The sequence below is a fragment of the Acomys russatus genome, chromosome 19 (assembly GCF_903995435.1).
Source record: "Acomys russatus chromosome 19, mAcoRus1.1, whole genome shotgun sequence".
Classification (NCBI taxonomy): domain Eukaryota; kingdom Metazoa; phylum Chordata; class Mammalia; order Rodentia; family Muridae; genus Acomys; species Acomys russatus.
Genome location: NC_067155.1, coordinates 15,583,083 through 15,637,618, shown reverse-complemented (window position 1 = coordinate 15,637,618; position 54,536 = coordinate 15,583,083). Strand labels below are relative to the sequence as shown.

General features: G+C 52.6%; 2 protein-coding genes across 2 annotated transcripts; both read left to right on the top strand.

The window, feature by feature from the left end:
• The first annotated feature begins 4,171 nt into the window (after positions 1-4,171).
• Positions 4,172-37,878, top strand: Atp1a3 (ATPase Na+/K+ transporting subunit alpha 3). The gene is given in 24 exon segments (XM_051162554.1): positions 4,172-4,340; positions 9,651-9,737; positions 9,861-9,920; positions 10,027-10,230; positions 12,743-12,856; positions 12,976-13,110; positions 14,249-14,366; positions 14,526-14,638; positions 14,640-14,795; positions 16,841-17,039; positions 17,132-17,241; positions 17,364-17,498; positions 21,409-21,601; positions 21,893-22,068; positions 22,156-22,292; positions 25,001-25,151; positions 26,184-26,352; positions 33,291-33,445; positions 33,539-33,662; positions 34,662-34,807; positions 35,651-35,781; positions 36,551-36,652; positions 37,252-37,343; positions 37,690-37,878. Coding segments are annotated over 24 exon segments (3,042 nt in total). The 5' UTR covers positions 4,172-4,334; the 3' UTR covers positions 37,719-37,878.
• Positions 37,879-44,516: 6,638 nt separating this feature from the next.
• Positions 44,517-47,817, top strand: Rabac1 (Rab acceptor 1). Its single transcript, XM_051162586.1, has 5 exons — positions 44,517-44,680; positions 44,946-45,158; positions 45,309-45,406; positions 47,378-47,479; positions 47,557-47,817. Exons 1-5 carry the CDS (start codon positions 44,625-44,627, stop codon positions 47,643-47,645), a joined length of 558 nt encoding a protein of 185 aa, XP_051018543.1. The 5' UTR covers positions 44,517-44,624; the 3' UTR covers positions 47,646-47,817.
• The last annotated feature ends 6,719 nt before the right edge of the window (positions 47,818-54,536 follow it).

The window sequence follows — 54,536 nt, the reverse complement described above, 5'->3', positions numbered from 1 at the left end:
GCACCTAGAGCGGCGGCGTGGGACTGGGCTACAGTGAATTGAGACCTTGGGGGTGGGGGGGCGGTCGCGTGTGTGACTCCTGGTGAAGCCACCCTCAAGAGTGACTGACCCTTGAAGTCGCGTTCCTCCCTCTAAGGGCTAAAGGGACTGAGAGAGAAGGGTGGGTCTGTCTTCCTTCCCCGCCTCCTCACTACTCTGGAGGTTTCTGTGGAGAAAGGACGGGCTGAAGGTCACACAGCCGGAGCTAGAACGAGGCCGAGCAGAAAAGGGAGAGAGATGCAGCGGGGGTGGAGGGGAGAAGCAGACGGGTAGGGAAGAGGAAAAAGATCTTGATGCGTACAGAACGGCCGAGGGGTGGAAAGAATGAGAGGCGAGAAGTGGCGCGGGGAGGGGTGGGACGGGGGGGGGGGAGAGGGAGGGTAGAAGGAGAGACTCTGAGAGGCGGAGAGATTGCAGAAGGAGACACAGTCCTGGGGGTGCGACTCAAATGAAACAGGGAAGGTAAAGGGCACAGGGAATTGAGGTGACAGACAGGAAGTCATAGAAAGCTAAAGAAAGACCCGAGGGGACCCGAACGATGAAAAGGATCGGGTTAAGAACTCGAAGCTGGCGCAAACAGAAGCTGGGCCCGAGCGCTCCAGCCTCTGCAGGGACTCGGGAGCTGTCCGTTCAGCACCCCGCTGCCGGCCTGGAGCGCAGAAGTCCAGGCTCTGGTCAGCTTTCCATATCCACCCCCCCCCCCCTCCCCCCGGCAGAACGACACGCCCAAGAGCTACCCCCGACCCCTCATTGTCAGAGCTGCTTCATACCGTGTCCCCAGTTTTCACTTGGCCGCCTCTGTATCTCAGACTCTTGCTGTGTGTGCCATCCCAGGCCAACCCCAGCATCTTTGCTGTCTTGGTATCTCTAAGAGACTGATCAATCACCCTGCCTATTGAAGTGGCTATCATTGCGGATTTTTTTTTCTGTTTGACTCCCCTCTCTCTTTGTCTCATTACAACAGACTGCTCTCCTATAGAGTATGTCTCCGTTTCTGAACCCACCGAATCTCTCTCTCTCTCTCTCTGTTTGGCAAACCTGTCCTCTGCCCAGCTCTCTAAGATGCCCGTGTCTCTGTCACTCTCACTAAACATGTCTGCTACAGTCACCCCGTTTTGTTTTTTTTTGTTTTTTTTTTTTTTTTTTTTTTTTTTTTTTTTAATCTCTGCCTTTATGAATCCCCTGCCTTGCACCTGTAATTTCTCTCTGGCTCTGGGCTGGCTGCTGTCTGTATCTCTTATCTCTCTCCTTCCGCCTCTGACTGAGCTCTCCTGTCCTCTTCCATCCCTGTGACCTTCCCAAGTCTTCCCTTCCCCCTACTTCTGCAGAGCCTCGCACTTCGAGCGTGATGCGTCAGTCATCAGTCTAGCCGGGCTGGTATCTAAGAAAGAATTACATTAGGGAGGCTGAGCCTGTGTCTGGCGTGGGACCTCCGGCCTGGTTAAGAAGGCAGGAGGAGCATGTGTCTCCTGGGATCTAGGAACCCCCCTTGCCCAGCATTCCCTGCCTCTCTAACCTTGCGCTATGTGGACCAGGCACAGAGGTCCAGGCTTATTCTGTATTGAGAGAAGGAAGGGACAAATGAATAAATCTTGGCGACAATCCCTCCACCCCAGGGGTAAGGAACAGACTTGAGGAAGGGGTGTCTGAGAGCAAAGCACCTGAGTTGAAAGGTGAGGCTCCGCCTTCCTTCCCCGTCTCCATGGCAACAAGCCGGCTCTGCAGGCCCAGCCTCCTTTGCTGCGGAGTCAGCCTTTCCCTGTTACCATGGCGACAAGGGACAGCAGGAAGGATGGGAACAGGCGAGAGAACAGGATTGTAATGAAGCTCTAGGTGCTGGGGGAAGCACCCTTCCTCCCCTTCCTCCTCCTACTGTGTCCCTCCTGCCTCTGTTCCTGCCCGAGACCATCGTTCTCTGTTCCCTGTGTCCCTCATTCTAGTTTTCATCCTTTCCCGTGTCCCCTTGAGGCCAGGATCGTCTTAATCCTCACTAGGCTTTTTGAACAAGTTCTCACTATGTATCCCTGGCTGTCCTGGTGCTTGCTGTGTAGACATGGCTGGACTTGAACTCAGCATGTACTTGGACTTGATCTGCCAGCATGTACTTCCTGAGTGCTGGCACTAAAGACTTGTGCCACAGCGCTCAGCTCAGGTCCTTAATTTTAACATACACCAACCCCCTAACCCCACTGCTCCTGGCTAGAGTTCTCTGTCTCTCCCTGCCTCTCTGTGTCTCTGTCTGTCTGTGTCTGTGTGTCTGTCTGTGTGTCTGTGTGCCTGTGTGTGTGTCTGTGTGTCTTTGTGTCTGTCTGTCTGTCTGTCTGTCTCTCTCTCTCTCTCTCTCTCAATACCCAGGTCACCTAGATTGCCAGATCACGAGACTCCCAAAATGACCACCAGGAACTCAATACCGATGCAACATACACAGGGTCCTCAGATCTTGGGTCACAGTCCTTCCTGGTGTAACAGGATGGCAGAATGGCACCGGAGCTTCAAGGCAACGGGCTTGTAAAAGGAAAAAACCATAAGTGGGGGTTGTGGGTCACAGGAATCTCCACCTTTAGGCGGGTTGGGTGGAGGCTGGATCTCAAGGGGAAGTTTTTTTGTTTTGGGGTTTTTTTGGGGGGGTTTTTTGTTTTTTTAATCTCAGAGGAACATTGGGTGTTGGTTGTATCCAGTGGAGTTTCTGAAGACTGCTGGCAAGTGTGTGTGTGTGTGTGTGTGTGTGTGTGTGTGTGTGTGTGTATGTCAGGCCTGGGGCATGGAAGAGTATGTGTGCATGATGCGTAGGCACACACACTCATGCATGTATAACTGTGATGTGGGTGTGATGTGTGGGTAAGGATACGTTTGGACACGCAGCAAACTTATACACGACAGTGCAGTAATGTGCGACGTGAGCGAAGCGTCCCATGGCTTAGTTCTGAGTGACCCGTGTTAAGTGTGAGCATTGTGCACATGTTCGCCTGTCACTCACAGCAATTATTTGGCCAGTCTGAACCGTGAGCCTTTTCTCATGCCCTGACACACCGGGGAGTGGTGTTTATGTGCAGGAGCATTTGACGGCATGTCCCACAGCGGCCACAGAGGCTCCTGTGGGTGTCTGGAGGAGAGGTGGGTCCTTCAAGTACGCTGTGGTGCTAAGGGAAGAAATCTGCTGGCTCTCTGTGTGAGATGGCGCAAGGTCAGCTGTGGTGCAGTGTGTGATGGGTGTCTGTGAAGCGGTGCTCCGAGGGCGTGGGCTGTCCACAGCACTTCCTCTTCGTGACTGTGATTCTGTTGTGATGTGTGTAAGAGGTGTGTTCTCTGCATGGATTCCCAGCCCCCCCCACCCCACCCCTTGCTGGGTTTTTTTGAGCCTCTGGTTGAAGGATAGGGGCGTTGTACTTGGAGGTGTGACTGGGATGTGGTGAGCCTGTGATGGTGTATGTATGTGGAGGTGACTGACAGTGGTACCTAACTGTGATGCCGTGCACTGCTGGGGCCTCCTAGTATATTCTGGGTTTTGTTGGGTCTTCTGTGTGCTGTGTGTGGTGGTGTGTCACTGGGCAGCTCAGTCATGGGGAACGCTGTTCAGGCATCTTAGGAGCCCCCCTCTCACCTCTGCAGCACCTCTCCTCAATTTGGGACACCCCCCACCCCTCTTTGTGTTCTCCTTCCACGCCAGTCTCTCCTCCTGCGGTATCTTCTTCCTGAACAGTGTCAAACACAGACTCCTGGGGTCCCCCTACATACTGCAACATGGTGGTGTCCTGGGGCCCTGCGTTATTGCGGTTCACTGGGGCTTTTCTTCCACCTTACCTCCACCTCAGTCCCAGAAGGAGGCAGATTCCAGGGTGCTTCCTCTCTAAGGTCTCTAAGGTCCCTTCCTGCATTGAGGGGGGCGGTTATCTCTAGGTTCCCACCATGGGGGTGTCCGAGATCCCCACCCCCACCCCACCCTACCACTGTGCTCAGCTTCATGGCGGCGCCGCCGCTTTGCAGAAACAAGGTTGAAGCGGTGGGGAGGGGAGTACAGCTGCAGTACCGGGGGCCGGGCCTCGAGCTGTCCGTCATCTCAGCGCCGCTCCTGATTGGTCGGCACCGCCTCCCCCCGCGGGCGCGAGCATATGAGGAGGCGAAGGCCCGGACCGCCGCAGCCTCTGTGCGGTGGGACCCACGGACCGACAGACGCACGCTCCCACCGCGGCGCGGGCGCTGCAGAGGCCACCCCCGAGCCCGAGCCCCGCGCCTGAGCCCGCCCTGCGGCCACCGCTCACCAGCCCGTCCGCCGCTCTTCCCGTGGAGCCGCCAAGATGGGGGTAGGTGCAGGGGTTGGCTGGACGCTGCGTGTGTGACATTGTGGGTCCAGTGACATTGGGTTGTGCGGGACTTGCGGGGGCAGGGGGACATGCTCCTGCATTCCTGAACCCTGGGGTCGAGTTTGCGGCAGCCCGCGAGCCGCCTGACCTGACTAGCTTGCGTGGTGGTGTGGCTGGGAGAGCGGGCAAGGGGGTCTGTGGCGCATGTTGGTGGCTTTGTCCACGGCGGGTGGAGGGCTGCCCTTAGCATCACGGTTTGACCTTGTGGGGTTGCTCGTGTGCCCGCTGCATGAGCGTGGTGGCATGAGTGCAATTGCTTGAGGGCGAGTGCGTGTGTGCACGCGCGCGTGCTCCTGGCTCCCTCCAGCCCCAACAGCAGGGTCTGCAGCCATCTGTGCCCGCCCTCCCACCCCCAGTCTAAAAGCCTGCAACCTGTCTGGGTGTGTCTGAGAGCTATGTAAGTGTGTTTAGGGGGGCATTCAAGACCCCATCCCGCCCCCTGGTTTCCTGGCCCAGTGGAGACAGATAGAGGTTATGGAATAGATAGGAGGTGACCTCTCTTTCTCCTTCCAGGCTTGGATAAGGGTGATCTGCAGTGACCGACCTAGGGCTGCAGAGTTTGTGCAGCCCCTAATCTGGGGGGAGGAGGGGGGACAGACATGCGGGCTGGGAGGAGGGGGAGGAGCCGGTGGCTGACAGACAAGTGCCTGGCTGAGGTGTGCAAGCACAGCCATGTGGTGGTGGGGGTTGGGGGGGGGAGCTCGCATGCCTGCTATGTCCTTGCCTTCGTGTCCGTGTGTCCTTCTCTGTCTGTGCGTCTCTCCAGCAGATGCAGCTTCCTTCCCTGACTGACCACATGACCCCTTGCTGCAGCTCTGGATCCCTCCCTGTGTGTCTGGGGTGGGACTTGGGGGAGGGCTGTCAGGGAGGGAAGTGGATGGGTTGGGGGACCACCCCCACCAGATAAAGGGAAAGGGTCAGGGTCCGCATGGGAGAGGCGGGGGGAGGGCATGAAGGATGGGGAGGAAAGATGGCGGACGGCGGACGAAGGCTGAAGGGCCTATGGATGAAGGGGATGGAGGCATAGACAATGAGGGTTGGCGTGGGTGAGGGTGGATGGGGAGGAGAACCAGGTGTGGGTGGGGGAGGGCGCTAGGGAGAAAAGGGGGGGATGAGGGTTAGTCAGGGTTTTCAGGTAAGTGGGGAATATGGATGAAGGGGGGGGTAGAGGGGAGAAGAGGCTGCCGTGCTCTGGGAAAGGGTGGTCCTATATAAAGAAATGGGATGAGGGGAGGGGGAGAGAATGATTTAAATGTGGGAGAGGCAGACATGGGCAGGAGTACAGAAAGAGACACTGGAGAAGAAAAGGAAAAAAAAAAAAAAATTAAAGGGGAAAGACACAGAGAAAAAGAGAGAGACAGAGGGGGGAGAAAAAGAAAGACCAAAAAAAAAAAAAAAAAAAGAGAGAGAGAGAGAGAGAGAGAGAAACTGAGGCTGACACGAAGGGGTAGACGGACATTTCCATCCAGTGACCAAAATAAATAAATGAATAAATAGCCCACCTGAGTGATGGGAAGAGAAAGCTGAGGTCAGAATGGGAGGTCAAGGTGGGGGCGTTTAGAAAAGACAGTCACAGGCAGCTCCCCAAAAAAATGGGGGAGGTGGGTGGGAGGCGCAGAGGGTATCAGGGAGGCAGGCCGCATAAAAAATAAAATAAAATAAAATAATAATAATAATAATAATAATAAAAAAATGGCTAGGAGCCGCAGAGGCGAGCTGCAGTGAGACAGGCGCGTTCCCCCCCCAGCCCCCACCCCTAGAGGTGCTCCCGCCCTGCAGAGCTCCAATCTGGGCTTCCTGCCTTCCTGGGAAAGCCTGATTTCCTCAGGCCAACAGATGGAAGCCACACGAAGGGAATCTGGTCACGCCAAGGGCGAGGAGGAGCTAAGGCTCTCTTAGTCGCCAGGGACGTGGGGTGCTCCTGTCCACCCAGGAGACCAGGCTCCGGGCCTTCACTTCTCAGGCATGAGGGTTCAGACACCCACACACACACACAACCCCCTCCCTCAGACTCAGGAGGCCAGGCCCAGCCTCCTCCCTCACACATAGGAGTCCGTGTCCCAGCCACTCTGTGTCAGGGCCATTATTAGTCCGACCCACTGTTCCTCATAGTGACACACACACTGCAGCTCCCCAGTGATTCGGGGATGGGACAGCTGGTTCCCTATTCCTGCCAGACCCTAGGTCTCTCCTCACTCCTGCCACCTTGCTCACTTCTCCGCCTTGACCTCAAACTTGCTGTCTTCTCGTCCCTCCTATGCGTCTGCCGCATCTGCAGAGGCTGTCATGCCGCCCCACCTGGCTGGCACCCCATATTCAGGGTGGAGGACCAGCCTCATGTCCCCCAAGTCTGTGCCTCCTTGTCTGAGACGCAGTACTGCTGCAGGGCTGGCCTGGGGCCAAGCTCCCTCCCCGCCTCTCCAGAGTACACCCTCTCCTTGGGGTTCCCCAGGCTTCCAGGCCTATGGCTCCTCCCTATACTCCAAGGCCTACCCTGGGTCTGGGGGCAGACAGCAAGCAAGCAAGTCTGGCCGCTCCAAGGTCACGAGGAGATTATCGCTGAGCTGCACTGAGCCTCCGATCCCAGCTTGGCCCTGGGCCTGCAGGATCTGACCGTACACCTCTGCAAGCGGTCAGCTTCAGCCTTAGGCACCGCGATTCCCATCTACCCAGGCCCCCAAACCAGAACTCAGCCCAGCCCTGGCTTTTTGTTTCCTGCTCTTTTGTACCCCCAAATCTACCTCCTCCCACTTCCTGCTTGTCCCTGGAGCACGGGCTATGCCCATCCCCCACTCAGGACCCAGCTGCGGCACACACCGCTGTCCTCAGGAAGGAAGTCAGGTTCACATCTTCTCCCTTAAACCCCTTGGGAATGGCTGCTTATAGGCCACGCACTGCCTCCCACTGGAGCCTTTGTCCCAGCTGTCATCCGGAGTGCCCTTTCCTCACGATTTGTCTTGTCTGGGAGAGGTCTCCCAAGATCTGAGTCCATTGAGACAGCCACAGTGTAAGGAGACACATCAAACAAAGAGCTATGCTGGGGAGACAGGCAGTGACCTCCGTGAAGATCTCACGCTGGAAAGATGGAGACCAGAGGCAAGAAGAGAGAGAAATAAGTAGAGCCTGGAGAGACAGATACACTGACACAGAGCTGGGTGTCCTACTCGTGCCTGGCAGCCAGACGTTTAAGAGGCAGGAGAAGGACCACCACAAATTTGAGACTAGCCTGGTCTACATTGTGAAATGAGAGAGAGAGAGAGAGAGAGAGAGAGAGAGAGAGAGAGAGAGAGAGAGAGAGAGAGAGAAGAAGATCTGAGAAAGAAAGAGAGAAGATGCCAGGTACGGTGATGCACGCCTGTAATCCCAGCACTTGGGAGGTAGAGGCAGATGGATCTCAGTGAGTTCGAGGCCAACCTGGTCTACAAAGTGAGTCCAGCACAGCCAAGGCTACACAGAGAAACCCTGTCTTGAAAAAACCGAGAGAGAGAGAGAGAGAGAGAGAGAGAGAGAGACATAGATGGATGGAGCCAGAGAGACCACAGAATGAGGGAGTAGGAGAGAAAGATTGACGGAGAGAGGAAGATCTAGAGCCAGACAGACAAACCAGAGAAGAGAGGGGACACAGGCGAGAGCCAGACAGTGACCTCAGGAAACACCCTGAAGTGATGACGATGGCCACGCCCCGACAGAGCAAGACAACAGACAACACAGGCCCTCAGAGACAACCTGAGATCCCAGCAGATGCCACCTGGGAGAGAGAGAGAGGACCGCAGAGTCTCAGAGAGAGAGAGAGAGAGAGAGAGAGAGAGAGAGAGAGAGAGAGAGAGAGAGAGAGAACGAGAACCAGAAACCAAAGAGAAATGAGACAAGCTCGCAGAACCAGAGCCGGAGGGACAGAGACAGCACCAGATGAGAGAGAGGAGAGATAAAGGAGAGAAGCAACCTACAGGAGACATGGAAACAGGAGAGACGCAGAGGTGAAAAAAGACAGCGATGAGCTGGCAAGTAAGAAATCCAAAATAGGAGGCCAGGCAGTGGTGGCGCACGCCATTAATCTCAGCACTCAGGAGGCAGAGGCAGGTGGATCGCTGTGAGTTCAAGGCCAGCCTGGTCTACAAAGAGAGTCTACGACAGCCAAAAAACCAAAAAGAAAGAAAGAAAGAAAGAAAGAAAGAAAGAAAGAAAGAAAGAAAGAAAGAAAGAAATCCAAAATAGACTTGGAGAGACAGAACAGAAGGGAAGGACATTTAGCCACAATGCCAGACACAGAAGTCCCAAGAAGAAAGGATGGACACACCGAATGCTGGCGGTGCCTCTCAGTGGGCAGAGTGCTTGCCTGCCATACGCAGTGTTCAGGGCTGGGACAGCAGTGCTGTGTAAACAGCGTGTGCAGGTGCAGGCCTGTAATCTCAGCACCGCAGAGGTGGAAGCGGGAGAATCAGAAATTCAAGTTCAGCCTCGCCTACATAGGGAGTTCAAGGCGAGTCTAGACTATATGAGACTTGATCTCAAAGGAAAGGTGAACACACACACACAAGTCAGACATGATGGCTTATGACCACAAGCTCAGCCCGTGGGAAGTTGAGGCAGGAGGATTGTTGTGAGTTCCAATATGGGATAAATAGTGATTTCTGCAACAGCCAGGGCTAAAAAAAAAAAAGAAGACCTCATTTCTTAAAATAAAGGAAAATAATAACGATGACAATAATAATAATAATAATAATAATAAAGTGTAAAGGGGCCAGAGTGTAGGCTCAGTGGGCAACTCCAGGCCTGATAACCTGAGTTTGATCCCTAAAATGCTCATGGTAAAAGGAGAGAACCAGCTCCCGCAAGCTCTACCCTGACCTCCACGCATGTAAAATGCATGTACCATAGCCCGTGCACTCGTGCGCGCGTGCACACACACACACACAAACAAAATAAATAAATGACTGTTTTTTGAAAACGGTGAAGGGGAGAGAGTCCTAGAGATTCCTAGAACCAGGCACAGTGAGGTGGGGGCAGCGGGGCCGGGGCTGGGAGGAGAGGGAGAGTGGGACCGGGGGAGAGGAATTCTGGGAGATGTCCAAAGACACCAGGAGGACACAGTGAGGGCCTGAGAGATACAGAGATAGACACCACAGCCTAGAGATTCAGAGGCCAGGGCCAATATGAGAGCCGGGGGCACACAGGGGCCGGTGTCGCTCTGGAACCCCTTCTCGCCCGCAGTCTGGTGGCTCTGACAGCTACCGTGTCGCCACCTCGCAGGACAAAAAAGATGACAAGGGCTCGCCCAAGAAGAGCAAGGCCAAGGAGCGCCGGGATCTTGATGACCTCAAGAAAGAGGTGGCGATGGTAAGTCCCACCTCTCTGACTTCCACCCCACCCCCTGCTGCTAGTGCCACCCCAGAATAGTCCCACCTGCCTGGAAAAGCCGTATCTCACAATCTACCCCCCGCCCCCGAAATCATCTTTCAGACAGAGCACAAGATGTCAGTGGAAGAGGTCTGCCGGAAATACAACACAGACTGCGTGCAGGTGAGGATGGGCGGAGAGCCCGGGCTGAGGGAGGAGAGGGCTTGAGACTTGTGTCCTGGGTACTGGCGGGGCATTGGTTCCTATGTGAGCCCCCTATGTCTTCTAGGGTCTGACACACAGTAAAGCCCAGGAGATTCTGGCCCGGGATGGACCTAACGCTCTCACACCACCACCCACCACACCAGAATGGGTCAAGTTCTGCAGACAGCTATTTGGAGGGTTCTCCATCCTGCTGTGGATTGGGGCGATCCTCTGCTTCCTGGCTTACGGCATCCAGGCAGGGACTGAAGACGACCCTTCCGGCGACAACGTGAGTATACCGCACGCTGGCCTGGGTAAGCCCCCACACACTGAGGAACAAGCTCACAGCCACATCTCCCTATCTAGACAGACTCCTCACCGTCCATCGTCCAACTGTCATAATTACCTCTGAGAGAACAACATCAAAAATAAGGAAACCACAGCCACCAACAGCCGAAGTCAGCTGGGGTGTGGCTCAGTGGTATTTATTTTGCAAGCTTCCATGAGGACCTGGGCTTGCACAGTTCTCTGCATTCATAGAGGACATGTGTAGTGTCACACAACTTTTTTTTTTTTTTTAAGATTTATTTGTTTTTATGTATACAGTGCTCTGCCTGCATGTTCACCTGCAGGCCAGAAGAGGGCGCCATATCACATTACAGATGGTTGTGAGCCACCATGTGGTTGCTGGGAATTGAACTCAGGACCTCTAGAAGAGCAGTCGGTGCTCTTAACCTCTGAGCCATCTCTCCAGCCCCTGTCACACAACTCTTATCCCCTCACACAGGAAACCCATGGGGCCGGAGTAGCTAAGACCACTTGCTTCTCTAGCTGAGGACCAGAGTTTTGCTCCCAACACCACATGCTGGCTCACAACCATCCATAGCTACAGTTCCCTGGGGGGTCCAGTGCTCCCTTCTGGACTCAATGGCACCAGGCACACACGGCAGGCAAACACACATGTAGGCAAAACCCTCATACGCATAAATAAATCGATCTTAAAAAACACCTGGGCGTGGTGGGCACACGTCTTCAATCCCAGCACTCGGGAGGCAGAGGCAGGAGGATGGATCGCCGTGAGTTGAAGGCCACCTGGTCTACAAAGCGAGTCCAGGACAGCCAAAGCTACACAGAAAAACCTTGTCTCAAAAAAAAAAAAAAAAAAAAAAAAAACCAAAACCAAAACCAAAACAAAAAAATCAACCAAACAAACAGAAAAAGCAAGAGTCCCTCACTCAGCCGGGCATGGTGGCGCACATCTTTAATCCCAGCACTCGAGAGGCAGAGGCAAGTGGATCGCTGTGAGTTCGAGGCCAGCCTGGTCTACAGAGTGAGTCCAGGACAGCCAGGGCTTTACAGAGAAACCCTGTCTCGGGAAAAAAAAAAAAAAAAAAAAAAAAGAGTCCCTCACTCAAACAAAGTGTAAAGAGGTCAGTACCTAATGTCGTCTGACTTTCACATGTGTACTGTGGTGCACGCACATGCACACCCATGCACACAACATTGTTCACACAAAAGAACGCATGTACCCGTGATTGGTTTTTGAGACAGAGTTTCTCTGTGTAGCCCTGGCTATCCTGGAATCACTCTGTAGACCAGGCTGTCCTTGAACTCACAGTGAGCCTCCTGCCTCTGCCTCCCGAGTGCTGGGATTAAAGATAGACGTGCCCCACCACTGCTCGGCCCCATCATTTTTTACTATAAAAAAAAAAAAAAAAGAAAGAAATTCTATAGTCCGGCTGGCAGAGAGCTTGCTTACTGTGCATGAAGGTCTGGGTTTGTCCCCGGCACCACACAAAACTGGGTTCAGTGGTGGAAGAGCCTGTTACGTAAGCACTGGGGAGGCTGATCAGGAGGACAAGGTCGACCTGAGCATCCTGAGACCCTGACTAAAGAAAATGGGGTGCGGGGAGACCAACTGGAGTTCTGGCCTAAGGCTCCCTGACCTCACCAACCTTGGAGACAGGTGCCACCACCAGGCGGTCACAGCCAGACAAATGACCAGAGAGGAGGAGGACGGAGGGCTCTCCCCTGCCCAGATCCTCACACAGCTATGCAGAGATCTTCACCTATAGGCAAGGAGTGACTATGGAGAATCCCGGTAGGAGGGCACAGGGTCAGACACAGTCACCTCATACGAACATAGGCACACCTCTGTGCGTGCACGCGCACCCACACCCAGGTGCAGCCTGTACAAAAGCAGGGTCTACGGAGCCAGGCATGGTGGCCCACCCCACTTCCAGCAGTAGGGAGGCTAACCCAGGAGAATCAAAAGTTCAAGGCCAGGGGCTGGAGAGATGGCTCAGTGGTTAAGAGCACTGCCTGCTCTTCCAGAGGTCCTGAGTTCAATTCCCAGCAACTACATGGTGGCTCACAACCATCTATAATGTAATCTGATACCCTCTTCTACAGATAAAGCACTCATATGCAATAAATAAAATAAATAAATCTTTAAAAAAAAAAAAAAGTTCAAGGCCAGAGATGGGTGGCAGTGATGCACGCGTTGGATCCCAGCACTCGGAAGGCAGAGGCAGGCAGACTCTCTGAGTCGGAGGCCAGCCGGGTCTACAGAATGAGTTCCATGACAGCCAGGGCTACACAGAGAAACACCCTGTCACATACATTAAAATAAAATGAAATAAAATAAACAGAAAAGCAGACTAACAAATACACTCACACACACAGTCCTTTTGTACAGACCGTGTACAAAGCTCCCTCAAAGACTCCGGTAGCCTGGGGGCAGAGGCGGGTGGGGAGTGGGCGTGGCCGCCATAACGCCCTCTCCTGGCGTGTCCCCGCAGCTGTACCTGGGCATTGTGCTGGCGGCCGTGGTGATCATCACAGGCTGCTTCTCATACTACCAGGAAGCCAAGAGTTCTAAGATCATGGAATCCTTCAAGAACATGGTTCCCCAGGTGAGGAGGGCTCAATGAGGGGACAGAAGGAAGTGACCAGCTGGCCAGTACCCAGGGACGCCCCAGGCAGAGGGAGTTTGGGGTGGAGGGTGGGTGACTCTTCTGTGCCTCGTACACAGCAAGCCCTGGTGATCCGGGAAGGTGAGAAGATGCAGGTGAACGCTGAGGAGGTGGTGGTCGGTGACCTGGTGGAGATCAAGGGTGGCGACCGAGTCCCAGCTGACCTGCGAATCATCTCTGCCCATGGCTGCAAGGTGGGTTCCAGCTCTGCAAAAAATCCCTTAATGCCTCCTATAGACCCCAGAACTCCAGACCCTAGCCTCACTCCTTCAGACCTAGGGGTCCAGGCCCAGCCCTCCTCCCTCAGACCCAGGGCTCCAGGACAGCCCTCTTCCCTCAGACCCAGCAGTCCAGGCCCAGCCCTCCTCCCTCAGACCCAGGGCTCCAGGCCCAGCCCTCCTCCCTCAGACCCAGCAGTCCAGGCCCAGCCCTCCTCCCTCAGACCCAGGGCTCCAGGCCCAGCCCTCCTCCCTCAGACCCAGCAGTCCAGGCCCAGCCCTCCTCCCTCAGACCCACGGCTCCAGGCCCAGCCCTCCTCCCTCAGACCCACGGCTCCAGGCCCAGCCCTCCTCCCTCAGACCCAGCAGTCCAGGCCCAGCCCTCCTCCCTCAGACCTGGGGTCCAGGACAACCCTCCTCCCTCAGGCCCAGGGGTGCAGGCCCCATCTTCCTCCCTGAGACCCAGGAGTCCAGGACACCCTTCCTCCCTCAGACCCACGGCTTTAGGCCCAGCCCTCCTCCCTCAGACCCAGGGGTCCAGACACCAGCCCTCCTCCCTCAGACCCGGGGCTCCAGGCCCAGCCCTCCTCCCTCAGACTCAGGGCTCCAGGCCCAGCCCTCCTCCCTCAGACCCAAGAGTCCAGGACAGCCCTCCTCCCTCAGACCCAGGGCTCCAGGCCCAGCCCTCCTCCCTCAGACCCAGGGGTCCAGGCCCAGCCCTCCTCCCTCAGACCCAGGGCTCCAGGCCCAGCCCTCCTCCCTCAGACCCAGGGGTGCAGGCCCAGCCCTCCTCCCTCAGACCCAGGGCTCCAGGTCCAGCCTCCTCCCTCAGACCCAGGGCTCCAGGCTCAGCCCTCCTCCCTCAGACCCAGTGGTCCAAGTCCCAGCCTTTCTTCAGGCTGAGGGACTTTGGGCCTGGGACAGAAGTCCCATTCCTGCCTGCTCCCCTTTTAACATCCTGTCTCCAGCTTCTCAGATGCCCTTCCCCTGCTTTTTTTTTTTTTTTCTGTAACTTCCTGGGACAGGCTTTACTCCAAGGGCCCCCTGGTTCCCTGCTGTTTGATCCTGGGGCTTGTCGCTATATTTAACTCTTCTGCTCCACACCCATCCCTAGGTGGACAATTCTTCCCTGACCGGCGAATCTGAACCCCAGACCCGCTCCCCGGACTGCACACACGACAATCCCCTGGAGACCCGGAATATCACCTTCTTTTCCACCAACTGTGTGGAAGGTGAGGTTGGGGGCGGGGATGGGGAGTGGGGGCAGGGGCACAAAAAAAAAAAACCCGCCATAGATATGTGGCTCAGGAGGTGGGGTACTTGCAGCCCTCTGTGCCCCAGAAGACCTGAGCCTCTCTCTTCGGCGGCCCCCGCCCCCCGCCTCCCCGCAGGCACCGCTCGGGGTGTGGTGGTGGCCACAGGTGACCGCACTGTCATGGGCCGCATCGCCACCCTGGCCTCGGGCCTGGAGGTGGGCAAGACGCCTATTGCCATAGAGATCGAAACACTTCATCCAGCTCATCACCGGAGTGGCTGTGTTCCTGGGCGTCTCCTTCTTCATCCTCTCCCTCATCCTGGGATACACCTGGCTGGAAGCCGTCATCTTCCTCATTGGCATCATTGTGGCCAATGTCCCAGAGGGGCTGCTGGCTACTGTCACGGTGAGTATGAGCCCCGAGGGAGGGGAGCCGGAGCCAGGACCCTCAGGTCTGAGGGAGGAGGATGAGGGTCTGACCCCTGGGAACTGGAGGCACAGGAGGTTCTGAGTTGCCGTGTACACCTTAGAAAGAGAACCCAGGGCAGGGCGTGGTGGCACACCCTTTTGATCCCAGCGCTCGGGAGGCAGAGGCGGGCGGACCTCTGTGAGTTCGAGGCCAGCCTGGTCTACAGAGAGAGTCCAGGACAGTCGAAGCTGTTATGCAAATAAACCCTGTCTAAAGAGAGAGAGAGAGAGAGAGAGAGAGAGAGAGAGAGAGAGAGAACCCAGGTCCTCTGCAAGAGCAACAAACACTCCTCCCGCTGAGCCATTTCACCAGCTCCTCATTATCACCTTTTTTAAAAAAATTGTTTTGTTTTTATGGGTATGAATGTTTGCCCTGCATATATGTATGTGCCACCATGTGTATAGCTGATGCCCTTAGAGGTCAGAAGAAAGCATTGCATCCCCTGGAAACTGGAAGGACAGACAGTTGGGAGCTACCATGTGGGTGTGGGGAGCTGAGCCTGTGCTCCCTGCAAGAGCAACATGTGCTCTTAACCACTGAGCCATCTGCGCAGCAATCCCCCCGCCCCCGCCCGCCCCCCTGCCCTCCCTCCTACCCCCCCCATCACCTTTTAATGTAACTCACCAACTTAGGTCACCCTCACTCCTGGCAAAAGTAGACTGAGAGTTCCTTTAATTTCTGCCTTCTTTTCCATTTTCTTTTCTTTTCTATCACATTTGTGTGGCCAGGCATGGCGGCACACAGTGTCTTCTAACTTGCGTGTGGACACTTGCACACACACATGCATTCACTCATGTATGCGCACCGTGGTACCCACGCAGAGGCCAGCAGCAGACATCTCTGCATGTTCTCCTTCCACCGCGTGGGCTTTGTGCTCAGGCCATCACACTCGGCAGCCAGTGTTTTTATCCACTGAGCCATCTTGCCCAGTTGTCCCATTTTGGTTTGGTTTGGTTTGGTGATCCGCCTGCCTCTGCCTCCCAAGTGCTGGGATTAAAGATGTGCGCCACCACACCCGGTGCCATTTTGTGTTTTTGAGGTAAGGTCTCACCACAGTCCAGACTCTCCTGAAACTCAGTATGTAGCCCAGGCTGCCCCAAGACTTGCGGCAATCCTCCTGTCTCAGTGTCTCCAGTGCTAGGACAACAGGTGTGAACAGGTCATGGCAGTGACCTCTCCTTGCCCTCCTCCTCCTCCTCCTCCTCTTCTTCCTGCCTTCGGAAACAGGATCTGACCATATAGGCTGAAGTGTAGCCCAGGCTAGCCTCATGCTCCACCAGCCTCAGCGGGCCTGAGATTACGGGTGTATTCCACCATGCCCGGCTGGCTCTTTTTCTCCTTTGGTTTGTGGTGTCAGGGGTGTAACCTGGGGCTTCACACATACTAAGCGTGTGGTCTCTGTCAGTGCCCCAAGCTTTGCTTTCGAAGTCTGGAGACAACATAGGGTATTATTTTGTTCCTCTTTTTTAGTCAACAGACTTTGACATATTAGCATAGTCTAAACTATCCAGTGTTGAAGGCTTTACACACACACACACACTATAATCTTTTTTTTTTTTCTTAAATTTAATTGTTACTTATCTGTGGATGTGGCATTGGTGGAGGGGCATCAGATCACCTGAAGCTGGGATTACAGACAACTGTGAGCTGCCTCATGTGGGTGCTGAGAATCAAACTCAGGTCCTCTGAAAGAACAGTATGTGCTCTCAATCACTGAGCCATCTCTCCATCCGCGCCCTCCCCTCCCCACTGCAGTTGTTTTGAGTGTGAATCTATCGTGCCTACTGCCTCTGAGATTCCAGAACATTCTGCCGTGTGGTCTTTGGGGCGGCGTCTGAGTCTGCTTCAGATCTTGCGTCCCCAGTATCGCCCTTTTAATGCTCATTCCACGGTCCCCGGGGTGCACCCCAAGATTAGAGCTGAGGCTGGGCAGGTGAGCTGTGGACACTTGTGCAGTCGCCTTGTCCTTGCCCCTCCCCTAGGTGTGCCTGACGCTGACTGCCAAGCGCATGGCTCGCAAGAACTGCCTGGTAAAGAACCTGGAGGCGGTGGAGACGCTGGGCTCCACGTCCACCATCTGCTCGGACAAGACGGGCACGCTCACCCAGAACCGCATGACTGTCGCCCACATGTGGTTTGACAACCAGATCCATGAGGCCGACACCACGGAAGATCAGTCCGGTCAGTGGAGGTTCGGGGTGGGGACCGGGGCACCCCCCCCCCCGTCCCCGGCCCCCAGGGAGTCTCCTGGCCTCACACCGTAATTCCTACAGGGACCTCTTTCGACAAGAGCTCACACACCTGGGTGGCCCTGTCCCACATTGCCGGGCTCTGCAACAGGGCTGTCTTCAAGGGCGGGCAGGACAACATCCCTGTGCTCAAGGTGGGTGTGGCTGCCTGGCCCCCCCCCCCCACTGACTCGGCACCCCTCCCCCACTCACCGCCTCCCCTCCCCCCCCCCCATGGCTCGGTGCTTATGACTGACTTGGCTTTCTCCTGCCGCAGAGGGACGTGGCCGGTGATGCCTCTGAGTCTGCCCTGCTCAAGTGCATTGAGCTGTCCTCGGGTTCCGTAAAGTTGATGCGGGAACGCAACAAGAAAGTGGCCGAGATCCCCTTCAACTCCACCAACAAATACCAGGTACGAAGGAACGCCAGTTCTGGGTGCAGTCTGAGTTTTCCGGAGACGGTATATACAGAAATGTGTATTTAGCTGGGCGGTGGTGGTGCACGCCTTTAATCCTAGCACTCGGGGAGGCAGAGGCAGGTGGATCTCTATGAGTTCAAGGCCAGCCTGGTCAACAAAGTGACTCCAGGACAGCCGAGGCTACACCAAGAAACCCTGTCTCGGGAAAAAAAAAAGAAAGAAAGAAAGAAAGAAAGAAAGAAAGAAAGAAAGAAAGAAAGAAAGAAAGAAAAAAGAAATGTGTTTTTAGCTAGGTGGTGTCGGTAGTGCACATCTGTAATTCCAGCACTTGGGAGACCGAGGCAGGTGGATCTCTGTGAATTTGAGGTCAGTCTGGTCTATAGACCTGAATTCCAGGACAGCCAGGGCTACACAGAGAACCCCTGTGTCGAAAAAGAAAAAATAATAATAACAATAAAATATATCTATTTGAGTTGGTGTGCTAACGCACACCTGTGAGCCCGGCACTTGGGAGGTAGAGGCAGGAGAAATTGGAGTTCACGGTCATCCATAGCTACATAGTGAATTTGAGGCTAGCCTGGGCTACATAAGACCCTGTCTTAAAACAAGAAACAAGTCAGGCATAATGAATGCTATAGGGTATAATTCCAGCACCAAGCAGGTGGAGGTAAGCACATCAAAGCTATCCTCAGGTACCCAGCAAATTCCGGGCCAGCCTGGGCTATATGAGATCCCCATCTCAAAACACACACACACACACACACACACACACACACACACACACACACAAAAAAAAAAAAAAAAAAAAAAAAAAGATGCCCAGACAGTGAGGACACTGACAGACCAAGGAAACGATTCCATCCCTGGGCCCATCTTGCTGAAAGAATTGGGATTATTAAAGCTAATTATAGGAACAAGGACAAAGAGTTACTTACAGGAGCGTGGAATGACTCAAAAACAGCTGCATCTCCAGAAAGTGCCACCCCAATATGGGTGGTGATGACTCATGAGAGCTGTGTGTTCCCAGAGTCCCAGCTCCCGGCCAGCTGTGAGGACGAGGGGCCGGGTGACTCTCGCCTTCCCACTCTTCCTTGAGGGAGCATGAGTGGGCTGACCACACACTATCACAGCCCTAGCCGTCACTGTCCCAATTCTGCATATTACACAGCCATGGCCGTGGGTAAAGACTTTCTGCAGGTCACCACAGGAACTCTGCTCTGTGGTGGTGCCAGTCACGTCCCGCCTGGCACAGAAGCGATAGCTATGTTACCAGTAGCACTGGGACAGCGAGGGGGGCTTGCAGTTTCTCTATGATTCTCAGACGTAGCCATCTCTGTCCCGGCATTGGGGCAAAGATGCTATTTTATTATTTATTTGTTTATTTTTGGTTTTTTGAGACAGGGTTTCTCCGTGTAACCTTGGCTGTCCTGGACTCACTTTGTAGACCAGGCTGGCCTTGAACTCACAGCGGTTCATCTGCCTCTGCCTCCGAGTGCTGGGATTAAAAGTGTGCACCATCACCGCCCAGCCAAAGACGCTTATTTATTTATTTATTTGTTTTTACCAAGCATCAATTCCCATCTGTAAAGCTGAGGAGGAGAAGGATAGCCAAAGTGAGGGAAAGGAAGTGGCCGAAGTGGGGAGAGGTTGAAACAAGGGAGGTGCAGAAACAAACAGCACCCTACAGTAGGGGGGGAGGAGCCTCGCAGATGTAAGGGGAAGGGTGTTCAGGCAGCATGTGCAAAGGTCCCGAGACGAGACGAGAGCGCAACCTGCGCAGCCAACGTGCTAAGGGAAGGAGGGCAAGGCACACAGAACTGTGGGCTCTGAGCGCTGTGGGGGAGGCCCCGTCATGACTCCGAGGGAGGCAAGAACCGTGACAGGAAGGAGAGGAGGCAAGACAAGGCGTTGTGTGAAGCTACAACTCATAATACCACGAGCGTCTTAAGTTAGTGTACTTACTTGGACAGCCGCCTACATAGTCGGCCTTAGCTCATTTTTATCACTTCAGAAAGAAACCCCGCACTCTCCCGGCTCCCATCTGCAAATTTCTCTCCTGCAAACCCTGCCCCCAGCCTCAGCTAGCACTAACCTACTTTCTGTCTCTGTGGATTCACTTGTTCTGGACATCTCATTTAAAAAAAAAAAAAAAAAAAGAGTCGGGTAATATTTGACCTTTTTAAAAAATCTGGAGCCAGGAGTGGTGGCACACGCCTTTAACCCCAACACTCGGGAGGCAGAGGCAGGTGGATCGCTGTGAGTTCGAGGCCAGCCTGGTCTACAAAGTGAGTCCAGGACAGCCAGGGCTACACAGAGAAACCCTGTCTCGAAAAACAAAACAAAACAAAACAAAAAAAATCTGTTTTATTTCAGTCTGCATCATTTTCAGGACCCATCTACATGTCTACCAGAGCCTCGTACTTTTTAAAAATATTTATTATTGTGTGTACGTGATGGCCAGGGTTGAGTGTGGAGGTCAGGGCCATTCTGTGAAGTCTGTTCTCTCCTACCTGTATGGAAGCCCCAGGAATCGAACTTGGGTCTTCAGGCTTGCACAGCAAACACCTGTACCCATTGGTAGAGTCACATTCCCTGTGACTTTTCTTTTTTTGGTTTGTTGAGACAGGGTTTCTCTATGTATCCTTGGCTGTCCTGGACTCACTCTGTAGACCAGACTATCTTCGAACTCACAGCGATCCTCCTGCCTCTGCCTACCAAGTGCTGGGATTAAAGGCGTGCGATGTTTTAATCTGTTGATGGACAGTTGGGCTGTTCCCATCTTTGGGGAAACAGTTTAGCTCTTTGCCAAAGTGTGGCTGCAGCATTTTTCACTGACTTATGATTTCATTGGTGGGGGCGGGGACTAGGGATGGATCCTAGGACCTTACATTAGCAAGTGCTTTGCCTCTGAACCACACCCCTAGCTCTTCTTTACGGATTCTAAGCAGGGGCTCTACCACTGAATTACAACCCCAGCCCCTCACTGGGGGATTCTAGGCAGGGGCTCTACCACTGAGCCACACCCCCAGCCCCTCACTGGGGGATTCTAGGCAGGGGCTCTACCACTGAGCCACGCCCCTAGCCCCTCACTGGGGGATTCTGGGCAGGGGCTCTACCACTGAGCCACGCCCCCAGCCCCTCACTGGGGGATTCTAGGCAGGGGCTCTACCACTGAGCCACACCCCCAGCCCCTCACTGGGGGATTCTAGGCAGGGGCTCTACCACTGAGCCACACCCCCAGCCCCTCACTGGGGGATTCGAGGCAGGGGCTCTACCACTGAGCCACACCCCCAGCCCCTCACTGGGGGATTCTGGGCAGGGGCTCTACCACTGAGCCACGCCCCCAGCCCCTCACTGGGGGATTCTAGGCAGGGGCTCTACCACTGAGCCACACCCCCAGCCCCTCACTGGGGGATTCTAGGCAGGGGCTCTACCACTGAGCCATGCCCCCAGCCCCTCACTGGGGGATTCTGGGCCATTGTTCTGCTGTTGAGCATTGGCAGAGACTGAATAATGTAGGGCAAATAGATACAGAGATCCAGGTGAGAGGTGGCGACAGCTGGACTGGGGTCGAGGGCAGCAGAGGAGAGTGAAGAGAGGCCGATTCCAGGTAGGCTTCAGAGTCAAGCCAGCTGCCAGATTTGGGGCTTCTGTAGATCAAACCCTGACAAGGCAGGGATAAAATATGTGGTCCAAGCTGGAGTTTCTGTGGGAGGGATGGAGACGGAGAGACAGGAAAAGGGTTAAGCAGAAATCTCTAGGAGACTCCAGAAACAGGAAGAGGTGCGGGCTGTGCTCTTGGCTGGCTGTCCTATCCTGGCACTAGGAAGTCACTCTCCCTAGCCGGGCGCAAGCAGTGTCTGGCTCCCGGCGTGGCTTAAGTATGTATCCTGCTCTGTTGCAGCTATCCATCCACGAGACTGAGGACCCCAACGACAACCGGTACCTGCTGGTGATGAAGGGTGCCCCTGAACGCATTCTGGACCGCTGTGCCACCATCCTCCTGCAGGGAAAAGAGCAACCTCTGGATGAGGAGATGAAGGAGGCCTTCCAGAACGCCTACCTGGAGCTTGGTGGCCTGGGCGAGCGTGTGCTGGGTGTGTATTAGGGGCGGGGCAGCTCTAAGGACCCTTTGGGGCCAGAATGCACCATGAATGAGTGAATGAATGAATGAATGAGTGAGTGAGTGAATGAGTGAATGAATGAATGAGTGAGTGAATGAATGAATGAGTGAATGAATGAGGCCATTACTGAGAAATGCCTGTTGGCTACCGGCTTTGTGGGGAGACTGACTGCAGGGAGTCCAGGCAGCTGGGAGCAACAGGGTGCAGATGTGGAGACCCTGAGGCCTGCGCCTTCATGTCCCCCTTCCGTGTCTCTGCCGCCAGGTTTCTGCCATTACTACCTGCCTGAGGAACAGTTCCCCAAGGGCTTTGCCTTTGACTGTGATGACGTGAACTTCACCACAGACAACCTTTGCTTTGTGGGTCTCATGTCCATGATTGACCCTCCCCGGGCGGCCGTCCCCGATGCCGTGGGCAAGTGCCGCAGCGCAGGCATCAAGGTGTGTGTCCCGGGGCGGCTGGGTGAACGCCAGGCCCGGGGCTCCTTTGGGAGGCCGGGCCATGCCGTTAAATGCAACGCTTTACAGGTCATCATGGTCACCGGCGATCACCCCATCACTGCCAAGGCCATTGCCAAAGGTGTGGGCATCATCTCCGAGGGCAATGAGACCGTGGAGGACATCGCTGCGCGGCTCAACATCCCCGTCAGCCAGGTCAACCCCAGGTGAGGAGTCACACGTCCTCCAGGTCGAGGAAGGTCACCGCATGGGATGTTTATTCCTTCAGTTACCCCTTTGCTCTCTGGGACCCCTCTGTTTGCTCAGGGCCTGGGCCCAGTGTAAGAGCGACAGCAACAGGGGTTTGGGAGGCTGAGTCTCCTCATAGCTCCTCTGGCTGTGTAATCAAGTAACCAAGTCAATGACCCTGTTCTGAAGCCCAGTTTCCTCCTCCTTTACAAGGAGCTGGGTACAGTGGTTCACACCTTTAATCCCAGCACTCAGGAGACAAAGGCAGGCAGATCTTTGTGAGTTCGAGGCCAGCCTGGTCTACGTGGTGAGACTCTTTCAGAAAAAACAAATCAAATACCAAAATGATGGTTACAAAGGTGAGGATGGAGTTCAATTAAGAAGTGCTTGTGGGGGGCTGGAGAGATGGCTTAGAGGTTAAGAGCACCGTCTGCTCTTCCGAAGGTCCCAAGTTCAATTCCCAGCAACCACATGGTGGCTCACAACCACCTGTAATGAGATCTGGTGCCTTCTTGTGGGGGAGAGGCACATGTGTGGGCAGAATACTGTGTAAATAATAAATAAATCTTTTTGGGGGGGGGAAGAAGTACTTGTGGGCCAGGTGTGGTGGCACACGGCTTTAATCCCAGCACTCGGGAGGCAGAGGCAAGTGGATCTTTGTGAGTTCGAGGCCAGCCTGGTCTACAAAGGGAATCCAGGACAACCAAGGCTACACAGAGAAATCCTGTCTCAAGAAAAAAAAGAAAGAAAGAAAGAAAGGAAGGAAGAAAGAAAGAAAAGAAAAAAGAAAAACCAAAAATGAATAAAATGTAAAATAAAGCCCTGTATGGTGGTGCACGCCTGTAATCCCAGCACTCAAGAGAGAAGGGAGGAACATCATAAATTTGAGGCCAGCCTGAGATACACAGCAAAACCCTGTCCCCAAACACTAAGAAATATAGCTCAGAGATAGTGCTTTCCTAGGATCTCCCAGTGAGGGGCTGGGGTGTGGCTCAGTGGTAGAGCCCCTGCCTAGAATCCCCCAGTGAGGAGCTGGGGGCATGGCTCAGTGGTAGAGTCCCTGCCTAGAATCCCCCAGTGAGGGGCTGGGGGCATGGCTCAGTGGTAGAGCCCCTGCCTAGAATCCCCCAGTGAGGGGCTGGGGGCGTGGCTCAGTGGTAGAGTCCCTGCCTAGAATCCCCCAGTGAGGGGCTGGGGGCGTGGCTCAGTGGTAGAGCCCCTGCCCAGAATCCCCCAGTGAGGGGCTGGGGGTGTGGCTCAGTGGTAGAGCCCCTGCCTAGAATCCCCCAGTGAGGGGCTGGGGGTGTGGCTCAGTGGTAGAGCCCCTGCCTAGAATCCCCCAGTAAGGAAATGGGGGGCGTGGCTCAGAGGTGAATGCTTGCCCTATAATAAGAGGCCCTGAGTTCCATCCCCGCCACCAGCCAAAATAAGGAGTATGTGAGGAGAGTATATGGAACTATTTCTTTTGAGAAAAGGTCTATGTAGCCCTAGGTGGCCTCAAACTCAGACATCTGCTTGCCTTTACCCCCTGAGGGCTGGGATTACAGGCATGTGCAGGGGGCTGGAGAGATGGCTCTGTGGTTAAGAGCACTGGCTGACCTCCCATTGGTCCTGAGTTCAATTCCCAGCAACCACATGGTGACTCCCAATCATCTGTAATGGGATCTGATACCCTCTTCTGGTGTGCATGAAAGCAGAGCACTCTTATACATATAATTAATTAATTAACTAATTAATTAAAAAAGCAAAAGGCATGTGCCACCCCACCTAGTGGTCAGGTTATAACTAATTATAAACAATCGCTCTCTCTTGAGCTGGGTGTTAGTGGCACACTCCTGTAATCCCAGCACTCTGGGAGTCAGATGCAGGCAGGTCTCTGTGAGTTCGAGGCCAGCCTGGTCAACAGAGTAAGTCCAGGAAAACCAAGGCTACACATAGAAACCATGTTTTGAAAGCCAAAAAGCAAGAAACAAACAAACAAAAAACAATTGCTCTCTTAAAGAATTAAAGAAGCTGGGCAGTGGTGGCGCACGCCTTTAATCCCAGCACTCCGAAGGCAGCCTAGTCTACAAAGCGACTCCAGGACAGCCAAGGCTATACACAAAGAAACTCTGTCTTAAAAAAAACCAAAATAATAATAATAATAATAGTAATATTTTTTAAAGAATTAGAGGAAGCACCATGTTTCTTTGCTTTGCTTCCCTCCCCCACACGCGCCCATATAGTTATGTTTGGTTTTTCTTTCTTTTTTTTTTAAAGATTCATTTATTATTATGTATACAGTGTTCTGTCTGCATGTACACCTGCAGGCCAGAAGAGGGCACCAGATCTCATTATAGATGGTTGTGAGCCACCATGTGGTTGCTGGGAATTGAACTGAGGACCTTTGGAAGAGCAGTCGGCGCTCTTAACCACTGAGCCATCTCTCCAGCCCCATGTTTGGTTTTTCTGACTCGCAGGTTTTCCACCTTTGTTTGTGTCACTGTTGCTCTACCCACTTGTGTGCCTCAGCTCTGTCCCTTCGGTTCTTAAGGCTTGGCTCTCTCTGACCTTATCATGTACCTCCCTCAGCCTTCTCCCTTGTCTGTGGTCTGTCCTGCCTGTCTGTCCCTCTGTCTATCGAGGCCCACGCCCGCCCCACTCCTCACTCTGGCCTTGGCCACACTGTTCTTTCTGTTCTTCTCAGGGACGCCAAAGCCTGTGTGATTCACGGCACCGACCTCAAGGACTTCACCTCCGAGCAGATTGACGAGATCCTGCAGAACCACACTGAGATTGTCTTTGCCCGAACCTCCCCTCAGCAGAAGCTCATCATTGTAGAGGGCTGTCAGAGACAGGTGAACTCCCACCTGATCGCAGGGAGGAGGGCTGGGCCTGGACCCCTCGGTCTGAGGGAGGAGGGCTGGGCCTGGACCCCTCGGTCTGAGGGAGGAGGGCTGGGCCTGGACCGCTGGGTCTGAGGGAGGAGGGCTGGGCCTGGAGCCGTGGGTCTGAGGGAGGAAAGCTGGGCCTGCATCCCTGGGTCTGAGGGAGGAGGGTTGGACCTGGACCCCAGGTCTGAGGGAGGAAAGCTGGGCCTGCATCCCTGGGTCTGAGGGAGGAGGGTTGTCCTGGACCCCAGGTCTGGGGGAGGAGGGCTGTCCTGGACCCCTGGGTCTGAGGGAGGAGGGCTGGGCCTGGACCCCAGGTCTGAGAAAGGAGGGCTAGGGCCTCGATCCCTGGGTCTGAGGGAGGAGCGCTGGGCCTGGACCCCTGGGTCTGAGGGAGGAGGGCTGGGCCTAGACCCCAGGTCTGAGGGAGAAGGGCTGGGGCCTCGATCCCTGGGTCTGAGGGAGGAGGGCTGGGCCTCGATCCCTGGGTCTGAGGGAGAAGGGCTGGGCTTGGACCCTGGGTCTGAGGGAGGAGGGCTGGGCCTGGACCCCTGGGTCTGAGGGAGGGAGGGCTGCGCCTGCACCCCTGGGTCTGAGGGAGGAAGGCTGGGCCTGGACCCCTGGGTCTGAGGGAGGAAGGCTGGGCCTGGACCCCTGGGTCTAAGGGAGGAGGCTGGGGCCTGGACCCCTGGATCTGAGGGAGGAGGGCTGGGCCTGGAGCCCTGGGTCTGAGGGAGGAGGGCTGGGCCTGGAGCCCTGCGTCTGAGGGAGGAGGGCTGGGCCTGGAGCCCTGGGTCTGAGGGAGGAGGGCTGGGCCTAGAGCCCTGGGTCTGAAGGAGGAGGGCTGGGTCTGGAGCCCTGTGTCTGAGGGAGGAGGGCTGGGTCTGGAGCCCTGGGTCTGAGGGAGGAGGGCTGGGTCTGGAACCCCGGGTCTGAGGGAGGAGGGCTGGGTCTGGATCCCAGGTCTGAGAGGTCTCACTCTCACCTTCCTTTTTCTAGGGAGCAATTGTGGCCGTGACTGGCGACGGTGTGAATGACTCCCCTGCTCTGAAGAAGGCTGACATCGGCGTGGCCATGGGCATTGCTGGCTCTGATGTCTCCAAGCAGGCTGCCGACATGATTCTCCTGGACGACAATTTTGCTTCCATCGTCACTGGTGTGGAAGAAGGTGAGTGGTCGAGGGGTGGGGGAGACAATTAGTCACTCTGGAAGCTTTAGGAAGAGGAGGGGAGCAGGCCGAGGCTGCTTGGGGATCACAGGGCAGGATTGGCCTCTGGGGGCCCTGCATCACCTGGCTCCCATGCATTCTGGGGGATGAGGAAGGTTGGGAGCATTCCAATGTCCAGGAAGTGTAGCCACTGTGAAGCAGAGGGTCCTGGGAGTTTGGAAGTCCCCCTCCCCCACCTCCTGACATGGCACATACTCATAATCCCAGGGCTCAGGAGACTGAGGCAGGAGAATTGCTGTGAGTTCTAGGCCAGCCTAGGCTATGAGTGAGATCATGTTCCAGATGCACACACATGTACACACACACACACACACACACACACACACACACACACACACACACGCAGGCATGATAAGGGGGAGGAGAGAGAGAGGCCATACTATAGTGAGCTACGGATATGACTCAGAGGGGTTGCCTAGCATGTGGAGGATTTGAGTTTCATCCATAGCATCAAAAAAAAAAAAAAAAAAGGTTAAAAAAAAAAAAAAAAAAGCTCACAATAAGCAGGGCAGTGGTGGCGGCACACCTTTAATCCTAGCACTCAGGGAGGCAGAGGCAGGTGGATCTCTGTGAGTTGAAGGCCGGCCTGGTCTACTGAGTGAATTCCAGTACAGCCAGAGCTACATAGTGAGACTGTGTCTTGAAAAAGGGAAAAAGAAAGAAAGAACGAAAAAGAGAACAAACAAACAATCACAGTAAACCAGATGTTATAATTCCATACCTTTAGTTCCTGAACTCTGGAGGCAGAGGCAGGAGGGTTTCTGGGAGTCCAAGGCCAGCCTGATCTACTTACAAAGGGAGCTCCAGATTAGCCAGGGCTACCCAGTAAGACCCTGTCTCATAACAAAACCCAGAGTATAGTCAATACGGCTAAGCCCGCAGTGGCAAGCTAGATGCCATTAGCCCTTGTCTCCAAGAGAAAAGCACAGCTACCTCTTGTTCTTTCCCTAGATATCTCTGCCTAGGCCGGCCATGGCATCATAAAACAGTCAACAAACACATAAAAAGTAACAAATTGGGAGAGGTGCTAAGAAACCCACTGAAGCCAGGCCCCGGGGGCCCATGCCTGTAATCCCAGCACTCGGGAGGCAGAGGCAGGCGGAGAGGCAGAGGCCAGCCTGGTCTACAGAGTGAGTTCCAGGACAGCCAAAGCTACACAGAGAAACCCAGTCACACACACACATCACACACACACACACACACACACACACACACACACACACACACACACCATCCAACCCCAGGCTAGTGGAGCAGGCCTGTAACCTAAGCTACTCTGCAGGCCTCCCTGCACTATTACAACCCTGTGCAACTTACTGAAACTCTGTCTCTAAATATGTTATAAAGAGAGCTGGGGGTGGGGGCGTGGCTCAGCAGGAAAGGAGACAGGAAGAGAGGGAGGGAGGGAGGGAGGGAGAGAGAGGGAGGGAGGGAGGGAGGGAAGGAGAGAGAGATAGAGAGGGAGAGAGAGACAGGGAGGGAGGGGGAGAGACCTTTCTGAAGGGCAAGAGGCTGGGGCGGGGCGGTGCTTTAATTTCCATGAGGGAAAATTCCAGATACCAGAAGGATGAGTGGCGGCATCTCCTGTCACTGTCAGTTAGACTACCACACGCTGTCATATGTTGACACATCCTTAAGCCATCTTTTTACCTGGTAACATTTTAGAATGAGAAGCAAATAGCTTCATGGAAGGAAAACGGTTGCCACACAGGACTCTATGAAGCCAGAGGTCCTTGGTACAGCGAGGACTATTTTTGCTTTGTTTTCTTTTGACAGACTCTCAGTTTGGCTGGCCTGCAAATCGCTCTGTAGCCTAGACTGGTCTTGTACTCACAGCAATCCTCCTGCCTCAGCCTTCTGAGTGCTGGAACTACGGGTGTGAGCCACAAGAACTGGCCGGATTTGTTTTAACAGATACATAAAAACATAAAAAGTGTACCTATTAACCAGGTGTGCCAGTGTACAGGGGAAATCTCAGCATTTGGGAGGCTTAGACAGAAAGACTTCACTCCAGGCCAGCTGGTGCTACACAGCAAGATCCTGCCTCAAAAAAGAGGGGGGCTCAGAATTAAGTGCATACTGCTGAGGTAGAGGACCCAAGTTCCATTCATAGCTTCCAAGGCAGGCAGCTTGCTTCCCGTCTCTAATTCTAGGGCTTTATCGCCCTCTTCTGGCTTCTATAGGTATTACACTCGCAGAGCAATCACCCCCACCCCCATCACCGCCACCCACCCACCCTCTCTCCCTCTCCCTCTCCCTCCTCTCTCTCTCTCTCTCTCTCTCTCTCTCTCTCTCTCTCTCTCTCTCTCTCTCTCTCTCTCTCTCTCTCTCTCTCTCTCACACACACACACACAAACACACATGCACGCACACTCATATACACATAATTTTAAAAAGCAGCTAGCTGGGCAGTGTAGTGACCCACGCCTTTGGTCCCAGCACTCAGGAGGCAGAAACAGGCAGATCTCTGAGTCTGAGGCCAGGCTGGTCTACATAGTGAGTTCCAGGATGCCCAGAGCTACATAGTAAGACCATGTCTTGAAACAAGCAAGCAAAAGCCATCTGCTTGGTGGCATATGCCTGTGATCCTAGCACTTAGGGAGTAAAAACAGGGAGATCTGGAATCTGAGTCCAATCTGGACTACATGAGACTCTGTCTTAAAAAACAAAACAAAAACAAGGGCTGGACATGGTGGCGCACGCCTTTAATACCAGCACTCGAGAGGCAGAGGCAGGCGGATCGCTGTGAGTTCGAGGCCAGCCTGGTCTACAAAGTGAGTCCAGGACAGCCAAGCTACACAGAGAAACCCTGTCTCAAAAAACAAACAAACAAAAAAACATTCTGGGAGAAAATAATTAGCATGTTCTATCCTAGCTTTTGAGACATTTTCTGTGTGTCAACCTGTTGCACAGGGGCATAGCAGGGTTTCCTATATCTGTGATTTTTTTTTTTTTTTCTTTTTCACGGTGTTGGGGATGCAGCTCAGGCTCTCGTGTTTGTGACGCACACACTATGCCTACTGAGCTACGTCACAGTCCCTTCCTCCATATTGTACCTTAGCAACGAGCTGTGACCTCTCCCCAACCTCTTTTCCGTCCTCTCATAACTGCCATTCTAGTCTCAACTTCTGTGAGATCAACTCTCTGGTTTGTTTATTTATTTTTTGGAGAGGAGGTTGTTGTTTTGCTTTTAAGATTTATTTATTTATTATGTATGCAGTGTTCTGCCTGCGTGTGCACCTTCAGGCCAGAAGAGGGCACCAGATCTCATTATAGATGGTTATGAGCCACCATGTGGTTGCTGGGAATTGAACTCAGGACCTCTGGAAGAGCAGACAGTGCTCTTAACCACTGAGCCATCTCTCCAGCTCTTTGGGTTTTTTTGTTTGTTTGTTTGTTTTTTGAGACAGAGTTTCTTCATGTAGTCCCGTCTGTCCTGGAACTTGCTCTGTAGACCAGACTGGCCTCAAACTCACAAAAATCCACCGTCTCTGCCTCCTTAGTGCTGGGGTCAAAGGCGTGCGCCACCACGCGTGGCTCAACTTTGCTTTTTTAAATTATGTGTCTGTATGTGCGCATGCCTGTGCAGGGGCCTGGCGAGGCCAGAGGCGTGTTGGTTTCCCTGGTGGTAGTTCTGAGGTATCATACAAGGATGCCGGGGAACAAAGCGTGGGTCCACTCCTAACTGTGGCGCCACTCTTGAGCACCCCCTTTTTAGGTGGAGGGTTTTTTGTTTTTTGTTTTTTGGGTTTTTTTGGGTTTTTTTTTTTGAAGAAGCGCTCATGTGTAGTCTAGGCTGGCCTTGAAGTCATGGCAATCCTCCTGCCTCAGCCTCCTGAGTCCTGGGATTACAGCCGTGTAACACCACACTTGAACAAGATTAAGTCCTTTAGATTCCATATGTGAGAGAGATCACGTGGTACTCGGACCCTATGCCCAGCACGGAGGCAGAGACTAACCTGTCTCGGCTTCTGGGGTGCTGGGATTAAAATATTATTCCTCCTGCCTTCTGAGGCAGGTTTCATTTAGTAGCTCTGACTAGCCTGGGATTCCTGAATATCCAGCTGCCTTGGTCTCCCAAGTGCCCGGATTAGAGGCGTGCACCACCGTGCCCAGCATTGATGTTTTGGTTGTTTTCTTTGTTTGTTTTTTGTTTTTCCAAGACAGGGTCTCTCTGTGTAGCCTTGCCTGTCCTAGACTGGCTTTGTAGGCCAGGCTGGCCTCAAACTCAGAGATCCACCTGCCTCGACCTCCCCAAGTGCTGGGATTAAAGGCGTGCGCCACCACCGCCCAGCCCCCGCATTGATTTTATTGTTGAAACAGTCTGGCTGTATAGTCCAGGTTGGCCTGGAACTTTCTATCTAGATCAGGCTGGTCTCAGCATTGCTATGACCCTACTGCCTTTGCCTCCTGAGTGCTAGAATTACAGGCTTGTACGACTATGCCTGGCCCATTTGTATCTTCTCTTCTGAGAAATGCCTATTTTAGTCTATTGCCTTTTTTTTATTTTTTTATTTTTTTTTTGGTTTGTTTTTTTTTTTTGGTTTTTTCGAGACAGGGTCTCTCTGTGTAGCCTTGGCCACCCTGAACTCACTTTGTAGACCAGGCTGGCCTCGAACTCACAGCGATCTGCCTGCCTCTGCCTCCCGAGTGCTGGAATGAAAGGCGTGCGCCACCACGCCCGGCTTTTTTTTTTTTTTTTTTTTTTTTTTTTTTAGATAGTATATCATATAGCCCAGGCTGGCCTTGACCTTACTATGTAGCTGAAGATGACCTCGAACTTCTGGTCCTCTTGTCTCTGGTTTCTAAATGCTTAGATTACAAACAGGTGCTACCACACCTGACTTTTTTTTTTTTTTTTTTTTCCTTACGGGTTATAAAAGTAAATAGATTAAATTGGGTTAAATTATTTTTTAGTGATTTTTTTTTCCCCTTTAGCTTGATACATATGGAACACAGTAGGTAGGGGTGGGACTCCATGCTAACCCTTAGGTTTTGACCTTATGTGCACTGTACTGACTGTGTTTTTGCGATCTAGCACGTGTATCTTGGGTTAACATGATAGGTTTTTCATATATGGACACCCATCCACTCTCCAGATTCTACTAGATAGAGTAACATTATAGAGCAAGGTCCTGAGTTTGCCTCACAACACTATAGAAACAAGAAACAGACGGACAGAGACAGACACCCCATTAAAATCCCTTTCTGAAAAGAAAAAAAGAAAGAAAAAGAAAAAAAAATAAAATAAAATCCCTTTCTGGCCTGATCAGATGGTCAGACAAAGATGGTGACATCTTGATTTGTTGTCGCCTAAGGGGGGTCATGCAGTATGACAAATTTTGTATCTGAATATTTTTTTTTTTCTTGATTGTTGTTGTTGTTTTTAATTTGAGACTGGTCTTATTATGTAGCCCATAATCCCATAATCTTATTGTGGGATTAAAGGCCCAGGCCACCAGGCCCAGCATCCACACCCACTTTTTTTGTTTGTTTGTGTGTTCCGTGGTGCTGGGGTTTGAACCACGGCCTCATGCATGCTAGGCAAGCACTCTACCAACGGAGCTACAGTCCCAGGCCTGGGTCTGACTCTTATCACTCAAGTGTAATTACCTCAGATTCGCCTGTGGGTTCGTGGGTTCTGGGCCCTTCCCTTTTCCCTCCTGTGATGCACCACAGTGTAGCCACTGCTCACCTGCCGCAGACCTTCAGCTTGACTCTGCCTTGAGGCTATGATGAACAATGCTGTGGTAAAACCTTTGTCACCTTGGCTTCTGGCAGGCATAGGACATTAACCCAGAAGTAGAGTGACTGGGTTGATGGGGGTGAAGGAGGTTTAACCTTGATAGAAGCTACCAAACAGGCTCCCCAAAGGCTGCTGTGATCAGAGGTATATATGCAAATGTGAGTGAGTGAGGGTGCATTACGTAGCATGCAGAGTTCTGGAGATGTGGATAAGAGTTCTCATGGATAGAGCCCTAGGTAGAATAGGTAAGTGGCTGGGGATGTGGCTCAGTGCTAGAGCCCCTGCCTAGAATCCTCCAGTGAGGGGCTGGGGGCGTGGCTCAGTGCTAGAGCTCCTGCCTAGAATCCCCCAGTGAGGGGCTGGGGTGTGGCTCAGTGGTAGAGCCCCTGCCTAGAATCCCCCAGTGAGGGGCTGGAGGCGTGGCTCAGTGGCAGAGCCCCTGCCTAGAATCCCCCAGTGAGGGGCTGGGGGCGTGGCTCAGTGGTAGAGCCCCGGCCTAGAATCCCCCAGTGAGGGGCTGGGGTGTGGCTCAGTGGTAGAGCCCCTGCCTAGAATCCCCCAGTGAGGGGCTGGAGGCGTGGCTCAGTGGCAGAGCCCCTGCCAAGAATCCCCCAGTGAGGGGCTGGGGGTGTGGCTCAGTGGTAGAGCCCCTGCCTGGAATCCCTCAGTGAGGGCTGGGGGTGTGGCTCAGTGGTAGAGGCCCTGCCTAGAATCCCCCAGTGAGGGGCTGGAGGCGTGGCTCAGTGGCAGAGCCCCTGCCAAGAATCCCCCAGTGAGGGGCTGGGGATGTGGCTCAGTGGTAGAGCCCCGGCCTAGAATCCCCCAGTGAGGGGCTGGGGTGTGGCTCAGTGGTAGAGCCCCTGCCTAGAATCCCCCAGTGAGGGGCTGGGGGCGTGGCTCAGTGGTAGAGCCCCTGCCTGGAATCCCTCAGTGAGGGCTGGGGGTGTGGCTCAGTGGTAGAGGCCCTGGCCTAGAATCCCCCAGTGAGGGGCTGGAGGTGGGACTTAGTGGTAGATCCTTGTCTGACATTCAGGAAGCCTAGGATCAATCTCTGTTACCCCCCACCCCCGACACACACACACACACAAGTTCAGGTAGACCCCAAGTTCTAAGCCTGCTCCTCCCTGTCCAGGCCGCCTGATCTTTGACAACCTGAAGAAATCTATCGCCTACACTCTGACCAGCAATATCCCTGAGATCACACCCTTCCTGCTCTTCATCATGGCTAACATCCCACTGCCGCTTGGTACCATCACCATCCTCTGCATCGACTTGGGCACTGACATGGTAAGCCAGGCTTCCTCCTAGGGCTGGGGAGGGACACCCTCCCTCTCCTCTCTCTCTCTCTCCACTCACACAGCTGGTCTCTCTCCCATCCAGGTCCCTGCCATCTCCTTGGCCTACGAGGCTGCCGAGAGCGACATCATGAAGAGACAGCCCAGGAACCCACGCACAGACAAGCTAGTCAACGAAAGACTCATCAGCATGGCCTACGGGCAGATTGGTGAGCACTGCTGGGGCCTGGAACGAAGGGCCGGGGCAGAGTGGAAGCCAAGGCAGAGTGGAAGCGTACCTGGTCGGAGGGCTCAAACCATAGGCCCCTTCCTCCACTTCCAGGGGAGCCTTCTGGGCCTTAGAGAGTGGGTACAGGAAAGCAAAGCCCATGGGGCTGAAGCAACCCAAGTCTTGCCTCCTCTTAGGTGTTTTCTTGTTTTGTTTTGTTTTGTTTTTAATGTTTCAAACAGCCCAGGCTGGCTTCCAACTCACAATATAGTCAAGAATAGCCCTAAACATCTAATCCTCCTGCCTTCACCTCCCAAGTGCTGGGATTACAGGCATGTGCTACCACACCCAGTTCATTACTGCGGATTAAATGTAGGCCTCCGTTGCATTCTAGGCAAGCTCTCTGCCATGGTCACAGGGTCTCACTAAATTGGCCAGCGTGACCTTTAATTTAATGTGTAACCCAGCCCGGCATGTTTTTTGTTTGTTTGTTTGTTTGTTCATTTTGGGTTTTTTGGTTTTGGTTTTTGCTTTTTTTTTTTTTTTTTTTTTCAAGACAGAGTTTCTCTGTGTAGCCTTGGCTGCCCTGGACTCACTTTGTAGACCAGGCTGGCCCCGGAACTCACAGCGGTCTGCCTGCCTCTGCCTCCCGAGTGCTGAGACTACAGGTGTGCGCCACCTCACCGGCCTCTGTTGCAGCCTCTTGACTCGCTGGGATCACAGGCCTGTGCTACCAAGCCTGGCTCCTCCAGGATCTTTATAGTGTTTGGGCAGCCGGAGTTGGGTAACAGTGGGCCTGGGGGGGGTCATCCATCTAGATAGCTCCCCCTCCCCAAGGCGACCAGGTGGCCGTCTCAGGACCCTACCACCAGGGTGGCTTAGGCAAGATGACTGAGTAGCTCACAGGCTGCTGTGATGGTCTCAACAGGCATTGGGGGGAGCACTGAGCACGCTCCCAGCCCCCTTGCCTCACTGTCCCCTCGGTTCCCTCCTTCCCCAGGGATGATCCAGGCACTTGGTGGTTTCTTCTCCTACTTTGTCATCCTGGCAGAAAATGGTTTCTTGCCCAGTAACCTGGTGGGCATCCGGCTGAACTGGGACGACCGCACTGTCAATGACCTGGAAGACAGTTATGGGCAGCAGTGGGTGAGTGCGGCAGGGCATTGAGCCTCAGGACCAGACCAACATCAACCCGCACCCCCCCCCCATCCCCCAAGTCCCAGGCTAGTCTTTCTGTCCTCAGGGCCATGTCCAACCGCTCTCCCTGAACGAGAGGCCACCCAGAACTCCTACGACGCCCAGCTCAGGCCCTTCTTTCAAATCTGTTCATCCTTTCAAAATCTACCGCGGTCTATCCTTTTTAGAGACCCAAAGGGTCTGCGGTTCCTGGGAAAGGATTAAGGCTCTCTAATTCTTTTTTTGTTTTGTTTTTCAAGGCAGGGTTTCTCTGTGTAGCCTTGGCTATCCTAGACTCACTTTGTAGACCAGGCTGGCCTCGAACTCACAGCGATCCACCTGCCTCTGCCTCCCGAGTGCTGGGATTAAAGGCCTGCGCCACCATGCCCGGCTCTCTCTAATTCTTTGTAGGGGTATTGTTTTGGGTTTTTTGTTTGTTTGTTTGTTTTAAGACAGGGTTTCTCTGTGTAGCCTTGGCCGTCCTGGACTCGCTTTGTAGACCAGGCTGGCCTCGAACTCACAGCGATCCACCTGCCTCTGCCTCCCGAGTGCTGGGATTAAAGGCGTGCGCCACCACCACCCGAGCCGCTCTCTAATTCTCAGTTTTTCTTGAAGCACCTGCCTCTTTCCGTGGTCCCAAGAGGCTACAAATCCAAGGAGAGCATCCTTGAGGCCCTGGGAACCCCACTCCGCCCCCGGAGGGCCTATCTGAGGCCCTGGGAACCCAGCACAAGGGTGGGGGCACGGTGGTGAAGGAGTCTGGGGCCGTGGGCCCGGGAAGCCACCGCCCACCTCCTCCTGTCGCTTCTGCAGACATACGAACAGAGGAAGGTGGTGGAGTTCACGTGCCACACGGCCTTCTTCGTGAGCATTGTGGTGGTCCAGTGGGCCGATCTGATCATCTGCAAGACCAGGAGGAACTCCGTCTTCCAGCAGGGCATGAAGTGAGAACCAGCAGCTGCACTCCTCCGGGGCTGGCCTGTATCTCTCCTCCTCCTCTCTTTCACTTTCATTGTTTTGTCTCTGTGTCAATCTCTTCTTGAGGGTCCCAAGCTCATCTCTCCATGTGGGTGAAGGCGGGGGGTGCTCTGGATCTGCAAATTTTCCTTTTTACCATTGCTTCCAGAACCTGTCCCTGCCTCTCTTTCTCTTTTCTTTCTTTCTTTCTTTTCTTTTCTTTTTTCTTTTTTTTTTTTTTTTTTTTTGTTGTTGTTGTTTTGTTTTGTTTTTCGAGACAGGGTTTCTCTGTGTAGCCCTGGCTGTCCTGGACTGGCTTTGTAGACCAGGCTGTCCTCGAACTCACAGAGATCCGCCTGCCTCAGCCTCCCGAGTGCTGGGATTAACTGCGTGCGCCACCACCACCCGGCCCTCCTTCTCTTTCTCTTCTTTCTCTCTTTCCACTATTCCTACTTGAGACAGACAGTGTCTTGGTATTTAGCCCAAGCTAATGTCAAGCTCATGGCAATTCTCCTGCCTCAGCTCTCAAGCGCTGGGATTACATGCCTGTGCCACCAGGCCCTGCATCCTTACATCCCTAGTCATCTCGGCATCTCTCCGCTCTCCCCAGCCCCGTTTCCTTCTCCGCCTCTGCTCCTTTCCCCTGTGACTTCCTCCATCTGGGTGTGTCTGTCTGCCTCTGTCTCTGTGGGACGGGGGAGGCTGGTGTGGGGGCTGCTCCAGGCTTAGCCTCGCCTCGCCTGCCTGTGCCTCCAGGAATAAGATCTTGATCTTCGGCTTGTTTGAGGAGACGGCCCTCGCTGCTTTCCTGTCTTACTGCCCAGGCATGGACGTGGCCCTTCGTATGTACCCTCTCAAGTGAGTGTGCCCAGGCTACCCAGGAGCTCCACACGCCCACACCCTCTGCAACCTCGGCCTCGGCCTTACACCTTTAGCCCCCTAGCCACGGTGTTTCCCTGGATGTCCCTACTCCATCTGCTCTTGCCACCAAGTCTCCCCACCATCCTCACAGAGGGCCACTCTGCAGACCACAGGCCCTGTTCCAGATCCAGCATATTCCTCTGTGGCATCAAAGATACTAAGAGCCATCTGGTGCCTCCCCCCCCAACACACACACACACACACAAGCACACACATGCACACACCGCACACATATGCAGGCACACGCACACCCACGCAGGCACGCACAAAAATACACGCACACGCGTGCACGCACACACACCCATGCATGCACACACAAAAGTACACACATACACATGCATGCACGCGCACACACAAACGTACACATGCACACACATGCACATACACAGGCACACACCCACACATGCACACAGAAAAGTACACACTTACACATGCATGCATGGGCGCGCGCGCGCGCACACACACACACACACACACACACACACACACAAGGTATCCGTCCCTCACGTCCCCCGTCTCTCCTTTCCTCTCTGCAGGCCCAGCTGGTGGTTCTGTGCCTTCCCCTACAGTTTCCTCATCTTTGTCTATGATGAGATTCGCAAACTCATCCTGCGCAGGAACCCCGGGGGTGAGAGCTGTGTGGCCAGGGGCATAGAAGGCTGGGGGGAGGGGGGGGCGGCTGGAGCTCCTTCTACCAATCCCTCTCGGAATGTGTCCCTTTCCTTTTATTTATTTATTTTTTCCTCTTCCTGTTTGGCCTCTCCTCTCCTTTCTCTCTTTCCAAGCATGACTGTGTGTCTTGGGACAGGTTCACTGTGTGTACCTCTGGCTGCTCTTGAACTCGCGTCCCTCTTACGGGGTTCCTCGGGGCTGGTGTGACGGGCCTGACACTGCACCTCGTTTTCTGTGTCCCTGTCTCTTGCTTGGGTGGCTCTGCTGTTTCAACATCTTGTCTCTCTTCTTTATCGTTCCAGGTTGGGTGGAGAAAGAGACATACTATTGAGCCCAACCTACCATGGCGCGCCCTGTTGTCTTCCCTGCTCCCAGCCCAGGACAGCCCTCTCCGGTCCCCCCACCCCCATTTTGTACTCTGGAGGGAGGGGCCTTCTCTCCCCATGGCCCCCTCCCCCTCTCTCCTTGTGGCCCAGCCTCATCTTCTACACCTTGGTCACCTCCCACCTTTTCCTCTCTTCTCCCTCTGGCTGGCTTCTCCCCGCCCCCCCCCCCCCCGGCCCCTGCCTCCCCCCTCCCTTTTCTGTGTCTCTCCCCACTCTCTCCCCTGCGACTCTGCCCCTCATTCCCTTCCTGGGCTCTTTTTTACTCCCCTTGGGCCCCGTCCCCTGGCTGATGCCGTCTCCGGTTCTAATTCTGAACAATTATCAAATATATCAGTGGGGAGAGAGAAGACTTGTGCGCGTTGTGCTTGCCAGGCAGGGTTGTGGGCAGGCAGGGTGCCCTCCGCTGAGTGCACAGTGTTGGGTGACTCAGTTGAGCTTAGTTTTGCTGGTTGGGGTGCCACAACATCTCGGAAGGTATAGAATCACGGATTTTGGGACTCTGGGGAGTCAGAATTCTCAACGCAGTGGGATTGTGGACCGGGAGTGGTGGACACGCTGGGAACTGACTGGTTTCAAAGGGGCAGTGAGGGAGGCCATGGCCTTGTGGTGGCGACAAGAACTGGGTGAAGAGCTCCTAAACACCATCCATCGGTGTGAGGCACAGGGGCAGGAAGTAGCTAGCAGAGTGACACAGAAGGTGATAAATCTGGGCTTTGGACTGAGGCCAGCCAAGCTCTGCATCACCATGGTGTTCTGCTTTCACTGAGGTCAACTTTCACACTTTCACACTGTGAAGTGCACAAGAAGAACAAGAAAACTTAAGGACACTGGCTACTCTCGCGCCAAGACCCCAGGTTCGATTCCCAGCACCCGCATGGTGTCTCACGACCATCTGCAACTCCAGTGCTAGGAGATCTAATGAAATCTTAGGGCCTCTGCTGGCACCAGGCATGCAAGTGGCACGCAGGCGTACACGCAACCAAAATATGCATACACATAAAATGAAATTAGAAATAAGCCGGCATGGCGCCCCACTCCTTTAATTCTAGCAGAGACTGGTGAACCTCGCAGCCTGATGTTCATAGCAGGTTTTAGGCTACGTGTGTGGCAGTGTGCACTGAAGTCACAGCACTGGAGAGGCTGGGAGGGGACCCCTGGGGCACAGATCGTGCATTCCAAGTTCAGTAAGACACCTTATCTCAAAAAAACAAAATGTTGAGCTGGGCATAGTGGTGCACGCCTTTAATCCCAGCACTCAGGAGGCAGAGGCAGGCGGATTTCTGTGAGTTCGAGGCCAGCCTGGTCTACAAAGTGAGTCCAGGACAGCTAAGGCTACACAGAGAAGCCCTGTCTCAAAGAACAAAAAACAACAACAACAATAAAAAAAAAAAAAAAAAAAAATGTCTGACAACTGAGGGAAACACCCAACATCAATTTATGTTCTCCACATACAATATGAACATACGTGCACATATACCCACACATGTATGTACACACACAAAACAGACACAGGTCCCACATGCACACACACAATACATTTGCGATTGGGGTTGGCGGTAGAGCACTCGCCTAATGTGAAAAGCGCAGGGTTCTGTCCACAGTGTAGATAAATTTATAGGTAAACAGAGAAACAAACACAACCTCTAGTTCAATACCGAAATAAAGTATTTGAGGCCGGTGTGCTCGGGAGGCCGAGGCAGGTGGATCACTGTGAGTTCGAGGCCAGCCTGGTCTACAAAGTAAATCCAGGACAGCCAAGGCTACAGAGAGAAACTCTGTCTCGAGAAAATCAAAACAAAACAACACAAAACAAAAGAGTATTTGTATAAGCATCACACAGGCAAAGGTACAGAACTTTTCCGTCCACCTAGAAAACTTTCCCCTGCCTACACTTGCTGGCTCCTCTTCCATGACAATTGCTGGTGTGAATCTGTAGTGCTAACTCATCTGCTTCTGTTTTCTTTTTTGTTTGTTTGCTTGGTTTTTGTTTTTGGTTTTTTTTTTTGCCTTATTGAGGTTGAAACTCAGGATCTTGCACATGATAAAGCAAGTGATCTACCACTGAGCCATGCCCCAGGCCCTCGTGCCTATAAACATAACACCTGGGAAACAGAGGCATAACGATCACTGTAATTACAAGGCCAGCCTGATCTACAGGAAGACCCTATTGCTAAAAACCATGCTGGGCAGTGGTGGCACACACCTTTAATTGCAGCACTTGGGACGCAGAGGCAGGCAGATATCTGTAAGTTCGAGGTCAGCTTGGTCTACAAAGCAAGTTCCAGGACACCCAAGGGTACACAGAGAAACCTTGTCTCAAAAAACCAAAATAAATAAATAAATAAGCTGGGCGTGGTGGCGCACGCCTTTACTCCCAGCACTCGGGAGGCAGAGGCAGGTGGATTGCTGTGAGTTTGAGGACAGCCTGGTCTACACAGTGAGTCTAGGACAGCCAAGGCTACACAGAGAAACCTTGTCTCGAAAAACCAAAAATAAATAAATAAATAAGCTGAGATAAGAGAATGCCATGATCTTGTGGCCAATCTGAGTTACATATGACCACACCGCCTCAAACAAACATCAAAATGAGTAAATCATAAAAAGATAACTGATGGTTCCTTCCGAGTACTAATAGCCTCAGCATGGGCACGATTCACATGTAGATCAACACAGGAATCTATTAAAGTACCAGTGTTAGAGTCACACCATGGACAGAGCAGTGATGATGCACACAGAACACAAAAGGATATGCTATGAGATTTCACATGGCTCATAGGTAGAGCATCCCCCGGTGAGGGGCTGGGGGCGTGGCTCAGTGGTAGAGCCCCTGCCTAGAATCCCCCAGTGAGGGGCTAGGGGCATGGCTCAGTGGTAGAGCCCCTGCCTAGAATCCCCCAGTGAGGGGCTAGGGGCGTGGCTCAGTGGTAGAGCTGCTGCCTAGAATCCCCCAGTGAGGGGCTGGGTGTGTGGCTCAGTAGTAGGGCCCCTGCCTAGAATCTCCTAGTTAGGGCATGTACCACCACTTGTACTTCTTAGGCTGTTTAACTTTAGTGGAAACCCAGAACCCATCTCCATAGCGTGGATCGGGCATATTGTATCCAACAGTGTAGGAAAATCCCCATCTATTTCACATCACCGCCACTAGGTGGCAGTAGAGATCCTTTTCATTTTAGCCATTCTGATTGAGCAGTTTAAAGTCTTCCCAGAAGTTGAGCCACCAAGCATGACATTAAGGGAGGGCACCAGGCCTGTTAGCCTCCCAGCGCAGGAATCTAAGGTGGCAAGGATGCTGTGGGCCTCTATGAGTGAGTGTGTGCACAAGCCAACACGTGACAGCCAGGTTGATGGTGTATGGGGCGGCAAACGCCTTTAATCTGTTTTCCAGTGGTGAGAGCTGGAAGATCTGAGATTGAGACCAGCTAAGGGCTACATAATAGGAACCTAACAAACCAAAATGTCTGTGTGAGGGTCTCACAGAGGAGAGAGAGAACCAGTTCCAGAAAACTGTCCTCTGACACACACACACACATTCTCTCCCTCTCTCTCTCTCTCTCTCTCTCTCTCTCTCTCATAACAATTCTAAGTAACATAAAGCGTTTGTTTATTTATATTTTTATTTATTTATTTTTGTTTTTTTCTTTTTTCTTTAAGATTTATTTATTATGTACACAGCATTCTGCCTGCATGTACACCTGCAGGCCAGAAGAGGGCACCAGATCTCATTATAGATGGTTGTGAGCCACCATATGGTTGCTGGGAATTGAACTCCGGACCTTTGGAAGAACAAACAGTGCTCTTAACCTCTGAGCCGTCTCTCCAGCCCTATTTTTTGTTTTTTCGAGAGACAGGGTTTCTCTGTGTAGCCTTGGCAATCCTGGACTTGCTTTATAGATCGAGCTGGCCTCAAACTCACAGAGATCCACCTGCTTCTGCCTCCGGGTGCTGGGATTAAAGGCGTGAGCCGCCACACCTGGCTAACATTAAGCTTTTAAACCAACCACATGTCTGTGGTGTGGCTGTGCTGTTAGACTAAAACTTACCTACCAAAGCTCTGGGTTTGACCCAGCACCAGCATAAATCAGGTGCCATACACATCTGTGTGATTGTTTTTGTTGTTGTTGTTTGGTTCGTTTTTGTTTTTAAGACAAGGCTTCTCTGCGTAGCCCTGGCTGTTCTGGAACTCTCTTTGTAAACCAAACTGGCCTTGAACTTGCAGAGATCCACCTGCCTCTGCCTCCTGAATACTGGGATTAAAGGCATGGGCTAGCAATGCCTGGCCATATCTACGATCCTACAGAATTCTTTTTTTTTTTAATTTATTCATATTACATCTCGATTGTTAGCCCTTCCCCTGTTTCCTCCCATTCTTCCCTCCCTCCCATTTCTCCCCTTCTCCCCTCCCCTATGTCTGTGCCTGAGGGAGACCTCCTCCCCCTATATATGCTCTCAGAATATCAAGTCTCTTCTTGGTAACTTGCTATCCTTCCTCTGAGTGCCACCAGGTCTCCCCATCCGGGGGACATGGTCAGAAAAGGGGCACCAGAGTTCGTGTGAGAGTCAGATCTCACTCTCCACTCAACGGTGGAGAGTATCATGTTCGTCGGCTAGGTCCTGGTAGGGGTTCGAAGCTTACTGCCTATATTCTCCTTGGTTGGTGCCTTAGTTTGAGGAGGACCCCAGGACCCAGATCTGCCTGTCATAAAGTTCTTCTGATCCTACAGAATTCTTGACCTGGAGACAAAAAAGATCTGAAGTTTAAGGTAATACGCTATCCTCAGCTGCAGAGTGAGGTCGAGGCAAAAATAAAAAATAAAGCTGGCCATTTTCTAGTGGGTCACACCTGTGGTCCCAGCACTTAGCGGGTCGGGGTAGAAGCAGGAGGTTTAGGAGTTCAAGGTTATACTTGGAGCCTTCCGTATCATGACCTCTGCTGGTCTCAGGACAAAGTGATCCTAGGAGGGGTTGGATGGGCACGGCACAGCACAGAGAGGGGAGGGGTCTCCTGGAAGTCATGCCACAGGCATTATGAACCAGGTCTTAGGTTTCTGCTAGTATCTTCCTGGCTTCCTGGTGCCACTTGCTCCTGGAATTCAAGAGGCAGGACGAGCCACCTGGGGTGGCGCATGCCTTTAATCCCAGCACTCAGAAGGCAGAGGCAGATGGACCTCTGAGTTCGAGGACACCCTGGTCTACAAAGTGAGTCTAGGACAGCCAAGGCTACACAGAAAAACCCTGTCTTGGAAAAGAAGAAGAAGAAGAAGAAGAAGAAGAAGAAGAAGAAGAAGAAGAAGAAGAAGAAGAAGAAGAAGAAGAGACGAAGAAGAAGAAGAAGAAGAAGAAGAAGAAGAAGAAGAAGAAGAAGAAGAAGAAGAAGAAGAAGAAGAAGAAATGGGCTGGAGAGATACCTCAGAGGTTAAGGGCACTGACTGCTCTTCCAGAGGTCCTGAGTTCAATTCTCAGCAACCACATGGTGGCTCACAACCATCTATAATGCGATATGACGCCCTCTTCTGGTCTGCAGGTGTACATGCAGCCAGAGCACTGTATACATAATAAATAAATAAATAAATAAATATTTCTAAAACAAATGACACCTTAAAAAAAAGAAGACAAAAAGAAAAACAAACAAACAAAACAGAAGAAGAAGAAAAGAAAAGAAAGAAAGAAACTAACTGGTTCCCATAACAACAAACCCAGCTGACCTTTGCTGCCAAACTGGTTCCCGAGATTCTCTGCCTTTGCACGTCCAGTATTGTGGCCTTGTGCTGCCTGTCCCTCAGTCTTTGGGCTAACTGTGTATTCACAGTCTTCCACTGACCTTCTAAAGCAATGCTGGACCCTAAGTGGGAAACCCAAACAAAATTTCCTGCTGAGTGGCCCACACTGCAATCTTTACACTGAGGTGTTCTGTTTCTAGCACCCATTGTTTGGACAACTCGTAACTGCCTGTAACTCCAGTTCCAGGGGGACCTAATACCCTATTGTGGGCCTCCTCTGCACTGACACGCATGTGGCGCATACACATATAAAAGTAAAAAAAAAGGAAAAAAACGTTTCTGTTTTTATTTTTCGAGACAGGATTTCACTGTGTCTCCTTGGCTGTCCTGGACTCACTCTGTAGACCAGGCTGGCCTTGAACTCACAGCGATCCACCAGCCTTTGCCTCCCGAGTGTTGGGATTAAAGACGTGCACCACCACGCCTGGCTTAAAGTGAACAATTTTTAAATAAAAACATTTATTTTAAAATTATGTGTATCTGAGTGTGGGGTATGTGCACATGGGTATGTCTGATCGGCTAGAGCTGGATTTACAGGTAGTTGCGAAACACCAGATGCGGGTGGTTGGAACCAAACTATGGTCCTTTGAAAGAGACGCAAGTAAGCCATCTCTCCAGCTCCACTACTCCCCGCCCCCCCCCCAATTTTTTTTTTCTTTTAGGGAAGAAAAAATAAATGAACTCCATCCCAGACTCGCCCACTCAGAATCAGAATATCTGAGTTTACCGCCAATGTTTTATTAAGCTCTCTCCGCATGGTCCACGGAAGGATGCAGAACGCCTACTTCTGCTATTCCATCCTGACAGCCCACCTGCCGCACTCCACCTCCTGAAACTACAATTCCCACAATGCCTGGAGGCTCCCGACGCGCTCTTAGCTCGCATTTCCCAGAGTGTCTTGCGAGCTTCTGGACGGCGCGACGACTACAACTCCCACCATGCTTAGAGGCGCAACTACCGCCCTCTAGGGCTCCGAGCGGCCACGCCCAGAGAGAGGCCAGGCTCTGGTCCGGAAGGCTAGGTGCTGCTGGCTTCGGGGCTATTTACAGCGGTTCTACCTACAACAGCGCAGACATGGCGGTCCAGAAGGACCAGCAGAAGGATGCCGAGGTGGAAGGGCTGAGCGCCACGTGAGCAAGCAGGGTGTTACCCCCCCAGACCCGAGATGCAGGAGTCCCGGACCCCAGGCTTAGACCTTTCCTTTTCAGAGACACCTCCTCAGCCTCTCACCACCTGGGGGGGGGGGGTGGGGGCGACGACTCAGGAGTGTTAGCTCTGTCTCCCAGGACCTTTCCCCCTAGGAGTTCAAGGTCATTCTGGGGACCCTGTGTGCTGAAATCTGGGGTCCGGGCTCCCATTCCTGCCCGCAGCTGATCTATCTGCCCCACCCTTTAGGACCCTGCTGCCCAAGCTCATTCCCTCCGGCGCAGGCCGAGAGTGGCTGGAGCGGCGCCGCGCGACCATCCGGCCCTGGGGCACCTTCGTGGACCAGCAACGGTTCTCGCGACCCCGCAACCTGGGCGAGCTTTGTCAGCGCCTGGTACGCAACGTGGAGTATTACCAAAGCAACTACGTGTTCGTGTTTCTGGGCCTCATCCTGTACTGCGTGTGAGTGCCTCCGCGGCCCCGCCCCGACGGGTTAGCTCCTTTGTCACCAGCTTGGTCTTGCACCCCTGCGCCCACCTGACCATGTCCAAGGCAGGGGGTCTGGCTGATGCAGCGTTGGATGCCTAACTCCTGCCTCCTACACTCTTCTAGGGTGACATCCCCCATGCTGCTGGTGGCTCTGGCTGTCTTCTTTGGCGCCTGTTACATCCTCTACCTGCGCACGTTGCAGTCTAAGCTTGTACTCTTTGGTGAGGAAATCCCCTGCCCAAATGGCTCCCAGGCCTCTCTGGATATTTGGGACTCAAATCGGTTCCGTTCCCCCCGCCCCCAGAGATGTACACTAGATTCACTTAATCTGCTCCTTAAGGGCTCAGACCTACCAGGTGCACCCTTGCAGTCTCAGCTTCCCTAACCCAGGGAGACCCCGAACCTCTAGCACCCCTCTCTCCCTAGTAAATCCCTCCCAAATCCCGGCGGAAAGCATCAGCTGCAGATACCCACACTGGACACCAGGTGGCGACCTTTTACAGGCCTAGATCCGTGTTCCGCCTTCACCCTAGGGCTGGACCTAGTAATCCTGGGTCTTCTCATAGGGGAAGGCTGAGTTCTCTAAATCCGGTGGTCCCAGACTGTCACAGCAGGCACCACTAGGAAGAAAGGTATCAGGGAAGACCCACTGAGGGGAAATCCTAGAGTTGCCAAGGAGACCTAAAACAAGGTCTTTGGCGGTGCAGCCTGAAGAACTTGGCTTCTGCAGGTGGCACTCACTAGGACTGCGTGTGAGGGCCTCTGAGTACACACTTTTCAGGTGTAGACAGCCCAAGCAGGAGATATTCTATAAAAATCGTCCATCCTGGCAGCCCACCTGCTGCTGCACCTCTGGAAACTACAATCCCCACAATGCCTAGAGGCTCCCTACACACTCTTAGCATCTCCCAATGTGTCTTGATATATAAATAGATAGATAGATGGATGGATGGATGGATGGATGGATGGATGGATGGGGTCTCATTATGTACCCTTGGCCTGCCAGGAACTCACTATGTTAGACTAACCTGGCCTCCCAACTCACAGATTTCCCCCTGCCTCTGCCTCCTGAGTGTGCCACCATGCCCTAGCCTTACTGGTGTTAACCACCCAGAAGGCAGCCTGTCTGGAAGAAGAGCAAGTGCTCTTAACTGCTGGGTCATCTGTCCAGCCCCCACAAACCAAATTCTTGTAAAGCGCGTCAGAGAATACATCATCAAACCAGAAGTTTGCCCGTGCCTGTAATCCCAGGGCAGCTGACGCAGAAGGGTCCTGCAAGGTCAAAAGAAGTCTGAGCTTCAGAATCTTTTTTTTTTCCCCTTTGAGGCAGGGATTCTCTGTGTAGCCTTGGCTATCCTAGAACTCTCTCTGTAGACCAGGCTGGCCTTGAACTCACAGAGATCGCACCAGCCTCTGCCTCCTGAGTGCTGGGATTACAGGCATGTGTCACCTGGCTCTTTTTTCAAATCAAAATAAGGGTCTAGATAGATGGCTCAGCAGTTGAAAATTGAATACTGTTCTTGCAAAGGACCTGGGTCTGATTCCCAGCACCCAAGTGCCCAAGTTAGCAGGTGTCTCATAACCACTGGCCTTCTTAGGCACCCGAACAGTCATGCACATATGCCCACACAGGGACATACACATAATTCAAAATAATAAAATAAAGCACACACCTTTAATCCCAGCACTTGGGAGGCAGAGGCAGGCAGATCTCTGTGAGTTCGAGGCCAGCCTGGTCTACAGAGTGAGTTCAGGACAGCCACGGCTACACAGAGAAACCCTGTCTCGGAAAACCAAAAAATAAATAAAATAGAATAAAATAATTATAATAAATAAATCAAATATTTGTTAAAAAGAGAGGACAAAAATCCTTAGACAGACTTGGCTATGGGGCCACAAGCCTGAGGCGCCTGGTAGTCAGACTGGAATGTGAGGCCTTAGACTGAGGGAGAAGTGGCCTAGAGACTCCTCAGGGAGGTGGAGCTAGAGAGCAGAGATGGAGTGGAGAAAGGTTGTTAAGGGGGCAGGATGCTTTGAGGAAGCACCATATGGCCAGGGATGAAAGGCCCTGATGGGAGGAGTCTGTTTTATTACATGGAAGGTTCCAGAGTTTGTGACACTAGACTTGTGGAGGGTGGCTCTGGTTCCCTCTGGGAGAGGGTCAGGTGGGACCTGATGCCGTGTGTTCCCAGGCCGGGAGGTGAGCCCAGCGCATCAGTACGCCCTGGCTGGCGGCGTCTCTTTCCCTTTCTTCTGGCTGGCTGGTGCTGGCTCTGCTGTCTTCTGGGTCCTAGGTGAGTACAGGGTCTGAGTCGGGTGAGGTTGGGGTCCCGACGAGAGGGCGTGTCCTGAACTATCCATCATCCTTCAGGAGCCACCCTGGTGGTCATCGGTTCCCACGCTGCCTTCCACCAGATAGAGCCTGCAGATGGCGAGGAGCTGCAGATGGAGCCTGTGTGAAGGGTCCTTCAGGACCCGCCCTGCCTCTCCTGTCCAATGGCTGCTGTGTTGCTGGCTGTTCCTGTCCTGCCTGGCCTTGCCGCTCAGCTCGGAGCCCCCACCTCAGGCCTCAAGCCCAGGGAAGGAGGCTTTTGTCTTTGGAAATAAAGCTGTTACAATTGCTGTTGGCAAATATTCTCCTGGTATTTTCTCTTTTGTAGATAGATAATAGGGGGTTTTGCGGGGCGGTGGTGGCGCAGTGCTAGGCAGGTATGTCCCCAGTTAAGCTAGCCCCAGCCCGGAGGTTAGCTTGTTAAAGGAACATGCAGGTTTGTCTGTACCGGGACCCTGAGGGCAGAGACCCAGGCTTCAGGGAGGTACAGACTGATAACATGAGCAAGGAGGTGCCAAGAGGGGTTGGGACACTGCTCCTAACTGCACTAGCCTTGGCCTTCCCTGAGGTGATGGTGTCATTTCTGGGAGCCCTGAGAGGAACACAGCTAGGCAGAGGGAGAGCTGGGGGTGTGGTCTCCCAGACCTTGCGATGCACACATATTCCTCTCAGCCCCTTGTGTCTCTCCAACAGGGATCGGCTATGTCCTCCATTCAGCTGTATTCATCAGGGACCCGTTGAGCACCCACCATCGCTCTAGAATTCTGCCTCAGTCGTGCAAGCCATCAGCCCAGCTTGCATGCTTGCTACATGCCTAGAGCAAAGCCGGTAGAAAGCACTGTGTGGGCTGGAGAGATGGCTCAGAGGTTACGAGCACTGGCTGCTCTTCCAGAGGCCCTGAGTTCAATTCCCAGCAACCATATAGTGGCTCACAACCATCTATAGTGAGATCTGGTGCCTTTTTCAGGCGTACAAGCGTACATGCAGGCAAAACAGTGTATGTAATAAGTAAATGAGACTTTTAAAAAGAAAAGAAAGCAGCACTGTGTATGAGATGGAAAACACAGGGCCTGAAGGGCTGGCTCAGTGACTAAGAGCACTGCCACTCTTCCGGAGGGTCTTGCTTCCAAGCACCCACTCTGGGTGTCTCACCACTGCCTGTAACTCTAGCTCCAGGGGATCTGACATTCCCTTCTGGCCTCCATGGATACCCACATGTACACACGCATGCACACACACACACACACGTATGCTCACACATGCACACTAGTACGTATGCACATGTGCATACACACAACTAAAATGCATGAATTCAGAATGGAAACCCAGTAGACCTCAGAGACTCCATATGAAGGAAGTGTTCCACACCCATTAATCATGTTTACATATATGCCAGGCAGCATGTCACACGCCTTTAATCCCAGCACTCGGGAGGCAGAGGCAAGTGGATCACTGTGAGTTCGAGGCCAGCCTGGTCTACAAAGTGAGTTCAGGACAGCCAAGGCTACACAGAGAGACCCTGTCTCAAAAAACAAAAAACAACAAAAAAAAAAAAAAAAGAAAAAAGAAAAAAAGAAAAGAAAAAAAAAGAGGCAGAGGCAAGCAAATCTCTGGGAGTTCAAGGTTAGCTTTGTCTATATAGAAAGTTCCAGAACAGCCAGGGCTCTATGTTTATACATACCTATACATATCTATACATTTTTGCATGCACAAAAACACAAAGAGAGGCAGGGAGACCAGGCTGACTTTGAATTCTATGTAGCCGAGGATGACTTTGAACTTCTGATCCTCCTGCCTCTTGCTCCTAAGTCTAGGACAGATGGCTGGCTTGTGCCACCCCCCATGACTGGTTTCTGTCATGCTGGGGAATCGAACCAAGTCTTTATGGATCCTAGATGAGCATTCTACTGGCTGAGCTATAGAGCCTCTCCTTTTTTGTTGTTGTTGTTTTGTTTTTTGGTTGGTGTTGTTTTCTTTTCTTTTCTCTCTCTCTTTCTGGTTTTTCGAGACAGGGTTTCTCTGTGTAGCCTTGGCTGTCCTGGACCCGCTTTGTAGACCAGGCTGGCCTCGAACTCACAGAGACCCACCTGCCTCTGCCTCCTGAGTGCTGGGATTAAAGGCGTGCGCCACCACGCCCGGCTCTTTCTGGTTTTTCGAAGACAGAGTTTCTCTGTGTAGCTCTAGTCACCTTGAACTCACTTTTGCAGACCAGGCTGGCGTCAAACTCACAGAGATTCACCTGCCTCTGCCTCCCAGAATGCTGGGATTACAGGCGTGCGCCGCCATACCTGGCTAGAGCCTCTCTTCTTCTTCTTCTTCTTCTTCTTCTTCTTCTTCTTCTTCTTCTTCTTCTTCTTCTTCTTCTTCTTTTTTGGTTTTTTGAGACAGGGTCTCTCTATGTTATCTCGGCTATCGTGGACTCTCCTTGTAGACCAGGCTAGCCTCGAACTCACAGCAATCCATCCGCCTGCCTGCGGAGAGCTGGGATTAAAGGTGTGTTGACAGTCACCACACCTGGCAAGCCCTTCCTTTTATTTATTTTTTAAAATATTTAATTATAATTTATGTCCCTTGGTGTGGGAGGTGTCAGATCTTGGAGTTACAGACAGTTGTGAGCTGCCATGTGGGTGCTGGGAATTGAACCCAGGTCCTTTGGAAGAGCAGGCAGTGCTCTTAGCCACTGAGCCATCTCTCCAGCCCCCGCCTTTCCTTTTAATAGTGATCATTTTGTTTGCTTTTTTATGACCAATATAGATGTGTACTACTGCGTTTGGATTCACAGAGGTGATTTTCTATTCTTTTCAGTCACATTTTAAAGATATCTATCATCTATCTATCTATGTATCTATCTATCTATCTATCTGTTCTCTTGAGACAGGGTCTCATTATGAAGTGCAGGCTGGTCTAAAACTTGCTATGTGGCCCAGGTTGGCCTCCAGGTGTTGTTGTTAAGTTTGATTTATTTTATGTGTATGGGTGTTTCACCTGGTGACTGATTCCCTGGGAATGGATAATACAAACAGTTGTGAGCTGCCATATGGAAATCGAATCTAGGTTCCCTGGAAGACCTCCCCCCAAAAGAAAAAGAAAGAGAAAAAAAAAAAAAAAAAGCCAGGTGTGCTGGCATGGTCTCTAATCCCAGTGCTGGGAGGCAGAGACAAAAAGATCCCTGCTCTTGCTCGTCTTGCTAAATAAGTGAGCTCCGGGCTCACTAAGAGATCCTGTTTCAAGAAGCAAAGTGGGGATCGGCCAGACATGGTGGCACACCCCTTTAATCCCAGCACTGGGGAGGCAGAGGCAGGCGGATCTCTGAGTTTGAGGCCAGCCTGGTCTACAAAGCAAGTCCAGCACAGTCAAGGCTACACAGAGAAACCTTGTCTGGAAAATAAAAATAAAAATAAAACAACAACAACAACAAAGCTAATCTGGCCCAAAGAGGTGACCTTGACTCTAAATAAAAATACCCAAGAGAATAAATATAGCTCAGTAGTAGGATGCTGGGGCACAGGGCTCTGTAAACTCAGATTTCACCATCAAATCAACTAAGCCTTGGGGGTCTTGTGGGATCCCATGGGAGATTGGCTGCAGGGCATAAAATCAGGGAAACCAATCTTATCCAGAAAAGATGATAGAGATGTGAAGTGAAAAGAGAGACAAGGAGGATAGATTATGGAGATTTTGTATGAGATCTGACTGAAAGGAACCCCCAGATTTCAGGCTTACACTTTGGGTAGACCAAGAGTCTAAGCTCCTGAGTCTGCACTTCCAGAAGTGACCACCAGAGGGCAGACACTTGCTTCCTCCTGGCTTTCTCCCCAGCTCACCAGAGACCAGCGCCGACTGGGGACCTGAAGGCTAAATCAAATCACCTGGGGAGGCACAGCGGTCAGGATCTCCAGCCCAATGTTTTGGCAGCAGAGGCATTTTATATCTTGAATTCAATGCTAGTCACCCAGGGGCGGCTGAGGCTCTGTGGTCTATCTGGGTGGATAAACGTGTGAGGTCCAGTCTACACCGGGAGGGGGAGTCTGGACAGACCGCGGTCTAGATACCTCGGTTGGAGGTGATGGGGTGAGCGCTCCAGTGAATGGCTGGGCTGAGTGTGTGGGTGGCAGGCAGAGATTGAGACAGCCCGGTAGTCTAATCTGAAACTGGGTAGTTTGCTCTCTCCTTCCTGTCCCCTCCCCTCCCTCTCCCCCGCCCTCCCCCTACCCCCTTCCTCCTTCCCTCTCTGTACCTCAAACCACCAGCGAGGTGGTTCAGAGGGCAACACAAGCCTGACAGTCAACATTCAATTCTCAGAAATCACAAAGTGGGAGGAGAGAAAGGACCCCAGCAAGTTGTCCTCTGACCTCTGTTCGTGCGTCATGGAATGCACACACCCCCATACATAAACACATACATACAAATAAATAAATAAATAATTAGATTCTGTTTTGTTTTGTTTTTTTGAGACAGGGTCTCTCTGTGTAACCTTGGCTGTCCTGAACTCACTTTGTAGACCAGGCTGGCCTCGAACTCACAGTGATTCTTCTGCCTCTGCCTCCCGAGTGCTGGGATTAAAGGCGTGCACCACCACCGCCTGGAAATATATAAAAACGTTTTAATGCAGGAGTCAAAACCAAAAAAGCAGGGCCTCACTGTGTAGCTCTGGGTGCCCTGGAACTTCTGTTCTTCCTGTGTCAGCCTTCCCAGGGTTGGGGTCACATGCCTGTCCCAACACATTTGTCTCTACAGATCTCTGATTCTGACTTTTAGTCACTGAGGCGTTAAGAACAGCAGCTTCTGCTGTGGGTGGTCAAGCAAGGGACCCACTTCCCTCTCTGAGTGTACTTGAGGTCGAAAGACTTGATTCAGCAGGGCACAGTGGCACACGCCTGTAGTCCCAGCACTCTGGGAGGCAGAGGCAGGCAGATCTCTCTAAGTTTTAGGCCAGCCTGGTCTACAGAGTGAGTTCCAGGACAGCCCAGGCTACACAGAGAAACCCTATCTTGAAAGACAACCAACCCACAAACAAACAAACAAAAACAAAAATTGCTGGACATGGTGGCACACACCTTTAATCCCAGCACTGGGGAGGCAGAGGCAGGAGGTCCTCTGACCTCCACACACATGGACACACACACACACACACATAAATGTAATGTGAAAAGAAAGAAAGAAGCCAGGTGCGGTGGCACACTCCTGTAATCCCAGCACTCAGGGAGGCAGAGGCAGCCAGATCTCTGTAAGTTTGAGGCCAGCCTGGTCTACAAAATGAATCCAGGAAGTCAAGGCAGAGAAAGCCTGTCTTGAAAAAGAGAGAGAGAGAGAGAGAGAGAGACAGAGAGAGAGAGAGAGAGAGAGAGAGAAAAGAGGGGGGGGGAGGGACCACACAAGGGTCTGTTATCCTTGTCACCTCAAAGACTGACCAGGATTCATTGGGCCTAGGTATCCATGTGGCGATTTGGAGGAGGTGACACTTAGAGCTCTCAGTCCCTAGTTTTGGCTAAACAGAGGTCCTGAGGGTCTAACTGGTGGTGGGAGATCCTGCTGTACAGTGTGACAGCAAAGGCCGGGGAAGGATTCTCATTGCTGTCCTGGGGGAGAACTGTGCCTTGGGGACGTCTGCTGGCCTGCCTTGGGGTTACCTCTGAAAGTTCAAGTGACAGATTAGGAGACTCTTTCGTGTTTTGTTTTATGAGACAGGGTCTCAGTTTGTAGCTTCGGATGGCCTGGATCTTGCTCTGTAGCCCTTGGGCAAATGCTGGCCTTGAATTCCTGATTCTACGGCCTGTTGTCCTGGTATGGGGAACGCAGGTGTACACCATTGCACCTGGTTTCTGCAAGGCAGAGACACCTGGGATACCATTATCAGGATGGACAGACTTTCTCTGACTGGTGTGAACAGGGATCCAACCAGGTATGGCTGTCCTAAGTTGGGGCTCATTTTTCTAGTATGGAGAAAGAAGTTAGAACACTTTTATCTATCTATCTATCTATCTATCTGAGACAGGGTTTCTCTGTGCAGACCCAGCTGTGTTGGTTCTCAGTCCATAGACCAGGCTGGCCTCGAACTCAGAAATCTGCCTGCCTCTTTCTCCCAATTGCTGGGAGTAAAGGCGTGCTGAGCAAACTCTGTTATTTTGTAATTGAACACTAGGAATCTGCTGTCGATTTTGTAATGAAATGCCTCGGGGGAGGAGCGTCTAACATCTGGGATTTTGGGGTTTGATTGGCATGAATGGGGTAAGGATCTGGTTGTCTAGGGTAAGAGACACCTGAAAGCTAAAGGGAATGTGGGTCTACATCTCTAGTCTGAGTGATCTCACCCCCCCCCCCACACACATACCTTTTCCCTTTTCTTCTGTGTGTGTCAAGGGGCAGGGCTAGAGGGTAACCTCAAAAAAATGTCACTCACCTCCTTTAAGACAGGGCCTTCAAAGCTGGGCGTGATGCCGCACGCCTTTAATCCCAGCACTCTGGAGGCAGAGGCAGGCAGATTAGATCGTTGTGAGTTCGAGGACAGCCAAGACTAACAGAGAGACTCTGTGTCTCTCTCTCTCTCTCTCTCTCTCTCTCTCTCTCTCTCTCTCTCTCTCTCTCACACACACACACACACACACACACACACACACACACACACACACACACACGGCCTTAGGCTGGGCAGTGGTGGCACATGCCTATAATCCCAGCACCCGGGAGGCAGACAGTTGGGTATCTGTGAGTTCAAGACCAGCTTGGTCTAGAGTGAGTTCCGGGATAGTGCTTCCCTCGCCTGGAACTTATGAATTAGGCTAGAACGGCTGGCCAGTGAATCCAGGGGATCATCCCGTCACCGGCTTCTTGGGGACAGGGTTATCAGCAGGCACCTGAGTTCAATTCCCAGGAACCACATGGTGGCTCACAACCATCTATAATGAGATCTGGTGCCCCCTTCTGGCCTGCGGTTGTTACATGCAGGAGAACACTGTATACATAATAAAATAAATCTTAACAAACAAACAAACAAAACTCAAATTATTCTCCAGTCATTC

Bases quoted from the DNA above. Each gene is read 5' to 3' on its own strand.
- Rabac1 (XM_051162586.1), top strand. From the start codon at position 44,625: ATGGCGGTCCAGAAGGACCAGCAGAAGGATGCCGAGGTGGAAGGGCTG. The intron at 45,407-47,377 runs GTGAGGAAATCC...GTGTGTTCCCAG, and splicing joins GTCTAAGCTTGTACTCTTTG to GCCGGGAGGTGAGCCCAGCG. The intron at 47,480-47,556 runs GTGAGTACAGGG...ATCATCCTTCAG, and splicing joins TGCTGTCTTCTGGGTCCTAG to GAGCCACCCTGGTGGTCATC.